General features: G+C 37.2%; 4 protein-coding genes, 3 non-coding genes and 12 pseudogenes across 10 annotated transcripts in view; 16 read left to right on the forward strand and 3 right to left on the reverse strand.

The window, feature by feature from the left end:
* Positions 1–2,102: 2,102 nt before the first annotated feature.
* Positions 2,103–3,305, reverse strand: LOC137963743 (senescence-specific cysteine protease SAG39-like). Its single transcript, XM_068810923.1, has 2 exons — positions 2,782–3,305; positions 2,103–2,692 (listed from the first exon to the last, which is right to left on the reverse strand). Exons 1-2 carry the CDS (start codon positions 3,269–3,271, stop codon positions 2,103–2,105), a joined length of 1,080 nt encoding a protein of 359 aa, XP_068667024.1. The 5' UTR covers positions 3,272–3,305.
* Positions 3,306–9,503: 6,198 nt separating this feature from the next.
* On the forward strand, positions 9,504–31,270 carry LOC137962278 (apoptosis inhibitor 5-like protein API5). Of its 3 annotated transcripts, none has more exons than XM_068809055.1 (16): positions 9,504–9,852; positions 9,947–10,108; positions 14,580–14,679; positions 14,760–14,825; positions 15,094–15,176; positions 15,350–15,424; positions 15,651–15,800; positions 25,669–25,734; positions 25,832–25,897; positions 26,047–26,157; positions 26,458–26,544; positions 26,622–26,728; positions 28,566–28,680; positions 28,763–28,828; positions 28,937–29,037; positions 30,788–31,270. In XM_068809055.1, exons 1-16 carry the CDS (start codon positions 9,775–9,777, stop codon positions 30,990–30,992), a joined length of 1,638 nt encoding a protein of 545 aa, XP_068665156.1. In that variant the 5' UTR covers positions 9,504–9,774; the 3' UTR covers positions 30,993–31,270. The 3 variants fall into 3 exon arrangements, with proteins under 3 accessions (XP_068665156.1, XP_068665157.1, XP_068665158.1); XM_068809056.1 differs by having other exon boundaries at positions 25,835–25,897; XM_068809057.1 differs by having other exon boundaries at positions 28,763–28,823; positions 28,934–29,037; positions 30,788–30,906.
* A 2,369-nt stretch (positions 31,271–33,639) lies between these two features.
* On the forward strand, positions 33,640–33,758 carry LOC137964298 (5S ribosomal RNA; annotated as a pseudogene).
* Positions 33,759–35,175: 1,417 nt separating this feature from the next.
* Positions 35,176–35,294, forward strand: LOC137964296 (5S ribosomal RNA; annotated as a pseudogene).
* A 413-nt stretch (positions 35,295–35,707) lies between these two features.
* LOC137964285 (5S ribosomal RNA) lies at positions 35,708–35,826 on the forward strand (annotated as a pseudogene).
* Positions 35,827–36,222: 396 nt separating this feature from the next.
* LOC137964297 (5S ribosomal RNA) lies at positions 36,223–36,336 on the forward strand (annotated as a pseudogene).
* Positions 36,337–36,752: 416 nt separating this feature from the next.
* LOC137964300 (5S ribosomal RNA) lies at positions 36,753–36,871 on the forward strand (annotated as a pseudogene).
* Positions 36,872–37,374: 503 nt separating this feature from the next.
* Positions 37,375–37,493, forward strand: LOC137964279 (5S ribosomal RNA). Its single transcript, XR_011115494.1, has one exon. It is a non-coding gene; the product is annotated as a 5S ribosomal RNA (ribosomal RNA).
* A 444-nt stretch (positions 37,494–37,937) lies between these two features.
* On the forward strand, positions 37,938–38,056 carry LOC137964301 (5S ribosomal RNA; annotated as a pseudogene).
* A 414-nt stretch (positions 38,057–38,470) lies between these two features.
* Positions 38,471–38,589, forward strand: LOC137964288 (5S ribosomal RNA; annotated as a pseudogene).
* A 414-nt stretch (positions 38,590–39,003) lies between these two features.
* LOC137964280 (5S ribosomal RNA) lies at positions 39,004–39,122 on the forward strand. Its single transcript, XR_011115495.1, has one exon. It is a non-coding gene; the product is annotated as a 5S ribosomal RNA (ribosomal RNA).
* A 417-nt stretch (positions 39,123–39,539) lies between these two features.
* LOC137964299 (5S ribosomal RNA) lies at positions 39,540–39,658 on the forward strand (annotated as a pseudogene).
* A 413-nt stretch (positions 39,659–40,071) lies between these two features.
* LOC137964292 (5S ribosomal RNA) lies at positions 40,072–40,189 on the forward strand (annotated as a pseudogene).
* A 423-nt stretch (positions 40,190–40,612) lies between these two features.
* Positions 40,613–40,731, forward strand: LOC137964284 (5S ribosomal RNA; annotated as a pseudogene).
* Positions 40,732–41,150: 419 nt separating this feature from the next.
* On the forward strand, positions 41,151–41,269 carry LOC137964294 (5S ribosomal RNA; annotated as a pseudogene).
* Positions 41,270–41,672: 403 nt separating this feature from the next.
* LOC137964291 (5S ribosomal RNA) lies at positions 41,673–41,791 on the forward strand (annotated as a pseudogene).
* Positions 41,792–42,161: 370 nt separating this feature from the next.
* LOC137964275 (5S ribosomal RNA) lies at positions 42,162–42,280 on the forward strand. The gene has a single exon (XR_011115490.1). It is a non-coding gene; the product is annotated as a 5S ribosomal RNA (ribosomal RNA).
* A 7,564-nt stretch (positions 42,281–49,844) lies between these two features.
* On the reverse strand, positions 49,845–52,046 carry LOC137962950 (basic leucine zipper 61-like). Of its 2 annotated transcripts, XM_068810096.1 has the most exons (5): positions 51,285–52,046; positions 51,094–51,184; positions 50,862–50,988; positions 50,229–50,395; positions 49,845–50,125 (listed from the first exon to the last, which is right to left on the reverse strand). In XM_068810096.1, the coding sequence occupies exons 1-4, from the start codon at positions 51,791–51,793 to the stop codon at positions 50,235–50,237; spliced, it is 888 nt and encodes a 295-aa protein (XP_068666197.1). In that variant the 5' UTR covers positions 51,794–52,046; the 3' UTR covers positions 49,845–50,125; positions 50,229–50,234. The 2 variants fall into 2 exon arrangements, with proteins under 2 accessions (XP_068666197.1, XP_068666196.1); XM_068810095.1 differs by having other exon boundaries at positions 49,845–50,395.
* An 18,026-nt stretch (positions 52,047–70,072) lies between these two features.
* LOC137963056 (uncharacterized) overlaps positions 70,073–70,278 on the reverse strand; it is a 3,411-nt gene continuing 3,205 nt past the window's right edge. Inside the window, exon 4 of the mRNA XM_068810239.1 lies at positions 70,073–70,278. This exon is cut by the window's right edge and continues 2,408 nt beyond it. Within this exon, the coding sequence (XP_068666340.1) occupies positions 70,173–70,278 (106 nt within the window). The 3' untranslated portion in view covers positions 70,073–70,172.

Raw genomic sequence — 70,278 nt, forward strand, 5'->3', positions numbered from 1 at the left:
CTGCTTGAAGTACAGCCACACGCATCAGAGTGCTTCCACACAAGCCTGAGTTGTAAATTGAATTCTAGGATATTGAACAATTTCTGAATTTTTTAATGTATCTACAGTATCTATAATGTCTAAGTGCACATCTGAATTTTTTTCCACCTTCTTTAAGCTGGCTGGTTTCTATGAGCAGATTAGAGAAATCTGAATATTCTGCAGGAATAAACTGTTGTCTCAATCTTAAATTTATTTTTTCTCAAGTTGTATTTGGTTGAATTTTTTTTTTTCCGGGGTCCTCTTCTCAGTTGACTTGCAACTTTCTTGTTTGGTTTTTCACTTTGTTGGTACATTTGCCACGCCATTCCAAACCCCAAAAGAGAAGAAATCATACTCCATTGACTCATGCTTTGAAAGATGAGAAAGTAACTCAGAATAATTTGCCTATAAAGTAATGCAGAGTCCAAATAGAGTATACTCAAGTGGGATTGAGTCCTGGAAATAAATTATGGCTGAAGATCAGAGGAGGAAACATCTCACAAAGAAAGAAGTGGCGTTGGAAAGCCGATTTCGATACTGCATCAAATTTAATATTGACGGGTTTTAGTAGGTTGACCTGCAAAACCTTGTACCTGAGATGGGACAAAATCTAGGTACAGATCGAAGACTATGCATGAAAACAGCTACTTATGGAGGTTCGTGCATGGAGTAAATGTTTACCACTACTACCACCCTTCCTTTTGTTGACGTGTGGCATGTCATGGACAGGAATTATTTCTGAACAGGTTGTCACTTTGCTATTTACATCAATAGCATCACCAGCAAATATGATATTACTTTTCCAAATTTTGTTTGCAGCACAGGTACCCTATATGTTATTCACTGGTCTTGAGGATTATAAGGCAAGAGGAGCTCAAGCAGCTCCTTGTTTGAAAGACATATTACACTGAATTTGCTGAAAGCAAGGGTTTAGTTCTCATTCATGGGGATATTGTGTTCACCAACAAGCTCAGTGATGAAGAAGTACAGTACCTATTGGAGACAGCTCATTCATTTTATTTGAATGATACAGAGTACAAACTGGTTGAGCATTTCAACAAACTGACCCATGATTTTGAGTTTAAAGATGTCTTGAAGGCCCTGAATATGCCAATGGGTTGCTAACTTTGTAGAGAAGGGATTCTAATTGCTTGTATCTATGTCTTTGATTTACAAATGAACGGTGGTCGGAGCACTGGTTTTCGTTGTTGAAACAAGATTGGCAAGTGCTATTGAAGTTAACAGGAGATTGAGGGAAGATGCAGGACAAGGTTTTCAGTAATGTGCCTATCAAACTATCATCTATAATTTCATTGTCGTCCTCCTCTTTGTCAATTGCTTTAAATTGTTTTACTAGTGAATTCCTTGAAGTTAACAGGAGATGCAGGGAAGATGCAAAACAAGGTTTGCAGTGATCTGCTAATCAAACCATCATTTACAATTTCATTGTTGTCATCCTCTTTGTCAATTGCTTTAAATTTTCTTACTATTGAATTCATTGTAGTTCATTGTAGACTTACGATTATGATTTTAGTTTTTGCCTTGATGCTCTGATTCATATAATGAATTTTCATTGGTAAGAACAGGACCATAGACTGATCGGATTACATTTAAGTGACAGTTTTTTACTTTCTGGCAAGAAAAAATATCCTTTGTAAATCCAAAACAACTTATCAAACCACTGCACCGGCAGCAAGACAATGTGCCAATGGCTGCCACTTGCACCTGAGCTTGAAACTGGATTACCTTCTTTAGGAAAGTGGTAAAAATGGAAGTACAGTGGGGGATGGCTGGAGTGTTGTAGAAAACATGGGGGAAGTAGTGGATGCCAGAATGCAGCAGTCATAATCATTATCCTGGCAAGAATGAATTCCATGCACTCCTATGTGGAGCATGGGCTTGGATCATTTCACAGTTACTTCAAATAGAGCCTCAGCCTCACTGTAATATTCTACTACTACCATTGAACATAGTTTTCTCTGATGGCTTATGATCACTTTGAATGAAGATAGAATGCCATACATGTAATGGCAACTTTAGACTTCGTTATTCATATTTAGTAAGAAAAAGCTTCATTGAGATTACTTTACAGGGTAAGAGGCCTTCATGGCAATGCCACAAAGCCCTTGCTTACTGGAAACATTGCGTTTCATCCTCATATATCCAGCCTCCCCCCATTGGGTACCCCAGGAGTTCTTAACCAGCCAGTGCTCACTGTTCTCCTCTACACCGTAACCTACTAATGTCACCCCATGATTGAGTTGGTTCCCACAATCCCCATGAAAAATTCCTCTTGCATAAAACTGAAAGGCCTTGCTTCCTGCGTCAACAGCAACAGAGATAGGCTGGCCGGCGGCTGCAGCAACGAGACTCTTCTCACTGTTAGGCGGCACATTTTCATAGCCGTTGATAATTGCTTGGTGGCTTTTTAACTCTGATTTGTTGCAAGACTCGTCTGTGCCGGTGTAAGGGTAGTTGGATTCGGTGGTGACGCCACCATTCTTCTTGATGAATTGAAAGGCATTTTCCATGTAACCTCCTCGGCAGCCCAGGTTCTCCCCACCCACATCACAGTCGATGAGCTCTTGCTCTGACAGAGACAGCAGTTTACCAGTCTTGAGCTGCGTAATGCCCTCCACTGCTGCCACCGCTGAAAAGGCCCAGCAGCCACCTGTGAAGAAGAAGAAGAGGCAACTTGTTGATGGGAAAGTAATCAAAATGAAGGAAGAACAAACAGAACTGATGCGAGCATTGTTATACCGCATTGTCCCTGGTCCTTAACATGAGTCACTGCTCCCTTCTTTCTCCAATCAACACTGATGGGTGGCCCGGTCATGTTCTCGTATCTGAAAGGAGTCTTCTCATGTTCGTGCGAGAGGTTGAAGCCATAACCCAAGTACTTGCCCCTGAACTCGTCATTAGTTTGGTCTGCAAACTTGTTGTCCAGCAGCTTGAAGGAGTGATTTTGAGAGTTGAAGGAATCGATGAAGAGGACATTCGACTGGTACACCATGAAGCGATACTGTTTCTCCTTGTCGTCTTTGTAGGTGGGTCGATATTGCTCCAGCCAAAGCTCGTACCTATCGGCCATGCTCATCTTCACAGGTGGACCTGAGTAAATTCCATGGATCATCATCTTCACGGGTGGAGCTGAATTCATTTCATGAAACCTGCAGAGAACCTGTTGCGTCCAAAGAGCAGGCCAGACAAGGACAAGCAGCAAACATGAAGATGAGACTAGAGTAGCCATGTTTGGATTACAATTTCTACAATTTTGAGGAATGCGGTACATGTTTATACATTTTTTTTTTTTGCAAGAAAGAGTTTTCTGAGATGTCTTATCATGAATTTTTTGCCTGCAAAAACTGTTTCTTTCGTTGAGGATGGTCGTTCTTACGTCTGGATCTTTTGCACAAACAAGGTGATAAAATCATGAACCGAGTATGGAAATGATATGAACCAACAATAAATTTGATGAACAAATTATGGAAGCCATTGAACAAGGAAGATAACTCTTAAACCGGGTACCAAAGGTAATGAATTGGTAAAGAACATATTGGACCGAACCTTATTAGCTAAACAATATAGTGAATGGTTCAATCAAAGCCACGAGAGCATTAATCTAGCCCATTTAATCCATTACAAATTGTTTACAATAATTCTAAGTTATCTCTAATCATTGGATAATACTTTTTAACACAACCTATGATAAAATCATGAAATCTTCAAAGATCCAATCATTGTATTTAGACATTGGAGATAATAAAAAAAAAATCATGAGAAAACTAAATTATACATACCTTTCATGGTGAATTCCACCTATGCAACATATTAAGAAGTCGAGAAAAACATGATTTTTATAATTTAGCCTTTCAACAAAAATAGTATTTTAGCCTGTCTCACTTGTAATATTGTGGAGGATTTTATTGGCCTTTAGGATAAGTTGAAGCCACCTGCAACTCGAATCGACAACCTCTATAGGATAATGTGCTCAATTTTATTCCCTATACCAACCTTTATATCGACTTAGCTAGCTTATACTGAACTCAAGCTTTAAAGATATAACATTTTTATTTTAATAGAGAAATTAATAAAACAAAGCTAAACTTGCTTATTGAAGAACTATTAATAAAACAATTTAAAACTTACTCATTATTATATCTTAGAATTCTGTTACTATAATCTTAGAAGACCTTTCAGTAAGAGAAGAGAGAGAGAGAGAGAGAGAGAGAGAGAAAAGAGAAAGGGCAAGAGAGAGGAGACGATTGTTGAGAGGAAAGAATGAGAACGTGGGAAGAGAGAATTAGGGTTATGAAAGCATATCTAATCCTCCTCCTTAATCTCTTTTTATAAGTGTAAAAGTATGACAATTACATCACAACACTTTACCCTAAGTAGGGTGGGAAAATGACAAGAAAGAAAAAACTTTTACATCAATGCCACTATAGATATATTACATTGTTTAACGATAATCAATCTTGATGTATTTTGTTCTTTCATAAAAGACTGAATTAGAGGCAATATGGATGATACCTTGATTATCACAATGAAGTTTCATTGGGGTGTCTTTGCTGAATTCTAGTTTTGAGAGAAGAGACAATCTATATCATTCATTCATTGCGTGTTTTATGGCTTTGTATTATGCTTTTGCATTACAACCACATTTTGCTTCTTGCTCTTCGAAATCACCAGGTTTCCACCAACCAATGTATAATATCATGAGGTAGATTTACTGTCATCTGGAGAGTTTGCCCAATTAGCATTTGCAAAACTTTCAATATCAACATGACCATGGTATTTATATAGAAGACCCTGTCCACGAGATTTTTCAAGTACCGAAGGATTCTTTCTTGAGTTTGCCAGTGAGAATTTTGAGACTTGTGCATGTACTGGCTAACAATATTTAATACAAAAGAAATGCCATGTCTAGTTATAGTAAGATATGAATTTTCCTTCCAACGTTTGGTTTCTCCAATATCTACTACATCTTTGCCATATCCAACATATTATTTCACATTAGTATCCATAGGTGTGTTTGTAGAACAAAAAACTAATGTTTTTGTTTCATTGAGTAAATCAAATGCATATTTCCTTTGTGGCAAAACAATGGCATACTTGGATTGTAGCAGTTCAATCCAAAGGAAATATTGGAGGAGTCCCAACTCCTTTGTATTGAAATTTTTACACAACCTCTTTTTCACTTTGTTGATACTTATTGAATCATTGTTTGTCACAATAATATTATCTACATACACAACTAGTATAACACTCCCTTTATTAGTATGTTTGAAAAATACAAAGGTATCCATCATACATCTTTTGAAACCAAACTATAGCATTACTCTACTAAATTTATCAAACCATGCTCTTGGTGATTGTTTCAGCCCATACAAAGATTTCTATAATTTTTACACCAAGTCCTTCTCAATCATAAACACAGGTGGTTAATCCATATAAATCTCTTATTTAATAACTCCATTAAGGAATGTATTTTTCACATCAAGTTGGTATAAGGACCACTTAAAATTTGCAACAAGAGATAAAAGTAGTATTGGATTCAATTTGGCCACATGGGAGAATGTCTCATCATAATCAATTCTATGACATTGTGTATATCCTTTAACCACCAGCCTAACTTTAAGTCTTGTCTGTTAAGTTGTGGAGCCCAATTAACGCCTTACGTTGAGTTAGTACGCGGGTCGACCTTTGCGGTAAGGTCGTTGTGGGGGTTGGAAGAGGGGCAGAACCCCCGCTAAATCCATGATATATTGACTACTATTTTAGTAAGGGTAGTTTGGGGATTTTACACTTGTAATCCGATTGCCCTAATTTTCTCTTTATATTTGGGAGTGTCATTGTTAGGGTTTCATCACCACCCGGAATAAGATCATCAGTTGCGGTCGAGAGGAAGTTAGAGAAAAACACCTGTAAGTGTGTGTGATTTCTCTTGTAAACTATTTCATATTTATAATGAATTACAACAGTGATGGAAGACAAGATGTAGTCTCACCTTGTTGTGTATTTTCGTGCTTGTTTTTTTCTCTTTCGTAATTATTATTATTGCACTCGTTAATTTGGAATTAGGGCGTCTAATTCCTAACATTGCCATGGTGCCATCTGGGTTATGTTTAACCTTGAACACCCACTTGCATCCGACTATTTTATTTATTTATTTATTTATTTTTTGTGTAGTGGTAGGGGCATCAAATGGAATATTTTGATTTTCATACAAGGCTACCATTTCTTCTTCCATTTGTTGATCTCTATCCTGAATTCTAAAGGGCCGATAAGAGTTAGGAAGAGGGGTAGAAGAAATGGAGGTAAATAAAATGTAGTAACTAGATGATAACCAATAAGTAGATACAAAATTAGACATAAGGTGAGATGTAGATGGTTCAATGTAAGATTGAGGTTCTTTTCTAAGAGCAACAGGTCAAGTGTCATAGGGAGGACCAAGTACAACCGAAGAAGAGATATGCGAACTAACCCCAAGAGGATCTATAGACTCCACATGAGGATGTTCAACCAACTAAGTAGAAGGTTGTGAATTGTTGTTGTCTGTGCTTGAACTGAATAGATTTTCCAATGACGGCATAGGCTTGGAAAAAACCTTTAGAAGATGAGAACCTAGGTGGTGCACCACCTACTAGATAATAATATTTTTCCTTAAGAAAAGTAACATCGGTGAACACAAACAATTTTTTCTAAGGAGGGGTTATACCGATCATAGATTTTCTGCGTTAGAGAATAGCCCAAAAAATTACATTTAATAGCTTGAGGGGCTAACTTGTTTGTGTGGGGAGATGTGTCAAACCAGGTAGGTCCAAATATCTTCGAAGGAAGAGGAAAACACATTATCATTAGGAAAGAGCATGGAGTATGGTGATATGTTATGAGGAACTGAGGAAACAAGTAGTGAGAATAGCATGTGGCCAATAAAAATGAGGCATATTCATACACTGTAGTAGAGCATGGGCAACTTCAACTAAGTGTCTATTTTTCCTTTCAACCACTCCATTTTATTATGAGGTGTAAAGACATGATGTCTAATAAATAATGTTATTTTCATTACAAAAGTCTTGAAAATCGTTGAACATGTGCTTTTTGGCATTGTTAGAATGGTCAGTTTAGAAATGAATTGAGTAGAGACCATGGCAAAAAAAAAAAAGATTTAAATATGGGTAAGACTTCAAATCTATCTTTCATAAAAAAATAACCTTGTCACTCTAGTACAGTCATCAACAAATATGATTAAATACTTAGAATGAGAAATATTTGAAACATTTATTGGTCCCCCCTACATCAATATGAACTAAAAAGAGAAAAGAGTAACACCCTTAATTTCAAACCTAAATTGATTGGTTGATCATCCAGAACATGGCCAAACCATGCTATAAAGCATGATCGATCATTCCATTTGGACGGATCGATCAATATTGTCTAGGCAAAGCAAATTCATGTTGATTGATTGATCAAGTTTTGTGATTGATCGTTCATACATAACTTTGCTAGTCAGGGACATAAAACATGATCAATCAACCTTTGTGACTGATCGATCATACATAACTTTGCTAGTTAGGGACATGAAATATGATCGATCATAGGAAGTTCATTGATTGATCATATTTGTATTGCACTGCCAAAGAGAATTCTAATTGATCGATCATACCATCAATCGATAAGACACATTCTAACAAAAAAATAGTCTTTACACTCGATTGATCGATCAAGTTAATTTACACTGATCAAATCAATGTAAACTCAAATTTTTGCATATGAGAACTTTTAAATATCCCATCAAATCTCCCATTGAGAAGTTAATGAGCATTTATTGGCACTTCTACAAGTTTTGATTCTCAATCCTTTGAAAATCCTCTCAAAGTACTTTTGTGAGAAAGAATGAGCCTAAAGTCTAGAAATTTTTTTCCTCTTTTCTCATATCCTCTCCATTGTATACGCATTAGATAAGCTCCATCAATTACATTGTGCTACAAAGGTTGAAGAAAGGTTCATCTTGAAGACTTGTATCCCTCAAGGAGAAGGTTCTCTCCATTTGATAAAAGGGTGTTAGTTTTTATCTTTTCTTTTGTATTTTGTTTGGAGAAAGGTTCATCTTGAACCTATTGAAATCTAGATAGAGAGGGCCTAGTTAAAACTATAATCTAGCCAATCTTTTGGGGAGATTATTTGTAAAATCGTGTATTTGAGCTGCAATGGCTTAAAGAGTACCAAAATTTGTTTGATGTAAATTTAAGCTAATAGAGCTATATTAGTGGAATTTCTCAAGCACGGTTCTTGGGCAGTGAATACCAATAAGGGAATGTTTATAAGAAAACATCTTGTGTCATCTATTGTGGTGTGTGAATATTTTATGCTTTAAATTGCAAGTGTGCATGACCTTAAGAATTTTAAGACTTGTAATTCTCAATTCAACCACCTCTTGAGAAACCACCTGGACCAACACAATTAAGTTTTGTTATCATCAAAATCAAGAAGGGTGTCAACACTCAGTCAACACAACTCGTGGAATTCTTCATAGTAAGCTCCTCAACACCTCTTCTTTGGTACTTCTACTTCTGCCCTTCAACTTAGGTATCAAAAGCACATAGAGACATTGCTTGGATAAAACAAAAATTAGAGAACAAAATATCACTTCTAACCTAATGGCAAAATTTCATATACTAGTTAAAATGGTCTAAGCCTGAAAAAAAAAAAAACTCCACTTAAATTCAAAGGCATATCGAAAAGAGTAACAATAACAATGCCACTTGTGATAAAAACAATTACTCGACTCTAGCTGGATGTAGGGCGTAGTCCTAGCCATTGCAAGTAGTGGGTGTACAAGCATTGTTTAAAAATGATAAAAAAATGGATAACAAATAGATAACAAATTAAACAATTGAGGTTTAATAGCCTACACTTGTAGAAACATGACTTATTACTCAAGAATAGTGAGTGAAATTTTTATGATAACAAGTCAAAGAGGGATTTGTGTCAATGTATAAAAATCGATCTGATCATGGACCCAAAGAGGTGATTGAATCCAATCCAACCTAGTTCAACTAGTTTTAACTTCCGATTAAACCATATAATGTCACCATAACATCATAAAATAATAAATAAAATAAAAATATTATTTGGGGAAAGAAAATCGTCCTATAGAAGGGGATGGGATGCAAAAGCCTTACACATCCCACCTTTTTTTGCTAGAGTGGATGGGCCCTCAACTCTCAATTTTGCTGTATAGATGTTCCACCCTTCTCTTTGATATGCAAAAGTGTCATAAAGGAACCTAACCTTCCCACTATCTGTGCAGTATGATGGGGCCTCCTCTTCCCTTGTTTGCCCTCAAGATGTCATACTTATCTTTAAGCAAGGGTAGTTTCGTAAATCTTGATCTGCCGCTCTTTACCCATCGCCATATGATTCTTTTTCTTTTCTGTTTTTCGTTGTAATACTTGATGGTTCAGCAGTCGCGAGGGGCAGTTTGGCTGAGCTTAACATCTCGTACAGGCAAAAACCCTTCTTCTTCGGTTCATTACGTCACGGATAATAAGGCTCCTTTTCTTCTTTCGCAGTCCTTTGTATTTTCATTTTCTGGTTTTCTCCTTCTATTTAACACAAAGGAATAGAATAAGAGCCCACTGACTCGGCGGAAGGCCTTTGCTCTTTTTGTTGTTTGGTGCTAATTTCTTCCTTTTCGATCTCCATTTTTGGTTTACATTCTCTCTCCTCCACTTTCCTCTGCCGTATATGGCTGCTGACGCAACTGGCATTGACAAGCTCTATGAATATGGGGAGCGTCTCAGTGAAGCTAAAGACAAGTCTGCGGTCAGTTTTCTTTTCTATGGCTAAATAATTTTGTTTGAGGGATTGAAAATCTTCTTGCTTTTCCGGGGTTCAGAGTTTGTTTTCCTGTCTGCAGCATGTCAGTGACTACGAAGGGATAATCAAGGCCGCAAAAGGCAGCACGAAGGCCAAGCAGTTGGCAGCTCAGCTGATCCCAAGATTCGTCAAGTTCTTCCCCGGGCTTGCTGCAGACGCCATCAATGCTCACTTCGATTTGTGTGAGGATGAAGAATCTGCGGTGAGTTTCTGCTTGTTTCTTCTCCACGAATTTTTTTGAGGGTTGAATATTTGATAGAGTTTATTTCAAAAAGAATATTTGATAGAGTTTGAAAGTTTAGTGTTTTTGTCCTGCCTTTGGTTCCTACTACTTACCAAGCAGTGAGTATACTGTTCAATGGGAATTACTATCTGGGGATGCTCTGCTTGCCAAAAAGGAAAAATAAAAGGCTATTCGGAACTTCTCATGTGAGCATTTCTACTTTGAAACTCGTTATTAGCTGAGTGACAGTCGGATTCTTGTTATGTAGGATGAATTCGAAAAACTGTTTTCCAGCCTTTGCGTCATGATAAAGTTAGTGGATTAGGATAAATTGGTAGTGGACATTCTAGTGTTTTCTACATTTTGTCCTTTGCATTCTTAAAGGCCAGAAAACTGAAGTAGCTATATTAGAACCAATATTATAAAAATCGACATGGTCACCAACCCGTTAAGGCAACCCAGTCTGGTTGAACCCAGGTCAGTCAGTTTTAAACATTGGTTAAAATGGTAATGGCATCAGTTTACTTCATTTAGCTATAGAAAAAGAAAAAAAAAAGAATGATTGGTTGTGTTGCTGGAGGGGGCTGGGGGCGCAGACCCTGTGCTTCACTTATTAGTGGGGGAGCTGGTGCTGTCTGGTGGGAGTAATGGGGGAGGGTGTGCTGGAACCCCTCTTCTTCCTTGACTTCACTGTTACAACAAAGACGTCAGGGAAGAAGGGGAGCTGTGCCCCACCCCTCCCCTGTTGTGTTTTCTGAAGGGGGAGTGGGAACTGTCTCCCTGCCAGGGTGCAGAACATCCACTGTTAGGATGACGCTCCCTCCTCCACATGCAGAAACAACTGGGAAAGGCAGAGGTAGCCCTCCTCCTTCTCCAATGTCTCTGTCTTAAGAGAGATGTCGAAGGAGGAAGGATCCTATGCTCCTCCATTGTTTCTACTGGCGGAGGTGGCTTGCCCATCAGCAGAAGAAGGTGTGAGGGGTGGGACTCTGCCCACCTTCGCTCTCCCCTCTCTTGGTCTCTGTTGTGTCACGTGAGTAATTTCCACTCATGAAAGCGCGATCCAGTGACAAGGCCAGGTCAATGGTTCACCGGTTGAACCACTTAACCCAGCCTGGTCAACCAGGTTTTGATCCATTTTTAATCTCTTATGCTCTTGATCCGGACAGGTGCCCTGGTTTGGGTTGTATAACTGAGATAGGAACCTGGGAATGTGAGCCTAGGATGAAATAACGGAAGTGGCTTTGGTGGATGTCCAGAGAGTTATGTTGGCTATGAGAGGGTACCTTGGAAGTACTATGTAAGTTCTTGCAATGATTGATAAGCAGAAAGCACATCTGATTGATTATAGTTTTCTTCATGAGATCGCCATAGTGAGAACCACTGTACTCAGGGGAAAAAAATTCTGAATTTGTTATGATGCGAATTAGTGGTTCACTAAGTGAGAGGTCAATAAAAAAGTACTTCTAAACCCTCTAATTGTAGGCAAATATTAGGAGAAAAAGTGATTTTTCTTGAGAAAGTTGCAAATTGTGGTAGTGCACAAAGAGAGTTCAAGTAGTCCCCACATTACCAAGGACAATGAATCACCTGGTTCATGCATAAAATGAGAGAGTTTGTCTGTGATAAGTTGGCTGCATGCATATCCTCTATCTCAACTCTAATTTGAGGGTCCTATTGGTGCACAAGGAATCTTTGGAGAGATTGTGAATTCTCTAGAGAAAGTGCCCAAATATATTGGTGGAATCCATGTTACATTGAGAGTAAGCCACCTTGTTTATGCATAAAAAGAGAGAAGTGCAATGAGGAATGTTAAAGGAAATGAGGTGTGATGATGTTATCTTAAATTTCTCCCTTGGTTTTGAAATTGAAAAGTGTTAAGGAATAGTCTCACATGGATTAGTTAATACAAAGATCTTGAGTTTATTAGTTAGGAAAGAGGTTTCCTAAGTTGGCTAGTCATTTTGGGATGGGCCTTGGATCCAACTTCACATGGTATCAGAACATGCACTCATATGTGGGCCTACACCTAAACTATCCACTTGTAGAGCCAAAAAAGAGGGCCTACACCTAAACTATCCACTTGTAGAGCCAAAAGAGGGCCTACACCTAAACTATTCACTTGTGGAGCCACAAAAGAGGGCCTACACCTAAAATTATTTACTTGTAGAGCCACAAAAGAGGGCCTACACCTAAATTATCCACTTGTAGAGCCTTAAAAGAAGGTCTACATGTGAGGGGCAGTGTTAAGGAATAGTTCCACATAGATTAGTGAGTACAAAGATCTTGAATTTATTAGTTGGGAAATAGGTTTCCTAAGTTGGCTAGTCATTTTGGGATGGGCCTTGGACCCAACTTCACAAAAAAGTTACTTGTTTCCAGTTTGTATAGTGCACTTCACATTTACATACCTTAACATAAAAAAACTCATTTTCTAGAGAAAATAGATCACCTTGGAATGAACTTTCCTTTTCCTTTTCTTGAGGGTCTACTTTTTCTGTGCATTGACCGCCTCCTAAAATTAAAGGTTTAAGTGTGCCACCTTTTCTATTGCGCTTTCTATAAACTCACACTATCACCAAAAGCACATTCTCTTGAGAATTGAGATCTCCTTACAATAAACTTCCACTTTTTGTTGCCTTGGGTGATTTACTTTCTTTGTTCTCTGATTGGCTACTGGCAATAATGTTGGTGTAATGACAAAAAACAGTTATAAAAAATGATAAAAAACATTTGGAGATATGTTAAACTTAGATTTAGAACTTTTGATGACGTGGAAATAGATCAATGGAATGGACTATAATAGAATCAGACTTTACAAAGGAACATTCTATCATTTTTCTTTGACTAATTCTGCTAGATGTTTAACTAAAATTATTGCTGTAAGTACAAGTTAGCCACGAATTCCATGCTATTACCTATCTTAAACAAATTAAGTACAATAATTTGTGTTGCTTAAGTAGACTGGGCCTTTGACTAAATGACCATATGGGAGGATTTCTAGTGCAAGGTCTTGAGTTCAAGTTTCATGAGGGGAATTGGGTGTAGTGTGCATGTATAATCAGCGTTTAAAAAGCCACAATATTGCTTGTCCCTCATAAAAAAATAAGTTGAAGAGATTAGACCAAGATTTTCGATTTGTTGAGGTTCGATGAACATGAAAACTGTAAGGAGTTTTGAATGCTGGACCCAATTCTTGATAGTCCTTTGAAGGGCTGTTTTGCAGTTTGTTGAGTTGGAAAATTCCCCACATTGAGAAATGGGAAGAAAGATTAACAGGTTATATGATTAAGAAATAGGCCTCCTAAGTGGTTAGTCATTTTAACATGAATCTAGGCTCAATCCAATAGTGGTGCCAAAGTAAAATCTGTGCATGGACTAAGGCCTAGTTTGTGCTCAATAAGTTATCTATTTGTTGTTGGCTCCATGAGTCTGTGTGTTGTTTGCTCCATTGAGAGTTGGTGCCCATGTCTCAGGCCCATTATGTGTAAACCTGGGCATGATGAGAATATTGAGTAAGAAAAAGACTCACATCCAATAGGATTGAAGACATGTCCTCAAATGATTATTAGCCAAGTTACAAACTCTATTTCCTAACTAATAAAACCAAGATCATGTGGTGCAATTCTTTCCAGCATAGGTTTTAGAAGTTGTTGTGCTTTACTTGTTTTGAAAAAGGGGTAACTTTAGTGCATATATGTAGGTGACTTCACATGGTGGAAAGAACTGGAACAACATGATTGATTAGGTTAAACCCATCTTCTAACACTCCCCCTCAAGCTAGGGGTGAGAGTGGATAGGATCATCCCGTATAAAATGGCGGTCCATCATATCTTCTAAAACTTCTATTATAAATAGAAGTTTATTGTACTCAAATTACAACAAGTTAATGAAGTATTTTTCTTTATCAGAAATTCAACAAATATCCAAATCTTCCGATTAATCTTACTACTATCCTGTTACCAAGGAGAAGGCTATTATGGTTAATCTGACTACTCTATCATCTTGGAGAAGACTTTTAGGTATCTAGGATGTTTATATGCAGTAACCATTGAATGATTTTGTGATACTATCTCCTTGGGGATGGTAGATGAGGATAATTTTGACTGTAAAATTGAATTCCCAACTATCCTAGGGTTGATCGGGTGTGATTAAGGTAATTGTTTTATGGACATGTAAAAGTTGTATTTGTTTGCTTTCCGCATCTTGGTAATGACAAATTCCACTTCTGATTTTTAAAAGGTGTTCTGTATAGGATGAATTTTTGTGGTCCTTATCAATATAGTAAAAAAATGGAAAAAGAAAGCTAATCTGATTTGAGTTTATCTGATTATAGGTCAGTATTCAATCAATTTCTGGAAAGATGATCTGATTTATATATGTCTGAGTATAGGTCAGGATTCAAGCAATTTGTGGAAAGATGATCTAATTCGAATTTATCTGAGTATAGGTCAGGATTCAAGCAATTCGTGGGTTTCCCCTTCTTTGCAAGGATACTGCAGAGTACATTTCGAAAATTGTCTATGTTGTTGGACAACTCCTAACCGCTGGTAATTGATGTTATCATTAGTCTTCATAAACCCTTGTTATTCTTAGTTGCATAATGCATATTTCTTTTTAATTGTTATAGAGGAAAATGTGGAGCGTGATGCCGTGCAGAAGTGCCTGATGTCTATTTTAAGGCAGGACGTAAAAGGTACTTCTCTGATTTCTTTTTCAATATGTTTAACATATGGCCATCTGTGACCTATGTATGTTGATTGGACCAGCTGGCTTTATTTGCCATTTTGTGATAATGATTTCTTGAATATTTCTGCAAATGGAAGGATGTTTGCAGAGCAATGATTGGCACTAGGATAGGCATAAATGAATCTAGTCAATCTCTATTTCTGTGTTTGATATGGGAGACATTAGTGATCTGTTGTTTACGTCCTTGTTCTTGTTGATGTTTTTTCATTTTGCAGAATCATTAACATCTTTATTTAAACATATAGAGGGTGGTGATGAGAATGTTAGAGAAAAAGTTCTTGGTTTTGTCAGAGATAAGGTGTGGCCCATGTGATCAATGTCTGCTCTTCTCTGTCTCTCTCTGTTTCTCTTTCTCTGTTTCTCTCTCTGTTTCTCTTTCTTATTTTTTCCTGTTTAAATCATTAAAAGGTAGCAGAGCATTTTACAATGCTTTTAATTATTATGGTAAATATAGCTCAAGTTTCATGCCAGGTATTCCCTCTCAAGGCTGAACTTTTGAAGCCACAAGTGCAAATGGAAAGACACATTACAGATTTAGTGAAAAAAGTGAGTTGCATACTGTAAAATTTTAGTCACTTTACACACGCGCACACACACACACACACACACACACACACACACACACACACACACACAGATAAGGTAATCTAAGTTTATGAGTTAGATACCTAGCAATCAATTCAACTTACTACATGTAGTAAGTATTGAATGTTTATTATTCTTGTGCTCTTGATGTTGTAAAGAATTAACAATTTGGGTACTGGATTTGCAGAGTCTACAAGATGTTACTAGTGCTGAATTTAAGATGTTTATGGATTTCTTGAAGAGTTTAACCTTGTTTGGAGAGGGAGCTTCACCAGAACGTGTGCAGGAACTTATTGAAATCATTGAAGGGCAGGCTGATTTAGATGCCCAGTTTAACGTAAGTTTCATGTACAGCATGTAGTGTAGGTGTATGGAAGGTAGATATAGAATGAACAAAATAATGATTCATGCAATTATGCATTTTGACAGCTCTGTGCGCAAGATTCCTATAGACTGAATGATTAGTGCAGTGTGATACATGGTTTGCATCACTTAGTGTGTTCATCAATGTTTTGTTTTTTTGTTTTTTTTGAAGAAGTTTTCATCAATGTAACTATTATCTATGATATATTTTCTGTCAATATGTGATGGTGTCATGAATTGTAGAGCTATTAGGCTTCCTTATAGTTTTATAACTATAGGACTAATATTATTGGAAGTTAGCCTAGAAATACTTGCATTAAATTGGTTGGACATCTACCCTATAATGACTAAGCCAATTCAGGAGGCCATTTTCCAACTAATTACGATAGGATTTTTCTTGACACTTTTCTATATGGAACTATTCCCACTGACAAATTTGTAGATTTCTATAAAGATAAAATTATATAGTCAAATTTACGCACTTTGGGGTGGTTTTGCTTTCAATGAATGTTCCAAGTGATACTATCTTGATTTTTTTCCATGCCGTGGCATCGGCAAAGAGAAGGTCCAATCGAATTAGCTCATTATGTATCAATAATGAGGTAACATCATGTCGGACTTCGATTACTAATGTGTTGCTTAAGTTTTTTACAGACTTATATTCGGAGGAATGCCCTAATAGGCCAAAGCTTCAACACATCAGTCTTTCTCGTCTCTCTCCAGTAGTTGCCTCTTTTTTAGAGCGACCTTTTTCGGTCGGAGAAGTTGAACGTGCCGTTTTAGGCATGGAAAGTGATATGGCGCCAAGCCCTGATGACTTCAATGGAGATTTTTTAAAAAGATTTTGGCCTCGGCTCAAGGAGGATATCATAGCAATGATTCGTGGCTTCTTCAACAATGGTATCACCCTTCGCAGTATCGGCGCATCTTTTATTGCCTTGGTTCCGAAGAAAGCTAGTGTTGAGAAGCTAGGACTTCCGGCCTATCAGTCTCGTAAATGCTTACAAGATTATTGCCAGAATTTTGGCTCATCGTTTAAAAGTTCTTCTTCCAATAGTCATCCACAGAGGGCAAGGCACTTTCCTCAAAGGAAGAGAGATTTTGGTCTCCACTATGGCAGCTCATGAACTCATTGATCATTTCTGCCATAAGAAGGATCCAAGAATTGCTCTGAAGCTGGATCTTGAAAAGGCCTTCGACCCTTCGACAGAGTGAATTGGATCCCACTCAATGAGATATTGGAAAAATTGGGTTTTGGCGAAAGATGGAGATTCTGGATTAGAAGTTGTGTGGGCTCAGCATCTTATTCTCTTCTCCTCAATGACTCAGTTTGTGGTTATTTCAAAGGGACTAGAGGAACCAGACAAGGTGATCCGCTTTCCCCGCTTCTATTCAATTTGGTTGGTGAATTCCTATCTGCTATGTTTTACTTGGCGGGCAATCTTGGGTGCTTCCCTCCTACTAGTGCCCAACAGGCCTTTAATATTCCCATACTCCAGTATGCAGACGATACTATCATATTTGGAATCGGTAACACTAATGGTGCTAGAAAGATTAAAGCGGTTTTGGGTCTCTTCGAATTAGCCTCTAATCAGAAAGTCAATTGGGAAAAGACCTCTCTCATGGGCTTCAGTGTTAGCCCTAAGCTCCTTGCAGAGATGGCAAGTATATTTGGTTGCACAACAAGCCACCTACCAGCAACCTATCTTGGCTTGCCATTATTCAATTGATGTATTTGCAAGTCTTTGGAATCTGGTGGTTGAGAAAATTGAATCCTGGCTAGCAACCTGGAAGGGGCGTCTACTTTGTAAGGTTGGGAGGCCCATCCTCCTCAAGTCTTGCATTGCAGGCATTCCAAACTATGCTCTATCTTTTATGCCCTGTCTTACATCCATATGTAAGTCTATGGATAAACTCAAACGAAGATTTCTATGGAGGGGATCGAGCGATGCCTTTAAATATCATTTGGTCATTTGGGATGATGTATGTTTGCCAAAAAATATGGGTGGCCTGGGGATTCGGAAATCCAAGGATATGAACCAAGCACTGATACTAAAATGGTTATGGAAGTTCAATACCCATTCTTTGGAAGGAAATGGTTCTTGCCAAGCTTGGTGGCGACACTCATTGGTGCAGGAGGTAATCGGAGAGGTCTATCCTCAATATGGAGAGCATTATACCTTCTGCTTCCAAAATTTTCTTCCGCTAGTAGATTCTATGTTGGAAACGGCAGATCCCACAAGTTTTGGGAAGATTTGTGGATGGGGCAGGTGCCATTACAGATTACCTTCAGAAGTCTATTTCTCCTCTCAACTCGTAGAGACATATCAGTGGCCGATGCTTTTGAGGGGGGTGGTATGAGCCTACACCCTAGAAGGGGTCTATCGGATACTGAGGCTCTGGAGGCCAATTGCTTGATGGACTCAATTATCTCGGTTAAAATTCGTCCTTCGGAGGCAGACAAGCTTATTTGGTGGCCGGACAAAAGTGGCACTTTCAATGTATCATCTGCATATGGTTTCATTAATGGTTGGAATCCGTCTCCGAGAGAGCATGAGAGATATTTCATATGGCGTCTATGTGTTTCTCCAAAGATAAAATTCTTCATGTGGAGTGCCTATCAAGGCAAGGTTCTCTCGGCAGACGTGCTCAGAAGAAGAGGTCACCCCTCAATTGACCCCCTTGTGCCCTTTTTTTTGACACACTAAAGCTGAAACCACAAGCCACATTCTGCTTCAATGTATATTCTCCTGGAAGGTGTGGACTTCCATTCTTAGTATGTTGGGGTTACAATTCTGCATGGCGGCTGATCTGATCTCGTTCAGTAAGTCGCTCATTGGTACCCCTCTGCCTGGCCTTGAAAAAGTGATACTCTCTGTTTGTGCTAGTTTCATTCTGTGGGGGCTTTGGAATGAGCATAATCGAAGACGATTTGATCAAAAAGTGAATGTATAGATCAGGTTGTGGACCGAGTGGTGGGTCATATATCTACTTGGCTTCTGACTAAGAAGTCTTTCTCCTCATTTGTGGGCACCCCTATCCGTGAAAACTGGAGAAATTTGGCAATGATGCACTCTGGGACGAAGGTCCCGGTTTTGCAGGAATGGATTCCTCCTGAACCCGGTTATCTTAAGTTGAACTTTGATGGCTCTTCTCTTGGTAATCCTGGGATTTCTGGTTTTGGAGGGGTTATTTCGGATCATTCCAGTAATCAACTTTTCTCATATGCCAGCCCACTAGGCATATCCGACTCTATGTCAGCATAGTTTCATGGCCTCTCTAGGCTCCTTGTTTTAAGAGACAAGTGCAACGGTCCTCTTCATATCGAAGGGGACTCAAAGGTGGTCATTAGATGATGTGAGTGTGCATCCCCTCCCCCGTGGCGACATTGGGATATGTTTCGGGAGATTTTAGAAATTACCTCAATTGTATCTTGTATTTGGTCTCACATTCCGAGATCTGCAAATTCGGTAGCAGATGTGCTTGCCAAGCAGGGAGCTACCCTACAATCGCTGGTTGTAAGGGATCTACTCCCTCCTCTTTTGTAATTTCTCTTGTTTATATAAATACATCTTTATAAAAAAAAAGTGATACTATCTTGATTAAGTTATTCATTTGCATTTCTACTTCTGCTTGACTGGTTAGACCTTGTAAATTTAATAGGTGGACCTTCAATGTCTGCTTCCTTATCATAGGCTATTATTCTCCTTCTCCTATAGCCTTTTTTTTTTTTTTATATATATATCATATTCCATCAAGGGAGGCTTCCTAAGGAGAAGAGGTCATTGAGACAAATCAGATCAAGACAACAGAATCAAAAGCTTAAATGGGAATGGGGAACGAGTCCCTACAACAAAGTGTTACCAAGAGGGTAGGGGCACAGGTCTCATTGAGTCTTCCTCCTTGTAAAGCTATGTAAAAATTCTGCTGAGGAGTGAGATATCTCAGTGCTATTAGAGTTAAGGGTCCCATTAATTCTCAGGCCTGGAATGAGATTGCATTTTTTATAATTAGAAGCCACAATGTTGTGATATCTCGGTACGACTCATAAATGCACCTGACTCTCTTATCTGGACTCCATGCCGACAAGGTACGTTTTCTACTGCTTCTGCCTACAACTTCTTACACTCTCTCCACTCAACTCAATCCCATCATTTTGCTGCCGTTGTGTGGTCCTTACTTGCACCCCCTCGAGTGAAGTTTTTTATTTGGGCCCGGATGGTTTCAACGGGGAATTCTATCGCCGATGTTGGCCCTTCATCAGAGACGATATTGCCTGCATGGTCCACTCGTTCTATCAGCATGGCATCAGATATAGGAGCATCAGAGCTTCATTTATTGCCCTCATCCCTAAAAAAGAAGGGGCAAAACTTCCATCTGACTTCCGACCGATCAGTCTCACCACCAGTGCCTACAAGGCCAATTGCCTCAGGGCGGTTCTCCCTATTGCCATTCATCATGGCCAGAGTGCTTTTATCAAGGGAAGAAATATATTAGATTCGGCCATGGCATGTCACGAGATCATTCACCATTTTAAGGCTTTAAAGCTTCCCAGATTTATCCTAAAGCTTGATTTTGAGAAAGCCTTTGACAGAGTTAATTGGAAGCTTTTGGACACTCTCTTGGGGAAGATGGGATTCGGGGAAAAATGGTGCTTCTGGATTCAAAGTTGTATTTCCTCTGCAAGCTACACCATTCTTCACAATGGAACGGCCTGTGGGTATTTTAAGGGATCCAAGGGAATTAGGCAGGGAGACCCCCTTTCCCGTTTGCTCTTCAATGTGGTAGTGGAATATCTATCCTTTTGATCTATTCGGCCAAAAACTTGGGCTGGCTCCTCCCCAGGACAGACTGTGCAACCTTTGATGTGCCGATCCTTCAGTTTGCAGACGATACCAATTGCTTTGGGGTTGGTACTATGGATCAGATTCGAAAACTGCGTGTTGTATTGGGACTATTTGAATTGGTTTCTGGTCAGAACATTAACTGGATGAAAACCACCCTCTTAGGCTATCATATTGACTCACCTGTGCTTTAGGGTATGGCTGACTATTTGGGGTGATCAGTGGGAAATTTGCCAGTTACATATCTTGAACTCCCACTCTTTGACTCTCGGCCTTCGGCGACGCTTTGGTCCCCCTTCATTGAGAAATTTGAGAAGAGACTAGCTACTTGGAGGGGCAAGCTTTTATCTACTGTAGGGCGACTCTCTCTCCTCAAGTCTTGTTTGGCAGGACTGCCAAACTACATATTATCCTTCATGCACTGTCCGACCTCCGTTTGCAATAGGATTTATGCCATCCATTGGCGTTTTTTCCGGAGAGGATCAGAGGACACCTTCAGATATCATTTAGTGAGTTGGAAGGAAATGCATGCCCGCAATCGGGGTGGTTTAGACATCCGGGCCTATTAAGGAGATGAACAATGCCCTTTTGCTCAAATGGATCTGGAACTTCAACATCAAGCATAACAACGTATGGGGTGATATGGTTAGGTTCTATCTTCAACCTTCGGGTGCCTGGTGGAGGGAGGATGGTGCTACTCGCCTCCTATCCTCGATATGGAAATCAATCCAGAAGCTCCTCCCAATATTCAGAGATGCAACTTCCTTTCACATAGGCAATGGAAGGACCCTCCTCTTTTGGTCGGATGAATAGTGCGGCCCCCGCCCCCTCTCTGAGGACTTCCCGGGGCTCTCTAGGGTGGTGAGGGACTTCTCTTGCTCAGTGGCTGATTCTTGGAAAGATCGCTCATGGAGTCTCACGTTTCGCTGGGGATTAAATGATGAGGAAACTTCACCTTTTTGCTCTCCTCTCAAGACTCAGCAACATTACTATTTGTGAGCATGCAGTTGATAAACTGACATGGAAGCCCAACATTAATGGCCGATTCACAGTTGCATCTGCCTACTCTCTCACATTAGAAAGCAAGATTACAACATGCATGAGCACAAGGCAAACCTGGCATGGAAGCTCTCAACGCCTAGTAAAATCAAATTCTTTGTGTGGACGGCCATCAGAGAATAGATCCTCACCTCTGACAACCTCCATAAAAGAGGTTACACTGCCCCCGATCGTACTTGTCCCCTTTGTGGTGTGCACAACGAGACAGTCCAGCATGTTCTCTTACATTGTGATTTTTCTTGGCAAGTCTGGATGAAGATATTTTAGAAGGTTGGTCTCCAAATGGGGCTACATCAGGACCTTTTCGGCACCTATGAGATGGTTATGGGGATTCGCCTTCCTTGGTTGGGCAAGATAATTCTCTTGGCATGCCTTGCACATGTCCCATGGTGCATATGGCTTGAGCGAAATAACCAGAGATTCAACTCCAAGACTAGCACCCCGGATAATATAGCTTCTCAGGCAGTGGGCCTTATCTCAAGTTGGTTACATTCTAGGAAGGAGTTTGCTTCTCTATCGGGCGTTTCTCTTAGGGAAAATTGGGGTTTGATCGCGTATATGGCGGGCCCCTGTAGGAATCAGTTTATGGCTACCTGGGATCCTCCACCTTACGACAGCATCAAACTCAATTTTGATGGTAGTGCTTTAGGCTCTTTGGGCCGGTTGGAGTTGGTGGTGTTTTCAGAGACAGCAGTGGAGACCCTATTCTATCCTAAGCTGGCCCGGTGGGTATTGCTGATTCAAATACTGCTGAAGTGAGTGCTCTTCTATTCGGCCTCTAAATCTTTAAAGAGCGGCTTCATGGCAAGCTGCTTATCGAAGGAGACTCAAAGACTGTTATCAGTTGGTGTTCAAAAAATAGCTCCCCCTTGGCGCCACTAGCCAATCACTGATTGTATTGCTGACATTGTGTCATCCATTCATTGTAATTGGAACCTCGTTCCTAGATCGGCCTATTCTTTGACTGATAAATTGGCAAAATTCGGAACCTCCCAGCAATCTCTCATTGTTTGGGAAGGCTTCCCCTCTTGTAATCTGCTCCTTTGAGCTCTATTAATAAAATTCAGCATCATTTAAAAAAAAAAAATAATCCCACATTCATTTAAAAAATAATAATAATCCCACATGGATCCTCAACCAAAAATCATGTGGTTATTAGTTGGGAAAAAATGACCTCTTGACTTTGGCTAGTCATTTTGGGATGAACTTGGATGCAGAAGTTACACATCTAATGTTTTCACTAAAAAAATTTGTTTTTGTGTTTAAAATTGACTAGCCTGGCAAATTGCTTCGATGACCTGCTGCATGGTTTTGGGAATGCATTATAATTTCCATAATTTAAAGAACCTGTTTCAACATGAAAATCATCCCTTAGGGTGGTTATAATTATGAAGTAAAATGTTGGAATTATGAACTTCTTCCGTAGTCTGTTCTTCAATTGCCTATTACACTAAGAAAAGGGATCCAATCATGTACTCAACATCCACTCTCAAAGTATGTTTCCTTTAACTTTCTTTCACCTCATCAAGAAATTTGTTCTATCTATTTCATATATCTTTATTCCTCAAAATCATGTTGAAGTATTGACTATTTCCTTCTAGAAAGCTGCTGTGGAATAAGAGATGAAAACTTGGACCTTATGTGACCCTTCTCCAGGGGTAGATATCATATGCTGTAGATGGGTGTTTATCGCTAAACCCCATGCTGATGGTTCCTTGCAAAGATATAAGGTTAGGTTAGTTGCAAAGATATAAGATTATTTGAAACATTCTCTATAGTGGCTAGGATGAGCTCTAGTCGGATTTTACTCTCTTGGTTATTATTTTAGACTGGTCGATATTCCAACTAGATGTCAAGAATGTCTTTCTATATGGGGATTTAACTGATGAGGTGTACATGAAGCAATCACTTGGATTTGTTGCTTAAGGGAGGAGCATAGGTGTGTAGATTGCATGAGGCACTTTATGGACTTAAACAAAGTACAGTGCTTGGTTTGATAAATTTAGCTGTGTTGGCTGGTTTTGGGTTTATCAGGTCTAGTTCAGACAATTCTATGTTTATTCTTAAGAAGGAATTTGGAATTGTTTTATTAATTGTTTACGTGGATGACATTGTGATATCAGGTAGTAACAATCATGACATTTTCGAAGTGAAGGATTTTTTTGTGAAATGACTTTTTCAGATGAAGGATTTGGGGAACTTTAAATATTTCTTGGGCATTGAGGTAGCAATTAGTAAAAAGGGTATTGTGTATCTCAAAGAACATATATCTTGGACCTTTTATCTAAAGACAAGTTCACTTGGCTAAACTTATGACACTCCCATTGAAGTTAATCGCAACTTTGCACAATGAGTGTAGTCCATTCTTGAAGGACAAAACCTATTATAGAAAGCTAGTTGGAAAACTGATTTATGCTACTGTTACTAGACCAAATATAGCTTTTTCTATTGGACTAGTAAATTAGTTCTCAACAAACCCATGAAAAATTCACTTATAGGCAGTTTACAGAATTTTGAAATACCTACAGGGTGCTCCTGGTAATGGGTTGTTGTATAAAAAGAATGGGCATGTGGACATTATTGGATATCTGATGCTGACTATGCAGGTTCTAAACTGAACCATAGATCTACTTTTGCACTTTTATTGGAGAAAATTTGGTGTCTTGGAAAAGCAAAAGCAATCAGTAGTTGCCAGTTTAAGTGCTGGAGCCGAATACAGATCTATGGCTCATACTGTATGTGAAATGATATGGGTCAAGTCTCTTTTTGAAGAATGTGGATATATGGTCAAAGAACATATGCCTATGACACCTAATAAATAAGCAGCGATTTATATTACTAGTATCCAGTATTTCATGAATGCACCAAACATATTGAAGTTTATTACCATTTCATCAGGGATGCAGTCATGCGTGGGTTAATTTCTACTCATGTGAGAACATCAAAGCAATTAGGAGATATTTTCACTAAAGCACTATCTGGGAAAATATTTGGAGATATTTGTAACAAGTTAGGAATGTTTGATATTTATGCTCCAAGTTGAGGGGGAGTGAGGAAAGTTTTAGTAGTTAGTTTAGCATCTCACTTTCATTATTTTATGTTTATTTCCTTTTTTATGTACTCGCCCTCATCTCATGGGCATTATTGTCATTTTATCTTAAAAGTCATAATAAATAAAGTGAAAGTGAGGAGGAGAGTAGGTTAAATTCTCTTTACAACTTTCTTCTCCTTGGGATGCTTTCATCGTCTCATCTCTCTTTGCCCTGATATCGAATAGCTTCAATCTCTCTCTCTCTCTCTCTCTTGTTTAATTCTATTTCAGAAAGTTATTAACTGTAACTTCAAGCCCCTAGTTTGTCATGAGAGAACTAGATTTGAAAATAGATGCCAACAACTTTATATTTCTCATACTCTGTCTCCTCTCTGTTTCCTTCTCCATTCATTTTATTTGGCAATTCAATGGTCCTATTTATTATTATTGTTATTTCTTTAATAGCATTAGTAGTTCTTTCTGTCCTTTGTGGTAATCATCCCATTGATGTGGGATTGGAGAAATCTTTTGTCATTAATTGGGAAAAATCCTCCCGACTTTGGATGTTCATTTTAAAATAAGGAGTCTGTTCTATTGGGCTTAGGTTGTACCCCATTTATGTTGTCCACTCCATGTTCAAGGCCTGTTGTTTGTTTGTTTAGGCCTGGTTGTAAGTAGTGTTAGTACAAATAACTTTACTTCAGTTTTGGTTTTGAAAAATCATGGTTATTAGCTAGGAAAAGGTGTCCTAACTTCGACTTGTCATTGTGAGATAACCCTAGATTCAACTTTCACAATTAATAATGGTAGGTATGACTGTTTCCGGATGAAATTGTTGGTATCCTTTTGTTTTTTTATGATGTTTGATTGTGCCCTGAATTTAAAGTAATTTTGGTTTTATTTTGCAGGTATCTGATCTTGACCACATAGATAGATTGATTTCATGCATGTTGTTAGCTCTTCCTTTCTTTATGGTAAAGACTCAAATAATATTAAATTTTTTGCAGGTTATTTTGTAATGCAGGCACATGTTTTAGATTTGTTATCCTTATGTACTTTATTTTTCTTCAGAAGGGTGGCTCGAATAGCAAGTTTTTAAACTACTTGAACAAACACATTTTCCCAGTTTTCAGTAAGGTAATATTGTGCTTTATGTTTTTTCCTTTTTGAGCCATGAATTTTTTTATTTTGGTTGTTTGTTTCACTAGGCATGGTGAGTAAAGGTTGTAAATCTTAATCATGCCCTTTGTGGCATATGTCTGATTTCTTGGTTGTTCATTTTGTAGCTTCCTGAACAACGAAAACTAGACTTGCTTAAGAATCTTGCTGAAAGTTCACCATATACATCACCACAGGACTCAAGACAGCTACTTCCATCTGTTGCTCAGTTGCTAAAGGTGGGTATTTTGTCAGAGTTTTGTTGTTTATTTTGGCAGATCAATATGTTGCTCGACTTTTGCTACTTTCTCACTGCTCTTTCTTTTGGTGTTTGGTTTGAAAGCTTCATTGGTACTTCTGAAAATTTTATGAATGCCAGTGGCCTCTTTCGCTAAAATTTTAAAATCTTTTACTCTGCTCGTTTATGGTATAAAGTTTAGTGCCTTTGGGAAGGCTTATGTTTCTCTTTTTCTTATATTCCCTCAGAATCTGATATTTTTGGTATCTGGACCGAATGTGTTCTTTCTGTTTTTTCCCAGAATTACACTCCTCTTAGGAAAACTGAAGACATACAATACACCTTCGTCGAATGCTTATTGTATACATTCCACCATCAAGCTCACAAGGTTATTCTTCTCATCTCTCCTTAACAACTTCTTAAATGTCCTTTTTTAAATGCTCACAGACAAAAGAATATGTGCAGACACCCAATGCAACAAATTGCCTATGTGGTTATAAAATAGTGACCGGACAGCCATCAGACAGACTTGGGGAAGATTTCTCTGATAGTTACAAAGACTTCAATGAGAGGTAATCTGTTACGAAATGACTATTCTCCCTTTACAACTTAATTACCCAAATTATTTCATAAATGAAGCAAATTCTAAGGTCCTAGCATAATTCATCAATTTTTAAAAATAAATTATGGATTTGCTAGGCCAGATTTCAGATTATTTTCAAATTTCATTATAGTGTATGTTTGTCCTTTTTGCTGTGTCTTTGTTAGATTGAGTCCAGTTCAATCCCAAAATGACTAGTCGTTTAGTAAGCTTATTGCTCAACAATATAATCCAATAATATTTTTTAATTCTTATCAATGTGGGACCCATTCAACAATAGGCCTAAGACATAGACACAAACTCATAATGGAGCACAAATTGGGCCAGGACTCAAACAAATATCGTACTTTGATACCACTATTGGATCGGGTCTGGTTCTATCCCAAAATGACTAGCCACTTAAGAGACCTATTGATCAACAATATAACACAATAACACTTCAATTCTTGTCTGTGTGGGATTATTCCCACTCAACACTTTTATTAATTAAATAATTAATACCAAATGAAGGATCAAGATTCATAATGATTCAAAAGTAAAGTTTGAGATGTCAGAAATATGAAAATGTTGGCTTCTTATGATAGTTATCTCACAAAAAGCATAGTTCCATAAGCCATGAAGTGGAGAGTAGGGGAAAATTTGTAACTTCAATTTTTAAATTAATTTTGAAAACTGAAAACATATCTATGCTTGCTACTGTAGCTTCTTGCTTGACTAGGAGAGGGTTTTGAAATAAATGATGGCATTTTTTAAAATTGAGATCCACTGAAAGATGTACAGAATCTTTTTGTAGGGTTTGTACCATCATTTTCTATCACGGCTCTTCTTTCCAACTATGTCATGGCCACTTGGAAGGCAGCTTTTTGAAACTGAAATCATAGTCCTGTTCTGGAAATGAGATAAAGTTGTGTCATATTTTGTGATATTTGTGATTTGAAACTCTCATTTGGAAATCTAATCACTGTTGAGTGTGTAATTTTTTTTAAAGAATTATATAATGCAACTCTTGAGCTGTCACTTCAGAATATAAGGCTATAGTGGAGCATTAGAAAATAAAGATTTGAATTCTAATCCCCACTTTTCTAAAATCAATGGTTAAGAATTCTAGAGAGAAGATTTGGGTGGTTGAGGAACAGTTCAAAGTCTTTCCTTCTATCATTCACAAAAGAGAAAATGCAATACTTCATGATAGTTGAACCATTATGCTGCATCTCGATGGTTTAGAAGTCTTTTATTTTTCAATACCAGAAATTGAGCTAACACTGATTGAGAGCATGGGTATCTGGTTTGCCTTTTAAAATGGTACTGTTTACACATTTGATTTTCTTGTTTCTGATGAAAGCTCACCTTCTTTATGGGTGTGTTGCATTATTTATTAGCTGTAACAAAGAGCATTTCTTACTTGTTTTATGGCATGCACGTTTTGAAATTGAGTAAAACAACCAGGAAAAGAGAAAAGTGAGAGAAAAAAGAAGTGGTGATGCCTCGCATAGAGGCCGCCACGTGTCTTTGCAATAAGCAAGCAACTTATGTGGAAAAGACTGAATTGCTCCTTTCTATTACAGTCAATAAAATGTATAAACAAAACATAATTGAAAAACAAAACCGCGTAACTTTACACCATCACAAATACTTGTTACTATGAAGAGACAGGGTCACATACAAATTACTAAACTTTTCTTCTACATTCTAATGCATGTAATAATCAATCTTTTTTGTAGTTATGTAACAATCAACTTGATGACTGAATAACTGGAACTGTTGAAAGTGCAGCCTTGTTTATGGAATCGTTGTTGATTGTGCTGCAGGTTAACTAACCTTGAGGAACAAGCTAAGACAACAATGAAGAAATTAACACAGGGAATGGCTGAGCTAAATAAGGCAATGGCATCTGCTAAGACTGATGATGAAAAGTCCAGTATTGTAGGTTTCCCTCCAGAACCTGACTTGGCGACCATTTTCATCTTGCTTATCTTTATGAATGTTTTTTATTCATGCCACACAGAAAACAAAGAAGCAGAATACTACATCAGGACTACGGACTTGCAATAATATTCTGGCTATGACACAGGTAGAGAAGGGAAGAGAGGCTAAACAAGATGCTTTATGATAGCCATGTTTTCGTGTTTGCTATATCTAAAGCTTGAAGTAATATCTCTGCTCATTTCTTCCATGTCAGCCACTGCATTCAAAAACTCCATCATTTATTGGGGACAACAAGATCAAACTTTCATGGAAGGAAGCAGTGAAACCATCTCCACCTTCAACAGCTCCAGCAGGGTACAACTCTCTCTCTCTCTCTCTCTCTCTCTCTCTCAGTACTAGTGATTACAGCCACTGCTGCTGAGGGAGGCCCAATAGCCAAGATGATCTGCATCTGGGAGCCCAAAAAGTTACTTCAAGTAATAGAATTAGGAATAAAGATCACTTGAAAATGCTAGATAGGTCAGGAAAACAAAACTTTTTTTGTTTTATAAAATATGAGATTGTTTATCATAACAGTTTTTGAACTTTGAAGTAGCATGTTCATTTAAAAAAAAAAAAAAAAAAACTTTGAAGTTGCATGTAATGAAGAACGACAAATCATTTTAGAAAAAGAATATCTATTACGAGGGTCATCTTCTAATAGAGTCCTAATTCCAGTAGTTGTGGAGGAGAAAAAAATAGGTTAGAGAACTTGCCTGATCTTGTTAAATTTCTGGTATAAGGTATTAGGTAGTTTGAAAGTATTGAAGAGTAGGTATGGAAGAGTCTTATATGACTCTCATAGTAAGAATTTTCACAAAACCAGAATTAATATGGTGGAGTTTAAGAAGATTCTCATGGAAAGTCTCACAGAAGAGTCTTAGTTAAAAGTATTTTAGTTATGTTAGTCTTCTATTTATGTTCAATTATTCAATAATTTTAGGACTTATCTTTTAGTGTTTAACTTTGGGTCTAATTGGGGCAAGGTTAGTTTAATTGTAATTGGTTGTACTTGTTTCCTCTATTATAAATAGAAACTCACGTATTCAAATTACTTCAAGTTAGTAGAGTTTTTTCTCTTTTCTAAAAATTCAACTTGGTATCAGAGTGGGTTCTGTAAGTTGACTCGGTCAACCCACAAAGATAATGTGATCATTTTCTGATCAATCATATCTAGTAGTTTAGATTCATATTTTATCTTTTTTCTTTCTTTCTTATCCCAATATGGGTTGTTTTCTTGGTTTTCGCACCTCCATACTGAACTTTTCATATTGCAAATTATATATTGATGAAAAGATTTTGCAGTCTACTTTCCAATACCCGCTTGTAATTCTTTTTTATTAGGTTTTGAATTTAAAACCTTAGTTTTTACCTCTCTGATATGTTCTAATATTTGAGAGTTTTCAAATTGATTACCTACATATATTTATAGATCATTAAGAGTGTTTACCATGAGTTGGGTAAATGTTTCTTTTAATTCTTCGAGGTGATTTATGATTTTTTTTCAAAGAATTTTTGTAATTTGTTTTATGTCGCTTTCTATACCTAGACATAGGAAGGCAACATATTCGGCGGTATATTTTTCACAACAGCTCTTCATGAAGAAACTGGGATGAATATCCCCTAATAAATCCACTGTTATTTAACAAGGGATTTTCTTTGTCATGCCATCCATATGGATAGCCTATTATTGGACAGAATTGAGTTTATCCAGTTTTGGGCACTGTGTTGTATGAAGGACCGTTAAGTCCTTTTTGACTTACCAACTGTGGAGTATGGTACATTTGTGGTTTACAACAAATGTACATTTGCTCTGGATTTCAACATAAAAACATCTTTTCCAGATTTTCCTTGTTCTTTTTTTTTCTGTTTTTTGTTTAAAACTTAGCTTCCTGAACTTGCTTTTTCAGACGAAAGCGCACTGCAAGTGCTATTAATGGTTCTGGTTGCATCACACAGGAAATTATTGGAAACAATATTAAAACCCCTTCTCCAGAATTTCCTTGTTTTTTATTTTTTTTTCTGTTTTTTGTTTAAAGCTTAGCATCCTGAACTTGCTTTTCAGAGGAAAGCGCACTGCAAGTGCTACTAATGGTTCTGGTGCTGCCTCCTTGCCAAATAAAAAGGGACGAGGTGAAGTTGGGGTCCGTAACCAGCTTATGAATCGTGCTTTGGAAGGCTTGTCTCGTGGGGCTGGTATTAGAAGTGGAGGAGCTAGGACAAGAGGCAGGGGGAGGAGTGTTCGTGGCAGAGGAAGGCCCTACCGCTAACTTCGATAGGAAGGCCTGCATCAGTTGGAATTCAATGAGTTGGCTCTTGTTGTTTCTTGGCAATCTCTCTGGACGCAGGTGGTTCATTCAGATACAAGAGTGAACTCTGACAAAATGATCTAGGCTGTTTGATTTAATTCTTCTATTATTGCACCAAACTCTCCTCTAATTGTACCGGTTTATGAGTTTGTAAAAAATTGAGACTAGTGTAGCTTGTTTTGTATCACAGCCCTGGACTCAACAAGCAAATTGAGGCAATTGCTCTATATTATTGTCAATGTGTCTTCATTTCCTAGTCTGTCGCGGTAATAGAGGAAAACCTCTGGTCTAAGATAGTGAAAATTGGGCAATCTAGTAAAAAAATCCCAAAGAGTTATTTTTTGTTATATTTTTTTAAACTTCTATGCTACCGTAGGAAATGATTGAAAACCAAAATATGTTTATCTTCCCTTTGATAGGAAATGTAATCCTTAGCTTACAATTTTTCCAATCAACTTCCTTAATTTGAGTCTTCAACTTTCTTTTGTGTGTTGGGATTGGAACCATTAAAGAGTGAGATATTGCCAAGAAGAAGCCAAAGATGAGGTGGATAGCACCTCTAAACTCAATAGCATGTAGAGAGGGTGTAAGAATGGACTCTGTATTGAGGGATATAGATTTAATTTTCTGTTTTTGTTAGGAGTTTTCATGGTGTACTTGAGTTTAGGGTTATTGTTCTATGATTTATATTATTCCAAGTTAGGTTTTGTCATTATAAAAAATGGGAAAATTGTTGACTTTAAATTGTCTCCCTTATGGATTTTTATGATAACAAAACTTAATAGAGTTAATACTTTGTAAACTAAAATATTTCAGATATTTTACTTTCAAGAGACGATGCATCTCAAGATCTAAAATTTTCAAATGATCAAGCCGGCACAAGTCCTCAAGTGACATAGAAGAACATCTCTTGAAGAAGTACCCATGAAGTATAACACAATGAGAAGACTAGAGTTTTAAGTGTCAATGTTGTCGGAGGTTAAGATTGGAGTATAGTTGCATAATGTAATTTACCTTTGATTTTTGCCCCTTTCTCTCCCTTCTTAGGGTGAAGGGTAATAATATAATTATTATTTTTCTTATTAATATAAATATATTAAGAGAGGATTATGATGTCACTTAACTTAATCCTCCTTCCCTCTCTTAGCAATAAGTCGAGCTCATCAATCCTGATTTTCAAAGGAACCTTCAATAAAATCCCCAAAAGGAACCTTCAGTAAAATCTTGATTACTTCAGCTATAGGTCTTCAATTTATGTAAGTAGCTATCAAAATGACAAACAACACTAGGAGAATTTAATAAGTATTTTTCATAATTTTTGGATTATTTTTAATGAATTTTTAATGAGAGCTAGGAATAAGCTTGATTCTTTGTAACTACTAGTTGTTTGAACTTGGAATTTGTGCAATAAATACCCAAGTCATTTCTAGCCTTTAAAACAACTTCATTACCAAAAAGCTAACAACTCAATGATCGATTAATGTAAATTAATGATTGATCAACTATGTGTAACGACTATATTTTTATTAGACTTTAGGTAGATTGATTGATCTAAATATCAATCAACGCCTATCTGGCAGATTAGACATTTTAAGTTGATCGATCTGTCCACCTAGACTGATGGATCATGCATTGATCTTACTAGTTGTGCAAAACCTTGTATGAGCGATCAAGGATATGTGTTTGATCGATCATGCATTGTGTCCCTCATAGGCATACTTCTGTATGATCAATCAATCAATTGGTATTATCAATGATGCTTTATAATTTCTCAATGCCTAGATAAGATTAATCGACCAGTCCAAAGGGATTGATGGATCATGTTTTATAGTACATTCTAGACAAGTTTTGTTTGATCGATCATTGCTTTTTATTTACAACTAGTGCATATTCTGGATGGTCGATCAATGGTTGACAATGATCGGTCATGCCAAAATTAGATTTCTAATTTAGGCTTCAAAGCATGATAAAAATTTATCCTAAGTGATTCTAAAATGGTTGAAATTTGGATTTGTATCCATAAAACATGTAATGAATGCAAGATGTCCTATAACTCCACAAATTTCATTTGTACCTCAATTTTGAAGATTTTGGCTGCTCTCTTACATAGATAGAGTTCTTGATATGCATATGTCTATTCTTTTGTACAGACCAAGATTTTTGTGTCTCTTGAAGGAAAAACCTTTGAAATGCTAAAATTGCAATTGTTAGCTTGATTGTTTTGTTATCATACAAATAAGGATAGGAGTCAACTCTTAGTCAACATCAAGACAATGACCAACTGTTAGTTTAATTGGATTTTATTTGAGCTACCTTTAAATAGTGAGTAGTCAATTTGTTGTGTCCTAAAGTTGGGTTATTTTTTCACCAATAGAATTGAGCGGAATGTGTTTCAGAGTATGACCATTTTGACCAGTGTATCGAGCTATGTCATATGGCTAGGAGTGATTTTTCTTCTCTCACCATTATGTTGTGCAAGTTGGTCTCTTGGTAAAGAAGAAAAAGATCCCTAGGTCGAGGGGGAGATATAGAACAAGAAGTACAAGAAAGAAGTAACCAACAATGAATCCAGGTAAGGAATTGGAAGGAGGGAGAGGGCATCTCAAACGGATGCAATCATAACCAACACTAATGTAACGGATCCCATCAAAACTCTAAAATCAAGCTGATTGGGTGAGAGTAGTACTAGGATGGGTGACCTCTTGGGAAGTCCTCGTGTTGCACTCCTTTTTGTCCATTTCCCTCTGGCACCTACTAATTTTGTCCTTGCAAATGCCGTGCGACAAAAGGGAGAGCGAGCAGTTAGGGGCATCAAAACATATATGCATATCAATACTTTAACATTCTTTTTTAACAGTTCAAAACGTTCCGATAGAAGAGAAGAGAAGAGGAAAGGAAAAGAAAAGAGAATACAATTTTTTTCTTTATTAATCAGATTCGGTTTAGTTTCGACACAGATGTTGAGTGTTTTAGTCTCCAATCCAACGACATAGCCCTCCTTTTAACTTTTAATACTTCGATTTTTACTTTTGAATTTAATTATTTATTTTATTTTATGGAGGGAATGAGGAAAAGACCAAAAAAACATGGCGGGAGAGGAAAGCCAGGGTAGGGATAGGGAGGAGGGAGAAGGTAACTCAAACGGGTGTGATCATACTAGCACTACTGCACCGGATCCCATCAAAACTCCAAAGTCAAGCCTGGGAAGTCCTCGTGTTACACTCCTTTTTGGTAATTTTTCCCTCGAGCACTAGCTAATTTTGCCCTTGCAAATGCTCCACGGGAAAGGGAGAGCTAGTCGTTGGGGGAAAAAAACTTATTTGTGTATAAATACTATGTTTTCTTTTTTAACGGTTGGAAACGTTCCGGTAGAAGAAAAGAGAAGAGGAAAGGAAAAGAAAGAGTACGATTTTGTTGTTTTTCTTATTAATCCAATTCAATTTAGTTTTGACACGGACGGTGAGTGTCTTAATCTCTAATCCAATGACATAGTGCTCCTTTTTAATTTTTCATACCTCAATTTTTACTTTTGATTTTAATTATTTATTTATTTTAAGGAGGAGATACTGAAAAGGCTGACATAACACAGGGGGAGAGGGAGGTCGGGCAAAGGATTGGTAGCAGAGAGAGGGTAACTCAAATGGGTGCATTCATGTCAGAGTGGTTCCGTTCACTCTTGTAAGCGGTAGCTTTCCGCACCTAACAGATAGGTCTGTTGGGTGTATTGGCTAGCCGCTGTCATGGTATCAGAGCTGGGCACGCTACATCCTGCGTTCGAATCCCGTGAGAGGCGGTCAAGAATGGGCGGGGTGGGTATTAGAGGTTTCATCCACTCTCGTAGGCGGTAGCTTTCCACACCTAATAGATCGGTTTTTTGGGTGTATTGGCTAGCCCCTGTCATGGTATCAGAGCTAGGCACGCTACATCCCATGTTCGAATCCCGTGAGAAGCGGTCAAGAATGGGCGGGGTGGGTGTTAGAGTGGTTCCGTCGACTCTTGTAGGTGGTAGCTTTCCGCACCTAACAGATCGGTCTTTTAGGTGTATTGGCTTAGCCGTTGTCAATTCATACCAGAACTAATGCACAGGATCCCATCAGAAAGAGGTCGGGGAAGGGATTGGTAGGAGGGAGAGGGTAAGTCAAATGGGTGCATTCATACGAGCAGTAATCCACCAGATCCCATTTGAACTCCGAAGTTATGCGCGCTTGGGCAAGAATAGTACTAGGATGAGTGACCTCTTGGGAAGTCCTTGGGTTCCATTTTTTTTTTCCTTTTTCCCTCTGGCACCAACTAATTTTGCCCTTGTAAATGTTGTGCGGGAAAGGGAGAACGAGTGGTTAGGGGCATCAAAACATATTTGTATATAAATACTTTGTTTTATTTTTTAACGGTTCGAAACGTTCCGGTAGAAGAAAAGAGACGAGGAAAGGAAAAGAAAAAAGAGTACCATTTTTTTCTTTATTAATCTAATTTGGTTTAGTTTCGACACGGACAATGAGTGTTTTATTCTCTAATCCAATGACATAGTGCTCCTTTTAATTTTTTATACTTTGATTTTTACTTCTAATTTTAATTTTAATTTTAATTTTATTAAGGGAATGTGGAAAAGTCATCAAAACATGGGGGGAGAGGGAAGCCGGGGAAGGGATCGGTAGGAGGGAGAGGGTAACTCAAACGGGTGCGATCATACCAGCTCTAATGCACCGGATCCACTCAGAACTCCGAAGTGAAGCATGCTTGGGTGAGAGTAATACTAGTATGGGTGACCTCTTGGGAAGTCCTTGTGTTGTACTCTTATTGGTCTTTTTTCCCTCTGGCACCAGCTAATTTTTCCATTGCAAATGTTGTGCATGAAAGGGAGAGCGTGTAGTTAGGGGAATCAAAACATATTTGTATATAAATAATTTGTTTTTTTAACTGTTCGAAACGTTTCAGTAGAAGAGAAGACACGAGGAAAGGAAAAGAAAAAAGAGTATGATTTTGTTTTTCTTTATTAATTCAATTCAGTTTTGACACAGACGTTGAGTGTTTTATTCTCTTTTCCAACGACATAGAGCTCATTTGAATTTTTTATACCTCAATTTTTATTATTTGTTTTATTTTATGGAGGGAATGTGGAAAAGACCGACAGAACACGGGGACAGAGGGAGGTCAGGGAAGGGATTGGTAGGAGGAAGATGGTATCTCAAACGGGTGTGATCATACAAGCACTAATGCACCCCATTAGAACTCTGAAGTCAAACATGCTTGGGCGAGAGTAGTAGTAGGATGGGTGACCTTCTGGGAAGTCCTCGTGTTGCATTCCTTTTTGTCCTTTTGCCCTTTGGCACTAGCTAATTTCGCCCAAGCAAATGCTACGTGGGAAAATGAGAGCGAGCACTCCGGGCATCAAAACATATTTGTATACAAATAATTTTTTTTCTTTTTAAATGGTTCAAAATGTTCTGGTAGAAGAGAAGAAAATATTTAAAGAAAAGAAAAAAGAGTACGATCTTTTTTTCTTTATTAATCCAATTTGGTTCAATTTCGACACGGAAGACTAACATTTTATTCTCTAATCCAACGACATAGATCCCCTCTTAATTTTTTATTCCTCGATTTTTAATACTGATTTTAATTAATTAATTTATTTTATGGAGGGAATGTGGAAAAGACCTTCAGAACACGTGGGGAGAGGGAAGCCAGATAAGGGATTGGTTGGAGGGAGAGGGTAACTCAAACGGGTACGATCATACCCACACTACTGCACCACATCTCGTCAGCACTCCGAAGTCAAGCACGCTAGAGCGAGAGTAGTACTAGGATGGGTGACCTCTTGGGAAGTTCTCATGTTGCACTCCTTTTGGTCCTTTTTCCCTTTGGCACTAGCAAATTTTGCCCTTGCAAATGCTGTGCGGGAAAGGGAGAGAGAGCGGTTAGGGGCATCAAAACATATTTGTATATAAATACTTTGTTTTCTTTTTAAATGGTTTGAAACATTTCAGTAGAAGAGAAGAGGAGGAAAGGAAAATAAAAAAGAGTACGATTTAGTTATTCTTTATTAATCCAATTTTTTTCAGTTTCGACATGGCCATTGGGTGTTTTGTTCTCTAATCCAACGACAAAGTGCTCATTTTAAATTTTTATACCTCAATTTTTACTTTTGATTTTAATTATTTATTTTATTTTATGGGGGGAATGTAGAAAAGACCGATAGAACACAGAGGGGAGAGGGAGGCCGGGGAAGGATTGGTAAGAGGAGAGGGTAACTTATACGGGTGCGATCATACCAGCACTAATGGAGCGGATCCCATCAAAAGGAGGCCTAGGAAGGGATTAGTAGAAGGGAGCGGGTAACTCAAACGGGTGCAATCATACTAGGACTAATGCACCGGATCCCATCAGAACTCCGAAGTCAAACACGCTTGGTCGAGAGCAGTACTAGGATGGGTGACCTCCTGGGAAGTCCTCGTGTTGCACTTCTTTATGTTCTTTTTGCCTCTGGCACCAACTAATTTTACCCTTGCAAATGCTATGCGGAAAAGGGAGAGCGAACGGTTAGGGGCATCAAAACATATTTGTATATAAATACTTTGTTTTCTTTTTTAATGGTTCGAAATGTTCTAGTAGAAGAGAAGAGAAGAGGAGAGAAAATAAAAAAGAGTACAATTTTGTTTTTCTTTATTAATCCAATTTAGTTTAGTATCGACACGGATGATGAGTGTTTTATTCTCTAATCCAATGACATAGTGTTCCTTTTAATTTTTTTTACCTTGATTTTTAATTTTGATTTTAATTTTATTTTTTGAGGGAATGTGGAAAAGACCTACAATACACGGGGGAGGGGGGGGGGGGGGGGGGGGGGGGGGGGGGGGGGGAGTGGGAAGCCGAGGAAGGGATAGGTAGGAGGGAGAGAATAATTCAAACTGGTGCGATCAGACCGACACTAATTCATCGAATCCCATCAGAACTCAAAAGTAAAGCGCTCTTGGGTGAGAGTAATACTAGGATGGTTGACCTCCGGGGAAGTCCTCATGTTGCACTCCTTTTAGTCCTTTTTCCCTCTAGCACCAACTAATTTTTCCCTTGAAAATACTGTGCGGGAAAGGGAGAGCGAGCGTTTAGAGGCATCAAAATATATTTTTATATAAATACATTGTTTTGTTTTTTAACCATTCAAACATTCCGGTAGTAGAGAAGAGACAAGTAAAGGAAAAGAAAAAAAAGTGTACGATTTTTTTTCTTTATTAATCTAATTCGGTTAAGTTTCGACATGAACGTTGAGTGTTTTATCTATTCAAACGACATAGTGTTCATTTTAATTTTTTATACCTCAAATTTTACATTTGATTTTAATTATTTATTTTATTTTATGCAAGGAATGTCGAAAAGACCGACAAAACATGAGGGGAGAGGGAGGTTGGGGAAGGGATTGGTAGGAGGAAGAGGGTAACTCAAACAGGTGCGATCATACCAGCGCTAATGCACCGGCTCTCATCCGAACTCTGAAGTCAAGCGTGCTTGGGAGAGAGTAGTAGTACAATGGATGACCTCCTAGGAAGTCCTCGTGTTGCACTCATTTTTGTCCTCCCTCTGGCACCAACTAATTTTGTCAATGCAAATGCTATGTGGGAAAGGGAGAGTGAGCGGTTAGGGGCATCAAAACATATTTGTATACAAGTACTTTGTTTTCTTTTTTAACAGTTCGAAATGTTCCGGTAGAAGAAAAGAAAAGATGAAAGGAAAAGAAAAAAGAATACGATTTTGTTTTTTTTTATTAATCTAGTTGAGTTCTGTTTCGACACAGACGGTGAGCGTTTTATTCTCTAATCCAATGACATAGCACTCCTTTTAATTTTTTATACCTTGATTTTTATTTCTGATTTTAATTATTTATTTTATTTTGTGCAGGGAATATGGAAAAGACCTACAGAACACGGGAGGAGATGGAAGTCGAGGAAGGGATTGGTAGGATGGAGAGGGTCACTCAAACGGGTGTGATCATACCAGCACTACTGCATTGGATCCCATCAGAACTCCGAAGTCAAGCGCGCTTGTGTGAGAGTAGTACTGGGATGGGTGACCTCCTGGGAAGTTCTCATGTTGCACTATTTTTGGTCATTTTTCCCTTTGGCACCAACAAATTTTGCCCTTGTAAATGTTGCACAGGAAAGCGAGAGCGAGCGGTTAGGGGCATCAAAGCATATTTGTATATAAATACATTGTTATCTTTTTTAACGGCTTGAAATGTTCTAGTAGAAGAGTAGAGAAGAGGAAAGGAAAAGAAAAAAAATACATTTAATTTTTTCTTTATTAATCCAATTCGGTTCAGTTTTGACATGGACGGTGAATGTTTTATTCTCCAATCTAACGACATAGCGCTCCTTTTAATTTTTAATACTTTGATTTTTACTCCTGATTTTAATTATTTATTTTATTTTATGGAGGGAATGTGGAAAAGACCAATAGAACACAGGGGGAGAGGGAGGTCGGGGAAGGGATTTGTAGGAGGGAGAGGGTAACTCAAACGGGTGCGATTATACCAACACTAATGCACTGGATACCATCGAAACTCTGAATTGAAGAACGCTTGGGCGAGAGTAGTATTATGATGAGTGAGTTCCTGGGAAGTCCTCGTGTTGCACTTCTTTTTGTTCTTTTTTGCTCTGGCACTAGCTAATTTTGCCCTTGCAAATGTTATGCAGAAAAGGGAGAACGAGCAGTTAGGGGCATCCAAACATATTTGTATATAAATACTTTGTTTTTTTAACGGTTTGAAATGTTCCGGTAGAAGATAAGAGAAGAGGAAAGGAAAAACAGAGTATGATTTTGTTTTTCTTTATTAATCCAATTCAGATTAGTTTCGACATGGATGGTGAGTGTTTTATTCTTTAATCCAACGACATAGCACTTATTTTAATAATTTTGTATACCTCAATTTTTACTTCTAATTTTAATTATTTATTTTATTTTATTGAGGAAATGTGGAAAAGACCTACAGAACACGAGGGGAAAGGGCAGTCGGGGAAGGGATTGGTAGGAGGGAGAGGGTAACTCAAACGAATGCTCTCATACCATCACTAATGCACCGGATCCCATTAGAACTCTGAAGTAAAGCGCGCTTGGGCGAGAGTAGTCTAGGATGGGTGACCTCCTGGGAAGTCCTCGTGTTTCACTGCTTTTGGTCCTTTTCCCTCTGGCATCATCTAATTATTCCCTTGCAAATGCTGCACGGGAAAGGGAGAGCGAGCGGTTAGGGGCATCAAATAATATTTGTATATAAATACATTGGTTTTTTTTTTAACGGTTCAAAAAGTTCCGCTAGAAGAGAAGAGAAGAGAGGAGGGAATGAAAAGAAAAAAGAGTACGATTTTGTTTTTCTTCATTAATCCAAATCGTTTCAGTTTCGACACAGACGATGAGTGTTTTATTCTCTAATCCAACGACATAGCACTCCCTTTAAATTTTGATACCTTAATTTTTACTTCTAAAATTTAATTGTTTATTTTATTTTATGGAGGAAATGTGGAATAAACCGACAGAGCACAGGGGGAGAGGGAAGTTGGGGAAGGGATTGGTAGGTTGGAGATGTTAACTCAAACGGGTGCGATCATACCAGCACTAATGCACCAGATCCCATCTGAACTTCAAAGTCAAGCGCGCTTGGGTGAAAGTAGTACTAGGATGGGTGACCTCCTAGAAAGTTCTCATGTTGAACTCCTTTTTGTCGTGTTTCCCTCTGGCACCAGCTAATTTTGCCCTTGCAAATGCTGCACGGGAAAGGGAGAGCGAGTGGTTTGGGGCATCAAAGCATATTTATATATACATACAATGTTTTCTTTTTTAACGGTTCAAAACGTTCCTATAGAAAAGAAGAGAAGAGGAAAGGAAAAGAAAAAAAGATTACGATTTTGTTTTTCTTTATTAATTCAATTCGGTTAAGTTTCAACACTGATGATGAGTTTTTTATTCTCTAATCCAACGACATACTGCTCCCTTTAATTTTTTATACCTTGATTTTTACTTATGATATTAATTATTTATTTTATTTTATTGAGGGAATGTGGAAAAGATAGAGAGAACACGGGGGACAGGTAAACCCGAGGAAGGGATTGGCAGGAGGGAGAGGGTAACCCAAACTCGTGCGATCATACCAGCACTAATTCACCAGATCCCATCAGAACTCCGAAGTCAAGCGTGGTTGGGCGAAAATAGTACTCGGATGGGTGACTTCCTAGAAAGTCCTTGTGTTAAATTTCTTTTTGTCCTTTTTCCCTTTGGCACCATCTAATTTTACTCTTCCAAATGCTGTACGGGAAAGGGAGAGCGAGTGGTTTGGGGCATAAAAGCATATTTGTATATAAATACATTGTTTTATTTTTTAACGGTTTGAAATGTTCCAGAGAAGAGAAGAAAAGAAAAAAAGTACGATTTTGTTTTTCTTTATTAATCCAATTCATTTAAGTTTTGACATGGACGGTGAGTGTTTTATTCTCTAACCCAACGACATAGTCCTCTCTTTAATTTTTTATACCTCGATTTTTACTTTTGATTTTAATTATTTATTTTATTTTATGGAGGGAATGTGGAAAAGACCTATAGAAGATGGGGGGAGAGGGAGGTCGGGGAAGGGATTGCTTGGAGGGAGAGGGTAACTCAAACGGGCACAATCATACAAGCACTAATGCACCAAATCCCATCAGAACTCAAAAGTCAAGTGCGCTTGGGTGAGAGTAGTACTAGGATGGGTGACCTCCTGGGAAGTCCTCGTGTTGCACTTCTTTTTGACCTATTTCCTTCTGGTACCAGCTAATTTTGCCCTTGTAAATGCTGCGCGGGAAGGAGAGACCGAGTGGTTAGGAGAATAAAAAAAAATTTTATTTAAATAATTTATTTTATTTTTTAATGGTTCGAAATGTTCTGGTAGAAGAGAAGAGAAGAGGAAAGGAAAAGAAAAAAGCACAGATGGTGAATGTTATATTCTCTAATGCAACAACATAGCGCTCCGTCTAATTTTTTATACCCCGATTTTTACTTTTGATTTTAATTATTTATTTTATTTTACTTAGGGAATGTGGAAAAGACCGACATAACACAAAGGGAGAGGGAGGCCGGGGAAGGGATTGGTAGGAGGAAGAAGGTAACTCAAACTGGTGTGATCATACCAGCGCTAATGCACTGGATCCCATCAGAACTCCAAAGTCAAGCGCGCTTGGACGAAAGTAGTGCTAGGATGGGTGACCTCTTGGGAAGTCCTCGTGTTGTACTTCTTTTTGTTCTTTTTCCCTCTAGCACCAACTAATTTTGCCCTTGCAAATGTTGTGCGGGAAAGGGAGAGTGAGTGGTTAGGGGCATCAAAACATATTTGTATAGAAATACTTTGTTTTCTTTTTTAACGGTTTGAAACGTTCTGGTAGAAGAGAAGAGAAGAGAAGAGGAAAGGAAAAGAAAAAAGAGTACGATTTTGTTTTTCTTGATTAATCCAATTCTGTTAAGTGACACAGACGGTACGTGTTTTATTCTCTTATGCGACGACATAACGCTCCTTTTAATTTCTTAAAGATCGATTTTTACTTCTAATTTTAATTATTTATTTTTATTTATAGAGGGAATGTGGAAAAGACTGATAGAACACAAGGGGGGAGGGAAGCTGGGAAGGGATTGGTAGGAGGGAGAGGGAAATTCAAACGGGTGTGGTCATACCAGAACTAATGCACTAGATTCCATCAGAACTCCGAAGTTAAGCATGCTTGGGCGAGTGGGGAAGGGAGAGGGAGTGGTTAGGGGCATCAAAATATTTTTGTATATAAATACTTTGTTTGCTTTTTTAACAGTTCGAAACGTTCCGGGAGAAGAGAAGAGAAGAGGCAAGGAAAAGAAAAAAGAGTATGATTTTGTTTTTATTTATTAATCGAAATTGTTTTAGTTTTGACATGGACAGTAAGTGTTTTATTCTCTAATCCAACGACGTAGCGATCCTTTTAATTTTTTATACCTTGATTTTTACTTATGATTTTAATTACTTATTTTATTTTCGTGTTGTGGTAATCTAATTTTATTTGACTAGAACATCCAAGTATGAGGAAGAAAAGATGAGAACAAGATGAAAACTACTATCAAGTTGTGAATAAGAACAAGATGAAAACTACTATCAAGTTGTGGATAAGAACAAGATGAAAACTACTATCAAGTTGTGAATAAGAACAAGATGAAAACTACTATCAAGTTGTGAATAAGAACAAGATGAATCAAAGCAAGGCAATAAAAAAAATTCAAGGCACACAAGAGTCCTTACCAAGATGATTTGAAAAGTGAAGTTAAAAACTCCAATTTGAGAAAGAGTGCTCAAAGACACCCATGTTTGTATGGGTGGCATTGCTAGTAAATAAGGAGAACTTTCATAGAGATGACATAAAACTATAATTATGTAAGTTGGTGTATGGACCTTATGTCTTTTTCGTTTTGAAGCATGTAGCCCTAAAGGCATTGCAGGCATGATAAACACCTTCCCACAACTATAAATACAACCGCAAGGCATGGGGTCGAGCATTCAAGTCTCTTCCTCTTGGCTCAAATTCCTCCTTACACCTCTCTCTCTTTTCCTCTTCTTTATCTCCCTTGGTTTATTCTCTCCTCTCTCCCAAGAATTAGTTTTTCTCTTCTCTCCTTCCCTTGAGATTTCTCGTGTTTATGTGTTGGAACCAGAAATCAACAAATCTCTCCCAAGTGATTACAACAAGATTCTATCTCTAGTTGGTCTTTCCTTTCTAGACTTAAGGTTTGAGACAACCTTTACAAACTTCCAATGAAAAAGAAAAGGAAAATTAACAAACTTAAAAAATCCTTTGGAGAGAAAACCCTTTTTCTCCAAGTGAGATCCTAGACTCCAGAATTTAAAAACGAATAAGAATGTGCAGAGAGTTGCATATGAAGATTGAAGAGAGAATAAATGTTTGGACAATTTTCAGAATTTTCTCTTGTAGTGGTTAAAAATGAGGAAGTGAGGCTCAAATCAATTTTCCAAAGTTTGAATATTCAAATATAGGCACTACTCCATGTCCTCAAGATGTTTGGAGGGGTATTCATAAGTTCCCTAAGTCAAACTAGTCGTTATTTACTCTTTTACAAACTGTTGACATCTCATTGATCGACCAATGTAAAGTGAAAGATCTATCAATTGAGTGTAATGGCTATATTGTTTTTCAGAAATGGCTTGTTGATCGATTGGTATGATTGATCAATATCCTTCCATTGGGTCTGACAAGTTAAGTTTATCCATCGATAACCAAGGACCGATTGATCAATCAGTTTTCCTACTGGTAGTACATTGCATGTTTGATCGATCAATGGTTTGTCGATGCTCAATCATGCTTTATATCCCTAGTTGGGAAACTTCTATATGATCTACCAATTCTTCATATTTTTAAATTACCTAGACATCATTGATCAACTAGTCAACATGGGATGATCGAACATGCTTTATAGCACAATTTGGTGAAGTTTTGATTGATCAATCAATCACCCTTTATTGATCGATCATGCTTTATATTTTTGGTTTGTGCACTTTTGGTTGATCAAATATTGGGAAATGATGATCAATTAATCTAGTGTCAGATTGCTAATTATGATTTCATAGCATAAAAAATCTTATTTCCAATGTGGTTTAGCGAGTTATAAAATATTTTAATGTATCAACGAAACAAGATTTGAAATATACATGCCCTGAAGCGCTATGAAAGTAGATATGCTTAACAATCAAAGATTGGTGGCTCTCTACTTACATGCTAGAGTTTTAGAGATGTTCTAAATGACTTGACTCTCATCTTCAATTCTTCGTTTATCTTCCTTTTGTAAGTTCTTCTTCTCAACAATAACCTTCAAAGTCGTTTTGCTTCAGGTCTAGACTTGACAACTTGATGGATCAATATTTTTGTCTTGAGCATGCCATAGACTGCATAATGTCCATGGTGGAAGGAATGTGTCTAACTGGACAAATAACACTATGACCGCATAATGTCCGTGCTAGAAGGAATGTGTCTAATTACACAAATAACACTATGACCGCATAATGTCTGTGCTAGAAGGAATGTGTCTAACTACACAATAACACCGTTAATAGTACACTTTCAAGATACCAATTTTGCTATCATAACAAAATGAAGATCAATATGATTCTACCATAGGACTAACAAGTACAACATATTTTTTTATGGTTTTGTGTAATTAAATTTAGGTAAATTATTAATTATTATGTACAACTATGATAGGAATAGATGGACAATTTAGTCCAAGAGCCATGGGCTGCAAGTGTAGAGCCCATATATAATGCCATATGTGATCAAATGATGGATGTTTATGTTGGGTATGAGAAAGGGATGGGTCTTGGTGAACCCTCCTCTCTTATGACTGCAAGTTTAGGTACCACCTGTGAAGCCCATGCAACTGACTTGGAGAAGACAAATGAGGAGCTTGCACGGGCAAAAGAGGTAGTCATACAATAGATAGAACAAGTAGTAGAGTAGTAAACTGTTATGAGCAACCGAGCTCAAATGGCTCGGATGATGGATTTGTTGGTTTCTCGTGGCATCATACCGCCATCAGGTGATTTTAATTTAGTGGATTATCTTCATAATTGGTAGGCAACTCTAGCTCATATCTTTATTCTCCACTATAGTGTTATGTTTCATATATTTGTATATTTTGATTGATTTTTGTATATATATATTTAGTATGGACATTATTTTTTGTGTATATTGTTGTATATTCACCTACATAATTTTTTTGAATTCATTATATTCTAAATGATTTTTTAAACTATTTTAAATAGGTATAAAAAAAATTTATTTAAAAAACATAATCATCGACAATTTGTTTTGCTAGAAAATATTTTTTAAATAAATAAATAAATAAATATATATATTGGCAAAATATTTCGTCAACAAACGATTATTTCAAAATCTAAAAAAAATCTATATTTTATATTTATAAAACTTAAAAAATTATTGTTGGTGAAACATTTTACCACAAATTATTATTTTTAATTCAGAAATAACTATTGGTAAAAAAAATTGTAAAATATTTTTAATTATTTAAGAATTAATTTTTAATTTTTTTAGAAAAAAATTGAAAAGTATTTGTCAATGAAAATGTTATTTACTGAGAAAAAACTTAGGAAAATAAAAAAAAATTGGGTGACACTGTGTCACCACCAAATGTTTACTTCTTGGTGGCAAAACTAAATTTTATTCGAAATTATCTATTGTTTGCTGGTTATTAATTGCAAAATTTTGTGGCAAAAATTTATCAAAAATAGTTTTAGCAGAAAAAGTGATATCTTTTCACAGAAATTTATTTTGTCGAGGAAAGTTTGCTTTCTTGTAGTATTATTTTATTTACGCACTCAAATGTTGCTCGGGAATTCAGATGTCAAGAATTTATGCAACTCTTTATTTCTCACCATTCGACTGCCACTGCTTGAGCATTCTAATGCTTGTAAATATCATTTTTCCTAAGATGATTTTCTAGTCTTCACCATTGGAATCCATTAAATTGATTGAAAATCTAAAAAAAATCACTCAAACATTGCGATGAGTTTTCTTTATTTGTTATCATCAAAATTAATTTGAATGAGGATCTTGAGACTACATTTATCTAACAATAAATTGATTTTTATATTTATTTTAGTTAAACTAAGTCTTGTATGTTAATTTGTGAAGTGAAGGTGTTGATGGGATTGATTTCTTTTGGATGGTACATCATGGGGATGCACATTCATGGGTCATGGATCTGAGGTTGCATTTGTAAGTATAATTATATTTTGACCTCATTGTTATTGTAATTTATATTTTTACTAAATATATTAGTATTAATTGTTATTCTATTTTAATAGGATGCAATGAGACAAAGGGTGGCTGAGACAAATTAGGTAGTTGCTATCTTTGTGGACCACAGAGAGATGGTGGCTCAGGTACTAGGTACTCAATCTTGCTATGTGAAGGAGTTGGGTCAAGGTCAATCACCCCTCCACTGGCTTCTCAAGGATATTCTTCTTATATTACAATGCACGAAGATGAGTTAACCCAGACTAGAGCACAAATTGTAGTGATGATTCAATGAGATTAAGAGAGGATTACATAGATGCAAATTCTACAATCTCAATTGTTTGAGATGCAGAACTAGCTACAACATATGCCTGCATGAGGAGATAAACATTTGATGTATCCCTCCTTTTAGGACCTTGATTTTTTAATTTTATAGATTTTTTGTATATTTTTATTTTAATTAAACTATTTTAATTTAATTTATCAATTTTGATTAAAATTTAGTTTTAAATATATGTGATTATTAAACTTAATATTATTTTTTTTATATTGGGCCAAATATTATTTTCAAATAGTTTTTACTCAAATTTTTATACATGAAAACTGAAAATATAAAATTAAAATTTTTAAAAATTGAATATCCCTTTTCATAATATCGTTTTTCATTTGTAGAAGTTTTTTCAATATTAAATTAAGTTTATTTTATTTTTCTTTGAATTCTACTAGCAAAATTCAGTTTTCTATTGGCAAAAAGTAAAAAATATACATGGTTTTAAAAATGTCTAACTGCTACTAGTGGAAATCAGTCTCCTACGATGGCATGTTCATTTCTACTAGGGAAAGTCGATCATGTCGACCGAAGTCATTAATGGTTTTAAAATAGCTAAATTATGTGGGCAAGGTCTAGTTTTCTTTTGGCAAAAACTAACATTCTGCCATAAAAAAACTACACCTTGCTTACATAATTTAGCTATTTTAAAACCATTATTGACTTCAGTCGACATGATCAATTTTCCCTAGTAGAAATGAACATGCAGTCATAGAAGGCTAATTTCCACTCGTGGAAGTGGAGTCAAGTTTTTCATTGGAAGAAATTATCTATCCAATTTTTTTTAATTTTAATTTTTTTTTTTTTTTTGCCTACCATAGATTAGTTTTTACATACAAAAACCCACAATATTTTGCTGGCTGAATATATTGAATTGCTGCTAGCAAATTTTAAAATTTTCCAACAAAGGATTTGTTTCAAACTTTGCTCTAATCACTAAAGTCATTTTCATTGTAAAGTGAAAACAGGTTGTTTCTTGTTGCATATCTGAATAAGTGTGGCTTTTGCTTATTTGAAGAGTACCTATTAAACATTGGAGTCTAACTTCAATGTCATGTTTCCTTCTTCTTGTATGGGATAAAAAAAAAATTTTCCCCTACTATTTGTGGTGGGTGTTCTTGAAAACTTTCTCTAAATTCTACTGGCACATTGTTGCATTGTTGAAGGTGATTTTCTACTATCCATTAGTGGTCCCTAGGAGCTTTTTGCACAAGGAGGACCATCTCGAGTTTTTGTAGGACTATTGAACTCTTTACCTAACAATCTTTGAGGCTAGGTGTCCTATTGTTATAGTGAAAGCTAAAATTGGAGCTCACCTGTTGGCTAGTGCCCATCAGATCATGCATAGACTTGTTACTTCTTTTAGGACTGCATAGCCCTTTACCTAACACTCTTTATAAGTAGGAGTCCTGATGTTATAGGGAGTTGTCCTGCTGGTTATTCGCGCATTCGATCTTGCATAGAGATTGGAGGTTTTTTCACTCTAAATCCTCATTTTGCAATGAGTTGCGCATAATAGTATAGAAGAAAAAGAAGAACAAATAATTTCGCGATGATTTTCATTGAACAAGTATATAGTATTTATAAGATTACAATAGGTGTCGTAGCGTGATCTACAACAAAGTTTACAATTCTTCACACTCTTTACAAGTAGGAGTCCCATTGTTACAGGGCGTTGTCCTACGGGTTTTTAGCACATTAGATGTTACATAGAGACTAGAGATGTTCCTCACTTTCAATCCACAATTTGCAATGAATTGCGCTTAATACTATAGAAGAAGAAGAAGAACGAATAATTTTCCGATGATTTTTATTGAACAAGTTTACAGTATTTATAAGATTACAATAGGTATCATAGCGTGATTTACAACAAAGTTTATAATTCTTAAACTCTTTATGGGTAGGAGTCTGGCTGTTATAGGGAGCTGTCCTGCTGGTTATTAGCACATTAGATCTTGCATAGAGACATGAGGTGTAGTACAGAATTTACAATTTTTCAAGTTCTCCATTAAATTCGTGGAAGCAAGTTCGTAAGGTAAAAAAGCTCAGGAAGGCCGCGGCCGTAGACTGGTAGTCAGTAAAGGCAAAAAAGTGACATACTGACTCGTCCGGCGTGGTACCCTCTTTCTGTGTAGGCTGAGGCGATCATCAAATATCAAAGCATAACCAGAGCTCAGGGGTAGCCAAAGCTGGAACCAGTTGGCACCTGATACTCGACCCAGAGTGCCAGTCGGCGGGCCCTATCTTGCCTCCCTCTTCTTTTCCGTTCTCCCATCGGATGAAAAGCAAATGCTAAAGTCAGATTAGAATCAGATTTTGGTTGAAAAAAGGAGAAAATGAAGGTTTTTCTTCTTCTGTTATATGATATCCGTCTAAGCAGGAGAGAGAAGCGTCAGTTGGGTTTAAAACCCTGCAACATTATTTCTCCATCTTTGTTTAATGGATGACTGCTAGTCTCTTCTAATGGAGGATGCGTAAATGATAACTTTTGTATCAACTTAAGAAACAAAAATATGGTTGTATTTCTCTATCTTCGTTCCCGGCCACTAATTTCTGCAACTCTTCGTCTCTTATCTTTCCTTTTAATCATCTGCTCTGTATTACCGGATCGGAAGGGGAAAAAAACAAAAATTAAGGCAAGGTAGGTAATGTCAAACGAGGTTCAGATCCTCTTTCAGCTTTTCATTGAGAAAATGACGGGCAAAAAACCAGAAAAGAAAGACAAACACAGACCATTATTTCCCCCGAGTAAAACACAAGAAAGATACAACAATCGGACACGAAATCATCCTCCGACCACCATCTGCTCCCACCACTGGTTTTAAAAAAAGAAAGAATGGATAATAAAATACAACACTATATAGTAGCCCTAGTAAAGAATGCCAATATGAAATCAATCTACAAGTCCCCACACTCTCTGCTACCACACCCTTTTCAACCAGCCCTATGCAACCCCAAACAGCAACCTGCCCAGATAGAAAACACATCACGTGAGTCACCATGTTACTGGATGTAAGCACCTAAAGCACAACCAGTCCTCCACTCCCTGCCATCTTTTTCTTATCGAACCTGAGCTCAGCTGAGAAGCTCCTTGTCTCTACAGAGTTGGGGTTGTTCCGAATGCTGTTGTTGTTCCTGCTGCCATTGTTGTCTGTTCCCACCCATTTTCTTGAGGTTCTGTTGATGATAAACTTGCCTCAGTCTTTCTATTTCCTTCTTCAGAGCTTCCTGGTGTGCTGATGATAAAGCAGTAAGAGATCTATTATCATTGAGTTCAGCATCTGGAGATTGGAATCAGAAGCTCCAGTCTATACACCCATCTCAAATTCCATATTCTATACCTTTCCTAACCCTATGGACTGTAATTAAAACAGTTCCTACTTTCATTAAGTAAAGTTTGAAAGATTGGAGTAAAGAGCAAATTAAGCATGTTTAGAGAGAGAAAATGAGTGTTGTCAGTTTTCTTCTTCTGTAAGATTCAGATTAATGATACCCAATAACTCAATCAATCTCTTGTTTTTAATGGGTACTTCAATTCTTCATTATTTTGCAGTAAAGAAAAGAAGAGATGCCGAGTAAAACAATCTTGAAATATTGAAGTTACTGAAAGGGAGATTTTAATGCTCATACATGTTTACGTAAGTTCATAAAAGTAAGTAATTTTACCAAGATATATAGTTTAGTGCTGTGTTAGGTGCTTACCGTCTTTGAAAATCTTGTCTTGGGCAAGAGCTGCGATCCTTTGTTTAAGTGCGCTGTTATCCACATTGAGAACCAATCGCTGATGATCCAGAAAAGCTACTCGAGGAGACAATGCTGATACTTCCGTCTAGAAGTCGGAGAAAATTGAACATGCAAGAGCGAAGAGTCATGTTTATACTATAAAATGAGATATAATTCGGTTAGTTATCTGAGAGATGGCATGTAAATGTACCTGGAGTGAGCTGACGCTCCTTTCAAGCTCAGAGATATATTGCAGCTTTCTCACTCGCGACCTCTGCGCAGATTGTCTGTTTGCTAGAATCCTAGAAATTATGAAAGAGGAGAGGGAGAGAATCAAAACGAGGAAATGAGAATTCATTAAACCGGCCGGGTTTATGGAGTAACTAGAAGAGAGAAGATTACCGCTTGACCCTTTTGGGGTCTATAACGGAATCGCCGGAGGTGGTGGAAGGAGCAGGAACTGGGGCTATTTCCACTTTGCAGGAGCTCTGCACTTCGGGCTCGTTGCGCTGGTGCTGATCCGAGAGGGTAGGTTTGTCATCGTTGATGCTATTGTTGTCGGAGGGGGTAGAGGTGTTGGAGCTGGATAAGTTAGCCGGGGCGGCGGCGGATATATCATCGGAGAACATGGACATGAGTTGCTCGTCGTCCAAACGATCAAAGTCATTGCTCCCAGGCCCCAAGGCGGCGGAGGAGGTCCTACATTCTTCGAGAAGAGGGGCCTCAAGAAAGGCGATGGAGTCGCTGGCGGATCTCCGGTGCGCACCACGCTTGGCGGAGGAGAAGCCGAGGAACTCATCAACCCAAGAGGGCTGAGAAGAGGTGGTGTGAAGCAAGGTGGCGGACCTTTGGTGAGGGAGAGCCGGCCAGTTGGATGACATTGATGGTATTTTAGGAGGTAACTGAGCCATCTCGTGAAATAAAATTAAAATCACAGAATGAGAAAGAGAAGAAGCAGCAAATACATTCTTCACACTAGAAAGGATGCAACCTCAAAAAGAATAGAAAAGAGAAAGCAGGCAAGTTATGAGAAGAGAAGGAGAAGGGAATGAGAAATGAGAATTGAGAATTGATGAGAAGAGAGAAAGAGAGTACTGCGAGCTTCGGATGATCACTATATATCCTCTTAACTTGTTTTTGTTCCTCCCAGTACTCCTCCCTCCTCCTTTTCTTGTCCCTTGGTCCGCAAAAAACTGTTGATCAGTGTCCTTTGATGCTCGCCGTCGACGTTTCTCTATCATAATCCGTTTTTCTGTTTACAGAGGATAGAGAAGAAGAAGAAGAAGAAGAAGAAGAAGAAGAAGAGAGAGAAAGGGCCATCACATGGGTAGAGAGAAGAGAAGGGACAGCTAGCAACAGCTGGGAAGGGTTGGGTCTCAACGGTTTTACAGGAAAGTCTCTTAGTAGTTTAATAACTGGCGGAATCAGCGACCACGTGCCGATGTGACGTGCCTTTAGCAGCAGCAGGACCCCACCAATCTCGCACTCGTATGCCAACTATTTCTTTATTAATATTACCACCTTTTCTGTCTTCCCTTCGCTGCCCCTCATTTCCTTTTCTATTTCCTTCTTTCTTCCTTTCTTCCTTTCTTCCTCTTCTCACCACGTGCGCGTCTGTTTCCATCACTGCGCACTACGCACTTCTTTTCCCAAACCAGGGGTGACATGGACCTTGATTTGATTTGATTACATGAGCTCAACTTCGAGCCTTGGAATGAGTTTGAACCCAAAACTTTTAACAGAGTTTATGTTTGAGTTAAAATTACGGAGGGGAAGCTGCGGAGAGAAAGCAGCGAGGCTCAAGGGTCGAAGCGGTGCTCCATACCGACCTTTCAATTATGTAATTGCATTGGTCTCGGCGTCTCATTCTGTTCATTCCGATTCGTTTTCTGGGTAGAGTCCAGAGTGGCGAGTTCAGTGGAGGAAAGGAAATGGCCGTCAATGGAAGCGTAATGCTGCTAACCTGTTTCTTACTGTTTTCAAACCCACGAAAGAAATTCGCAGTTCACATGGGAGAATTGAGATAGACAGCTAGCAAGCAAAAGCTAAGATACGGAGGGAAGAGTTTGTGGGAAATGAGTTGATAGCCATGCAGGATCATGGATTGAATTGTTTAATAAATGAGTGAGCAGCAGCGGCCACTTCTGAATGTGAGATTCGAAACTGTAATTCGACATACGCAGTCTGAGTCTTTTAAAATTGTAAATACAGTTGTGTTTGGTCTACGTGTCCTGCATTTTGGGGGAGAAGACTGAGGTGGGGGAGATTGTGAGAATCATGCCTTCCCATGTGCTCTGTTTGCACGCCTTCTAACTTTCTCTTTCTAAACCTTCCCTCCGGACTGTTCTCACATGCACCTCCTTTCCCGCTTCTTTCCTTACTAAGATTCTTTCTAAGCCTTGCCCCTGTACTCTTCTCATAGAAAAGAAACTCGGCGCTCTCCTCTTTCTTTAATTACGTCGCGCTCTTTCGCGGAATTTGATGAAATCTTTGTTTTCCCAGAAACGAGTACATTCATTCGTACAGACGAGAAGCAGATAAGGTGGTCTGATCTCTTTCCTCCACTGGTGGAGCCGTTCAAGCCTTGAAGCTTCAACTGGCCGTGTTAGATGGATGTTACCCTGCGCGACGACAGAGCTACAGCGTCGCTGTTCCTTTTCCGTCCAAAGAAGTCACATGGGAAAAAATTGTTTTCTTAGTAAAAACTGTTTTCCATTAGTAGAGAATAAGGACAAGTTTTTCTATGGAAAATCATTTCCATTGGAAAAGTGTTTTTCTTGGCAAAAAGTAAATTCCTATTTCAGTCTCCATATTGTGGAGGAAGTGTGTTTCCTATCAAAACTTCACTTTGCTCTTTAATTGAATGTCAAATTTGTTCATTGTATTGGAGGAGTAGAAGGGAAGAGATAGGAAATTAAGTAAAGGTTTACTTTTTTTCTATTTTTCCTACTTAGTTGGAGTTCTTAGACTAAGCCAAATTTGAATGGGAATTTGCCTCCATAGACTTTTACTTCTAGAGGGCAAAGAGTAACTTTTTTTTTTTTGTTTTTGTTTTAAGGTATAATTAGGTTTTATTTAGTTTTTTTTATATATTAGGAAAGTCATTCCTATATAAAGTCGTTTCCAAAGATTTATGGGAGATCAGGAACATGAATGTAATTTTTTTATGAGAAGTTTAAAAACCCTAATCTCTCCCATCTCTTTTCTTTTGAAAAATTCAAATATGGTATCAAAGTAAGGTCTATGATTTAATTGTCAACTTATAGAGACTATGGAAAATCTTATTCTTAATCTTCGTAATATCTTACTAAGTTGCTACTCGTTTTGATATAATTAATTTTGTTGTAGCTTAATCTTGAATTCATTTAGGATGAAATTTGGTTTTCTCTTTGCCTTTGCCTCTCTAGTTTTTTGTTCAAGTTTAAAACATCATTCAAGCGGCAAAACCATCCAATTGCCTTCTTCTTTGGCTATGTCTTCGTCATTGTACCCTCTAATTCCTAATTCAAACTCTAACTCTTTAATTGGATCCACATCCCACAATCTCCTTCTCTTAGTCTTTAATTCTTGTTCATATGTAGAGAGCAAAGCATGTGTATTTCTTCAAATGTCTTCAATTTTTTAAGCTCGTGCAGTTCCTACTAATTTTTCTTGGGAATTTTACCAAAATACCGGTTTGAAACAACTTATTTATGAAAATAACAAGGATCTCAAATTATTTACAAAACTATCAAACTTTGACCAGTCCACTGTATATGTGGATAGTCAAAGGCAACATGTAAGCTTTGACCGCTTACGTGTCGCCCCGTCATCATAGTGATTCTGTAGATGAACACATAGGCTGCCACATCATTATTATTGACACATCATCTGCCACGTAACTTACCACATCAATATAAATTACTTTCTTTTGCTCTGTCATCTGGTGCCACGTAAGCACCTGCCACGTCAGCCCTCACATATGTTTTTAATTCTAATCTCTTCCATGATCTTTCTCCTCGCCTCTTGTCTCGGCTGCTCTCCTCTCATCGCTCCCCTGCTGCTGCCTCCCCTGTTGCCGCTCGCTCCCCTGTTGCCGCTAAGGGTGGCTTCGAACTGAGCCGGCTCGCGAGCGGCTCGTGTTCGGATCAGTTTCTGCTCGGTTCGACTCGTTATATTTCGATCTCGAGCCGAACTCGGACTCAGAAATAGGCTCGTTTAGGTTAACGAGCCGAACTCGAACAGAGCCAGGTTCGGTTCGTCGGCTCGCGAGCCTACTCGTTCATTTAACGAGCGGCGAGATCGGGGGTCTCTCTCTCGCCCTCGCTCTCTTCTCTCCCGAAATTTTTTTTTCGGTCTCTCTCCCTCCCTCGCTCTCTTCTCTCCCGAAATTTTTTTTTCGGTCTCTCTCCCGCCCTCGCTCTCTTTCTCTCCCGAATTTTTTTTTCGGTCTCTCTCCCGCCCTCGTTCTCTTCGTCTCCTCCTTCCCTTCTCTCTTTTTCCTCCGAAATTCCCTCTCTCGGCCTCCATCTTCCTTCTCCCTCTCGTCGTCGGTGCCCCTTCCGCCGCCGCCGCACCTAATCCTTCCCCCTTCTCTGCCTCTCATCGTCGTCGCCATCGACTCCCGTAGCGTCGCCCTCACCTCGTCGTACCCCAACTAGAGCGGCTGCTATGAACCCTCTCCCGTTGTCGTCACCCCCCTACCACCGCCTGCTGCCGCCGTCAAATCAGCTGGCAACCGCTCTCGCCGGAACGGGAACCCCCGGACACCTAAAGTTTCGGAGACCTAAGCTGAGGGGGGGAGATTATTTTCCCCCCACGATGCTCCGTCCTGCACAGCGTGCGAACTCGCACGTGTAGTTCACACATGCGAGTTCGCATGTGTGGTTTTTATTAAAAAAAAAAAAAAACTTGCAAATCATCTTAACCCGTTTTTCATATGGACGATGCAATAATACGTAAAAATATAATGTGTTAAAGTTAGCATTTGATCAAATTTTCCTGTTTATTTTTTTATTTTTTATAATTAATCATGTACATAGTTAATTGGCTCACGTAATTATTATATTAATGTATAATAAACAGCAATCAATAAATAATATAATATATAATTTAATTAATTAATATATTAATTATACTTTAAATTACTTATTTGTGTTGTAATCATGTTTTTTTTACCTAATTTGGGGTTTAAATATTATGTTTTAATTAAGTATACTATTATAAGTTATTCATTTTCTTGTTTTTTATATTTTTCTTATTTTGGAGCACTAACACTGGAAACTGTTTTTCAATGTATATGAACTTGTACACACTAACACCAAGTTTGAAATTGAATTTCATGTAGAGGAATTAAATGAATTTGAAGCAAGAGATGAAGATGAACTTCAAATTTTAAGTTTGTTGACTCACCCCCCTTATAATTCTCATATCCACAGTAGCTTCGGAGTCATTATTTAGTGCTGGTGGTAAAGTAATAGACTCGTATGGTTCTTCCTTGGTACCAAATACATTTCAAACTTTGATTTGTGGCACTGGTTGAGTTCGGACTCTTCACGGTATAAAGAAAAATCAAAAGGTGAATTTCTTTGATTAATTATTTATTACGATATTTTTTAGTTTTATTTATTAAAATTTTGTTTTATGATTATAGCCTGAGAAGAAGAGTGTAGAGATAATGCTACCAGCTACATGATTTTTCATGTTTTTCTCATCATGGTAATTTTAATATTTTTAATGACATTAAGTAACTACTACTGGAAGAGTATTTTTTTATCTGACAATAACTAATTTTATTTTATTTTTTAGTCATAGGTGGAGATTTTGCTCAAACAAGGACGTATATTATTTTCTAGCATAAAGAGAAATAACTATAGTTTGTAAATTTATAATGGATTTATAGTTTTTATTTGGGTAATTGTAAATTGATAGTGATATTTCATTTAATTTTGTTGTGTTTGATTATTGTATGAAATTTATTTATAATATTATGCAGTGTATGGAGTGTTTAGACTATTTTATGGAATGTATAAACAATTTATTGGAGTGTTTATGGAATGTATAAATAATTTTATGGAGTATTTATGCAGGTATTATGTATGTTGATTATGCCCAATTTTATACAGAGATCATGTCGAATTTTATACAGGTATTATATATATAGATTATGCTTAATTTTAAGTATGCCCAATCTTATACATGTATTATATGTATAGGTTATGTCCAAATTTATGTAAAATGTATACATAATTTTATATATATATTTTATTTGGTATATATTTTTTGAAAAGTTTTAAATGTATGTTGAGGCTCGAGTTCGGCTCGAAGCTCGACTCGAACTCGTTGGGCTCGAGCTCGATAACAATTTTAGGCTCGGCTCGAAATATTTAAATCAAGCTCTGCTCGAACATAGGCAGGTTCGGGCTCGGCTCAGCTCGATGCCACCCTAGCTGCCGCCCCTCAGCCTCGGTCGCTCCCCTGCTGCCGCCGCTCGGCCTCGGCCTTGCCCCTACTGCCGCCGCTCTGCCTCGCCCTCGCCCCTGCTGCCGCCACTCGGCCTCGCCCTCAACGCCCCCCTTTCAACCACTCTCTTTTCGTCACAGTCTCATCTCTCGTTCTTCTTCTCCGTTCCCCTCTGTTCATTCTCTCTCCGCCCTTTCTCTCAAAACGTTCTTCTTCTCCGTTCCCCTCTGTTCATCTTCTCGCCCCCCCTTCTCTCAAAACCAACCTAGGAGGGTGATTTTTTAGGGTTTTTGTTAATTGAATCGAATTATTTTATTTAATAATAATGTTGATTTGAATTTAGGTGTTTAATTATTGTATTGATTTTTTTGTGATTTATTGTTTAATTTATGATTTTATGTTAATGAAATTTTTGCCAAATTAAAATTATTGTAAAGTTTTGAAAGATTTTTAATTAAATAATATATTTTTTAATAATTTATTATTTTTATATAAGGTGATAAAAAGTATACAAATAAATTATATTTTTAAACACAAACAATTTTTTTGTATATATTTTTTAATTTATAAATATTTTAAATGGATAATATATGGGTAAGAGTTAAGAGAAAAATTTTTTCTTTTTATAAATATTTTAAATGGATAATATATGGGTAAGACTTAAAAGTAAAAAAAAATATTTATAAATATTTTAAATCCATAGTAAATAGGTAAGAATTAGATTATTTCTATTTATAAATATTATTATTTTTTAAATAAGGTGATAAAAAATATACAAATAAATTTTATTTTTAAACTCTAAAATAACATTTTTGTATATTATTTTGAAATTTTAAATATTTTAAACCGATAATATATGGGTAAAACTTAAGAGTAAGATTTTTTAAATTTATAAATATTTTAAATCCATAATAAATGGGTAAGAGTTAGATATTTTCTATTTATAAATATTTAAAATTTGTTAATATTATTAGTTTGTAAATAAGGTGATAAAAATTATACAAATAAATTGTATTTTTAAACTCTAAAATAACTTTTTTGTATTTTTTTAATTTATAAATATTTTAAATCTAATTAATTTAATTATTTTATTTTATTTTTTAAAATATGAAGAAATTAAATGTGTAAAGATAATTTTTTTAATTAATAAATATTTTAATTGATATTAAATGGTGTTAAATAAGTAAGGGTTAATTTTTTAATTTTTTATTAAATTTTTTTAAATAATTTTTTATTTTAGATATAAGTTAATAAAAAGTGTATTTGATTTTTTAATTTTTTAAAAATTTATTCAAAATTTTATTGTGTAATGATGTGGCAGATGACGTGGCAATAATAATGACGTGGCAACCTCTGTGTTCATCTACAACATCGCTCTGATGACGGGGCGACGCGTAAGCAGTCAAAACTTACGTGTTGTCTTTGACTGTCCACATATACAATGGACCGGTCAAAGTTCGGTAGTTTTGTAAATAATTTGAGATCCTCGTTATTTTCATAAATAAGTTGTTTCAAACCGGTATTTTGGTAAAATTCCCATTTTTCTTTCACAGGATGGATTGCAATTTCCATAATAGGGCCATTTGAATTCAGGATTATTTTGGGTTACAATTCAGGTATGTGGTCTATTTTTGTGATAAAACGTTTGGTCTAATTTGATGGTTATTTTTTGGTGATCACTTATGTTAGTGTATTCCTCGTAAATTTTAATATTCTTTAAATCTTTTATTCTACCTATTTGTTAGGTCCATTGAGGAACAAACCAAGATAGGTGAGGAGAGGAGAGTGAAGGGTTTTTTTTTTTAAAAAAAATTCGTTAATTTTAATTTCTTAGGCGCATGCATGTTCTCATTCTAATGATGTCCAATACATGAAGAAGAAAAATTCAAAGACACAAGATGATTTAAAATGGTTCATAACCCAAACTTAGGTTGTTAATCCACTCCTAAGATATTTGTACTGGCATGATGAGTGACCACGTGAGGTGGCATGATAAGTCATCACATGAGTTGGAAGATTTGGTTGTAACTTTTTTTGAAGACTCTTCATACTACTCAGACAATGCTCCTTGAGGTCTCTCTTTTGAACTAGCCTCTCCTTGACAGATTGTACCCCGTGCTACGGAAACTGTTCAACCCCTTGAAGCATTGGTTGACACCACGCCTGCGGAGTTTGCGGATCCTATCGAGGTAAGTCTATCTTCTACTGTTCCTTTTGAACTATAATATGATACTCGACAAGAAAAGAACCCAGAACTTGCACTAGGCCCTCTACTTCTCACCCCATATCCAATTTTGTGTCTCAACATTGTGTATCCTCTTCATGTTGTCAATTTCTTGCGTCTATCTCCTCCTTATCAATCCTACTGTCCTATCAGGAGGCTCTGAAACATCCAGGGTGAAAGGCGGCAATGGATGAAGAAAGGCAAGCACTCTATGAGAATCATACATGGGCTTTAGTTCCTCTTCCATCAGGAAAAAAATATGTCGACTGTAAGTGGGTCTTTGTAGTTAAACACAATTCGGATGGGTCAGTTGCTCGCCTTAAGGCCCAACTCATTGCCAAAGGCTATACGCAGTGTTATGGGATCGATTATGAGGAAACATTCTCGTTGGTGGCCAAAATGAACTAGGTACATATTTTATTGTCTCTTGTTGCTAATTCTTCCTAGCCGGTCTATCAGCTTGATGTGAAAAATATTTTTCTTAATGGGGATATAAAGGAATAAATTTACATACCACAACCACCTGGATTTGTGGTTGAGGGGGAGTTGGTACGTCTATTGAAGAAATCCCTTTGTGGCCTGAAACATTCTCCTCGTGCATGGTTTGATAAATTTAGTCAAGCACTCATACGGGTCAGATTTCACGGATGTTCCGTAGATCAGTTTGTGTTTCTTAAAGACACACATGTAGTAATTTTAGCCATATATGTTGATGATATTGTCTTAATCAACAGTGATCCCGAGGACATTCAGGAAACCAAGGAAAAGATATGTGAAAAATCCAAGTCAAAAGATCTTGGACTACTTAAATACTTTCTAGGTATTGAAGTACTACAGTCCAAACATGGGATTATACTATCTCAAAGGAAGTATGTCCTTGATCTAATGGAGTAGACATGAATGATGGGGCATAGACCAACATAAACCCCTATGGATTCCAATACAAAATTATCTACAGGCACTGGAGAAGATGTGGATAATGAAAAATATCAAAGACTTGTGGGGAAACTCATTTATCTCTGTGTAACAAGGCTGAATATATCATATGCAGTAAGTTTTGTGAGTCAATAAATGCACAAACTACAACTTACTATTTGGCAAGCACTAGAAAGAATATTGCGATATTTGAAAGGAGCTCCAGGAAGAGGGCTTCACTATAAGAACCATGGTCACTTCAACATAGAAGGGTTCTCAGATGCAGGCTGGGCCGAATCCCCGGATGACAAAAAATCTACTTCGGGATATTGTACAATAATTAGAGAAAACTTGGTAACATGGAGAAGCAAGAAGCAGAATGTAGTTGCAAGGTCTAGCGTAGAAGCAAAATACAGGGTTATGACACACACAATTAGTGAGCTTCTATGGATCAGATCCCTTCTCACTGAACTGGAATTCTATAATGAAGCCCCTATAGATCTACATTGCGATAATCAGCTGACAATACATTTACTGGAATTCTTATGATATGAGTTGGAAGATTTGGCAATCTTCCTTGATTAATGTAATTGATTTATCTTCTCTTGATTTATGTAGATTTGGATAATTATGATTGATGTAATTAGGGATATTAGGGATCCTAACTTATCTTTGAAGTTTCCCTAAATATGTAATGGAAATAGTATAAATAGGGGTCTTGGTTGAAGGGTTCAATCAAGCTCTCCACTTCTTAACGCATGGAAGAATCTCTCTCTTGCCTAAAGTTTTTTTTTTCTCTTTTCTCTTCTCTCCTATATACCCAAGCTCTCTCTCTATCTCTCTCTCTCTCTCTCTCTCTCTCTTTGCTCTTTTTCTTCTTCATCTCTCAACTTTCTCGAGGTTTCAATCATGGGGTCCTAAATTCAACACTACTTCAAGTTAATTCATTATGTATCTTGGCCAAACGACATCTACATTGAGCGCCTTCTTGATTCAATTATGATGTTTCACACTAGTGGAACTTATGTCATCCAATTGACCACCTCAACCAATTTGCATAGCTCATTCTTCTTCCATCTTAGCTCACTAGGCCCTCCATCGTAGCAAAGAACAATTGTTCCAGTAGCAACACTATTGTTCAATTACGATGATAATTGTGCAAATCTGATGAACAAGATGACATCAACTGAGATACAAATGCAGCAACGAAGAAGACTGAGAGCCAACTCAGTGAAGGAGATAAAACCAGCAACTTCCCAAAACAATCCAGTGAAGTTATGGAATACAGATCAAGTTTGTGAAAGCAAATAGTAATCTAGTATGCCTGTTTTCAGAATAAAATACCAATCTAGTATGCCTGCTTGATTGAAGGCAAAACAACAATCAACTACGCAGTTGTCATAGTAGTCTTTGACATTCCAAGAAACCTTTGTTTCCTATTATGTGCGTTCATACATATCGAGCATATACCAATAACAACAAGATGAGAGCGAGTATTATGCCTGAAGATACCAATATCACATGAGATCATAGAGAGGTAGTAAGATGACGGGAAAAAAAATTACTTCCGACAAACTTCACGTGCCAAATTCAAGATTCACAGTCACTGCTGATAGCAGAGGTTCCAGCTAGCTCGGGTGGTGGAAGCCATGAGAGTGGGGAGCAGAGTCCCAAGGCTCCTTATCTCCGATGATGACAATAGCCATACCAGCCACAAGCTCAGAAGAATTATGGCCAGTGAAGGTTACCAAGCAAATGAGCCTCCAATAGCTAGCTATAAAAAACATCATCCCAGCTACAACAACACGTCCATCTAAAGGTATTGCATGCACTAGAAGTGGGCAAGTGGAACAGGAAGAAAGCAATGTTGAGGAAGCTCCAAGTATGCCAACAAGGTTACATGCTCCGATTGTCACTAAAAGCACACTAGAGGTCATAATACTAGAACATGCAATTCCAAGCCTCACGATGAGATTTTTGCAAGCAAGCTTGCACATGGTCTTTATCTAAGATGGGGGAGATTGACTGGTGAAAATATACAGATGTTACCCTGAGAAGAGCTACCCCGGTGTATAGTTGGAACGGATGATCTTGTTCAGATAACAGTGAGGCTATGGAGTTACTTGTATCGTGAACTTATATATCCAAGAGAGCCTCTTGCAGCACTAGGCTATGGAGGTTGGTGCTTCTCCCAGCAATATCACAAGAAATGTCAAAGGAGATTAGCAGTAACAAGATGAGATATTAGAAAATGCCATCAGGCCTAGCAAATCAAACATCAGCAAGTCGATCATCCACCGAGCATAAACAAGTTTGGAATTCTAAAATCCCATAGCTACGAGTCCTGAAAATCAATGCTCTGATACCATGTTGATTTTCAAGACTCCATAGATTACTTCATGGAGAAAGAAGAAGAAGACACATTAGGGAGAAAAAGAGGAGGAAGAATGAGGTTATGGACTTGTTTCCAACTCCTCTCCCTTAAGCTCTATTTATAACTGATAAAAGTGCAATATTATAATATGCCCTTTACCCTACTAAGAGTGGAGTTGAGACAAGAAACATAAATTAATTACTTCATATCTTCCAACAAGATGTTAAAACTAGTCAATGAAAAATCCAACAAGAAGTCTCACAGAGCCAAAATTAATATGAAAGCACGGGAAAAATTAATAAGTACTTGAAGTGTAAAATTAATGTATGAGATATTATCACAAGCACACACCACAAGGAGACAATATTTTTTTGTTCTCGATGTCACCACCTAAGAACCCTTGTTAAGGAAAATTCCACTAATAATCTCTATTAGCTTAAACTTACATACGAAGAAATTCCAACTTTCAAGTATAATACCCAATTATACAAGAAAAATGTCTCCTAGGAGATTTCTACAACTAGATTTTGGCTCTAGTAAGATCCTCCTTTCTAGATTAAGGTTCTAAAAATCTATACAAAAATAAAGTGAAAATACACAAGATAAAAGAGAAGAACCTTTCTTATACGAGAGATAATGTTCTCCTAGAGAGATTCCAATTCTTTGAGCACTAGAGTAGGGTGTAATGGAGCTTGATTCAGCTAGGAATGCCAAGAGAGTTGAGAGAAGATGATGGATTTGGAAAAATTCAACCTTTTATTCTTTGGATTGCCAATAAATGCTCAACTATTGCTCCCCAACAAGTTTGGATGCCTATTTATATGATTCCCAACTAAACTAGCCATTTTATGACTGTTTACAAAAAAAATACAAAAAGTGTTGATAGATCCACAAAAAGGTATGATCGATCAAAACCATGTATAACTACTATATTTTTTGAGTTCCCTAAGCTTGTTGATTGATCTGACCATCAATCCACAAGTTTTTTAACCTGTTACAAAATTTCATCTTGATAGATTGATTAATCATGTTTATAGAACTAGCCAGGCAGTGTTCTGTATGATTGATCATGCCATAATGGATGACCAATCATGCTTTATAGACTCTTCTAAGTAGTATTCTGTATGATCATTCATGCCTATACGGATGAGAAATTCGGCTTGAAAATTTTTGCTAGACTGCATTCTGGATGATCAATCAAGCCTATACAAGTGATGGATCATGCTTTATGCCAATTTACCAATTTATAATGTGAACATGATATAGGCTATACTAAGGATTTTGTCAACTTTAAATTTTTACATGCATCAATAAAATATGGTTTTGTAATATTTCATGCTCTAAAGATCCAAGGTTCATAAGTACCTCTTACATAGCTAGTGGTTTTCAAATTTATCTATGTAACTTGACACTAGATCTTCAACTCTTCAAGTTTCTTGTAAGTTCTTCTTCAACATGACTTGACACTTCATTTTTCACGAGGTATTGAATTTTATAATTCTTCATAGACCTTGATTTTGTGTCTTGATGGAAATGCATTTAAAATGCTTGTATTGAAAATATTAGCTCATATAGGTTAAGTGTTGTGATCATCACAATATGGGATGACGATCAACCTAGGTAAAAAATATATGTTACCACCTTTCCTCACATGGGACCTTTGCTTCTACCATGTACATTCTTTTAATATCAGTCCTTTTATCCTCGAGTTGCCTCCTCTGCGCCTCTTGGTTTTCCTCGGGGGGGGGGGGGGGGGGGGGGGGGGGGGGGGGGGGGGGGGGGGGGGGGGGGGGTTGTCAACATGAATTAGGACATGAACTTCAGTCGTATTACTCAGTTCATGTCCTGAGGTTGTTAGTGAAGCGCCGGAGTTCAAGTCATGAACATGACTAACATGACTCACGAGATCATGTCCAAAGCATAAACGAGGGAAAACGGTTTTCGCCCAATTTTGAGAATCATGTACATAAAACGAGCGCGCCCCTCTCTTTGCCGCACACCCTCTCCGAGAGTCTGCTCATTTCCGTTTCCCGCACTCCTTCTCTCCCCGAGCTCTCCGCTTCCTCTCTCGTCTCCACCGTCCCTCTCCGGTCTCCCTCTCTACAGCCTCTCCCTCTCGACCTCCATTGTAGAGTACGGGAGACCGAGAAGCTCTACAACGGAGGTCGAGAGGGAGAGGGGAGGGAGGGAGGCCTTCCTCCCTAGGCCACGACTTCTCTTCTCTCTCGGCGTCCCTCTCTCTTCCCCCCCCTGTCAGCCATCCTCCCTCTACTCTCCCTCTCGACCTCTGTCGCAAAGCATGGGAGGTCGAGCATTTGTTGCAGAGCTTCTCAACAGCCATCTCTTCTCCCTCTCGGCGTACCGTCGGAGCGCTGCCTCTATCGGTGTTGCCCGCCGCCGTCACTGTTGCCCACTGGCTCGCCGCTGAGGAAGACGACGATGGTTTAATTTTTCCTAAGTTAGGAAAAATTAAACTATCGACATAAAAATCATTAATTTTATTTATAAAATAATTAATTTTATTTATTTAATATATTTATTTTATAATTAATATATTAAAATAGTGATTTAATAGTCATAATTAAAATATTGTTAAAATAAATATTTGATAAATTATTTTGGTTTAATTATCCGATTGCTATAATTAATTAACTAATGGTTGTAAATTTTGTGACAATATATTATTAATTAATAATACATAAAATATATTATGTACAAAGATAAAGTGTGTTAAAGTTATGATTAGATCAATTTTTTCTCTTAAATCATTCATTTTTAGGTTAAAGTATATCATATGTTATTAATAAATTAATAACTCAACGTATTACTTTTTTTTGTTATTTATATCGTTATTTATTTATTATTTGTAATTAATCATGTGCGTATTTCATTGGCTCATGTAATTACCATATGAATGCACAAGAAAATATCTAATTCAATTAATAAATATATAAATATATTTAATTATACATTAAATAACTTATTTGAATAGTAATAATGCGACAATTCTGCAGCAGTGTTTTTGGCCAAGAACAACAAGAGCAGAAGTCGTAGTAAACATGTTGACATAAAGTTTTTAGCTATTCAAGAATATGTCAAAGCAAACAAGGTGGTTGTAGAACACATCAGTACCGGATTAATGATCGTTGATCCGTTCACAAAAGGTCTACCACCTGCTATTTATAAGGGACATGTTGAACATATGGGACTCAATTCTATTAAGTAATTTCTGTAATTGAGATTCCCTTTACGTTTGTATCGTAATTTTGTCAATGAAAAAATCTATTATGTTCATTTGTGTCTTCTCTTATTTGGTTGTATACATAAAGTTTAGAGAATGACAATACAAGATGATCCCGAATGAGCATTATGAAAGTTTATTCATAAATAAATGTGCCACATAAGGTTCTCATTCAAAGGAGATAGTTACATTGTAATACATGGAAGGTAATAGTTGTTCTAAAGGACTTACTGCCACAATTTATGTAATTTAATCTTTTTTGTTTGAGTATAAGGATATTATATCAATGGAAAACATTCATGAAGATGTATCAATAATACATATTAAGTAAACGTATGGGTTAAGTGGGAGAATGTAAGACGGTTCATGAACCGTCACCTAGACAGTTCATGATCCGTCACTTAAGTGACCCATCGGTCGGACGGTTTTCCATTGATGGTGGTCATCGGTTACAACATTACAGTTTCCCGTCAATTTGCAGGTCTCCTTTGATGGAGAGGTATGCCTGAACGTTGCCATTGACGAGCCTCTGTGATAGACGAGACATTCTATTCGCCAGAGCGGATAGCCGAGAAGCTTTGCTTGTCGAAAGTTGACGCCATGTCAGGAAGTACGATTTTGGTTTATGAATTTCATATATGCTTTCAAAATTCGGTTAAATTGATCCTAGAGTATGTACTTGAAGATAATGGAATGCTTGGATGTACGCCACTAGACACTCTCATGGACCGGAATCTAAAGTTGTGTGCTAGTTCAAGACATGAGGTGGATGTTGGTAAGTTTCAAAGGATGGTTGGTAGGATAATGTATTTAAAAATTACTAGACCAAATATCTCTTTTGTTGTAAGTGTAATTAGCCAATTTATGCATCAACTCCAACAATCTCATTTGAAAGCTCTTGAAAGAAATTTGAGGTATCTAAAGAAAAATCTAAGACAAAGGCATAATATATAAGAATCATTCTCATTTTAATATTGAAGGATTTATAGACGCACACTAGGCAAGTTCACCAAATGATAGAAACTCTACGTCAAATTTTTGTACCATGGTTTGTGGAAATTTAGTAACTTAGCATAGTAAGAAGCAGAAAGTGGTAGCAAGATCAAGTACTGAGGTGGAATATAGAGCTATGACACAAACAGTTAGTGAAATGTTGTGGATGCAATCATTGCTTACAAAGCTTGGTTTCCTAGTAGAGTCCCCAATGCAACTCCATTGTGATAATCAAATAGTTATTCATATTAATACAAATCAAGTGTTCCATGAGATAACAAAACACATTGAGATTGATTGTTACTTTATTTGGGAAAAAATCAAAGCTTGAATTGCATGTAGTATATTCCCTCAAAGAATCAACATGCAAATATTCTTACAAAGGCAGTTGCAATAGGTTCACTTCAGCAATCGTGCTCCAAGCTTGGTGTCTTTTATGTTTTTTCACCACTAACTTGAGAGGGAGCGTTAAAGAGAATGATGTAATATGTCTTTATTTTTCCTACATTAAGCCTAAGATCAGGTTTATAATTACAAAAGACATACTTATTGCAAATAATAAGAAGGGGAGAGCTCACCTTAATTCTGAACTAGGAAGCTCTACTGATGAGTTCTCTCTTTGATCATCTTCTTCCTCCCCTCTAACTTCTCTTCTCTTCCTCTTCTCTAACTTCTCCTCTCTTCCTCTCTCGCATCCAAGCACACCTTATAGTAATAAACCCTAAAATCTCACACCAACAAACTATATAAGGGGCCTTCATTCCATCGCATAAAATTTAAAATACTACTCGTAAATCCTAGAAAGAGTTTTCTCTTGAGAGAACCTCTTCTTTGAACACATTCATATTTCATAAGCTATGTTTTCATGAAGCCCATGCTACTTAATAACCATTACATAATCTTCGAGCTTCGAGATTTCCGTTCAAATGATTAAACAATTGGAGGTTCTTCATAGATGAACTTTTCTTTGTTACAAGCCCCAATATATATATATATGGGCAGCTCCAACCAATATGATGTATATCAGTATCTCCATTGAGTTTAGTAATCTTTCTATAAGGTATTATCCTCCCCTTTACCTTCAACCATATATTAATTCATATTAATGTAATTTAATATTATGATTTTTAATATAGTTTTAGATAGTTTTATATATATATATATATATATTATCTCTTATAAATGGTCAGATTTTTTATCATAACAAAATTCTCATGAAAAATGAATCCCCCTATGTAATTAAATGTATCAATTGAAAGTTGACTTATTTGAGTTTCCATACAAATATCACAAAGCTTACTGTGATCAAGTTTGTAAGTGCTCGACAGCCCGACCATACCTCACTCTTCCCCTATTTCAAAGCATTATCTTCTTCCAGATTTGTTTGCTGTCAGCAGAGGAAATTTTTTAGAGTTGTTTGGAGTCAAGACAAACGCATTTACTTGTTAAATATTCATTGCCATTCAATGAATTGAATTCCAAGACAGATCCCATGACAGATGCCATGATCCTCACAAATGTGTAAGCAAAACTGTTTTCCTTTCATTTAGAACAGTCCCCTCGAGTTTTGACATCTACAAGTTGACATAGGACCAGCTGACTAATGACAATCACAGCTGATCCAATACAAAAAGCTATTTGGAATTAAACCGCTATCTTAATTGTCTAATCATGATCGGACGGCTGAAATAACGTTTTGTATGTCTCGCATCAAATGATTTTTCGTATTAGATCAGCTTTAATGACAGTAAAAAGAAAGGGACTTGAGTTACTAATTCAAGATGCCTACCAAAGGCCGCTATTGTAATCCTGAATCATGATCACTAAACGTGCTAACACAACTGACATTTGCCAAATGACTCCTACCATTAAAGACTCCAAAGAAGCCCCAAATTGTAGAACCAATAGCACCTAAACAGATAGCTTTGATGGAGTGAGCAACCATCCACAGCAAACTTAGTTAAAGAAACCAAAACAAAAAGAAAAGATAAAAGCATACTTTAAGTATATAATTTATCAAAAAACATACATAATTATATGTTTAACACATAATAATCTATTGGTAATTTTGATGTAAAACTATGCAGATAGAATTCAAAAGAACTCCCAACTAACAGACATGCAGAGTTAAGTTGCTGTATTGAGATAATTTTATATTGAAGATACTTCAAATCCATTGAGACTGATTTTTTCTTCAATATCCTGCTTAACTGACAATTTGTCTCCCCCAGCTCTGTGTCATCATCAACCTAGCCCCAATTGCTCCATACTACATTAACACCAGAGGGGAAACACAGATGATAAACATTTTGGGAGGAAACATAGATGGCAAACATTTCAGGACAAGAAATCATATGGACTGTAGCTCGATCCCCAAATCCTTGTGTCCTCCTGAGTTAAGAAAATGGGAAATAACACAATCTTCAATCATGATGGAATAATTTAACTAGTCATCAGTATACCTGTCACTACAGTGATAGAAGGCGATGAAGAAAATCATAAAAAGTGAGATGAAGATTTCAAATTTGTTTTATTGGACGAAAGGAGTTGTGCCCTCATTTTGGGAGAAAGGCTGCTTTTCATTAAAGCCCCAAGGCAACAAGGGAACAACCAAGGAGAGGGAACCCTAGAAATGAGGGCTTGGAGGGTCATCCCCTCAGTAAAAACATCAGCAAGCCTATTGGCTTTTCTAAGAAAATAAGACCATTTACAAACAACATCATTAACTAAATCTAAAATATAAAAAAAACAATGCCAACCACACCAAGTACAGCGACAAAAAAGGAGCAAATTCCAGATTTTAACTATAATTTTTCTTTCAGGATAATTCAAAAGCTCTTGTTTATTTTTATTTTTTATGAAGTGGTTCAAACATACTCGTATTGTCAGATCAACATAAATGATTCAAAATACTAGTTTCGCCAAACCGATAAATTCTCATCCCACATACATGCAAACGGAGAGAAAGATAAATGGGTATGGAAACAAAAGTAGTATTTGTTCAAGTAGTGTGAGTCTTCAAATACAAAGAAAAGAACATAAAAAGATGACAAAATGCTAATTGTTTAAAAATGTTAATGTACATACTCATAATTACAAGCTTCAAGGAAGAGCAATTAAACTCTCAGCAGTCTTATATTTTTTCAAATCCATGAGGCTTTTCGTAGTTTCCTCAAATTTCTCCAGTCTCTTTTGAAACACATCGATC

This window comes from Aristolochia californica, unplaced genomic scaffold (assembly GCF_029961685.1).
Source record: "Aristolochia californica isolate CCGP_79_NKW_82.1479 unplaced genomic scaffold, dmAriCali1.0.hap1 SCAF_4, whole genome shotgun sequence".
Lineage (NCBI taxonomy): Eukaryota > Viridiplantae > Streptophyta > Magnoliopsida > Piperales > Aristolochiaceae > Aristolochia > Aristolochia californica.

What these genes read in the sequence shown, in the direction of transcription:
- LOC137963743 (XM_068810923.1), bottom strand. Translation starts at nt 3,271, where the DNA reads ATGGCTACTCTAGTCTCATCTTCATGTTTGCTGCTTGTCCTTGTCTGG. An exon ending in TAAGGACCAGGGACAATGCG is followed by an intron (nt 2,693 to 2,781) that starts GTATAACAATGC and finishes TCTTCTTCACAG; the next exon opens with GTGGCTGCTGGGCCTTTTCA.
- LOC137962278 (XM_068809055.1), top strand. Translation starts at nt 9,775, where the DNA reads ATGGCTGCTGACGCAACTGGCATTGACAAGCTCTATGAATATGGGGAG. An exon ending in TTGGTTTTGTCAGAGATAAG is followed by an intron (nt 15,177 to 15,349) that starts GTGTGGCCCATG and finishes GTTTCATGCCAG; the next exon opens with GTATTCCCTCTCAAGGCTGA. An exon ending in TTTTCCCAGTTTTCAGTAAG is followed by an intron (nt 25,898 to 26,046) that starts GTAATATTGTGC and finishes TTCATTTTGTAG; the next exon opens with CTTCCTGAACAACGAAAACT.
- LOC137962950 (XM_068810096.1), bottom strand. Translation starts at nt 51,793, where the DNA reads ATGGCTCAGTTACCTCCTAAAATACCATCAATGTCATCCAACTGGCCG. An exon ending in GACCCCAAAAGGGTCAAGCG is followed by an intron (nt 51,185 to 51,284) that starts GTAATCTTCTCT and finishes CATAATTTCTAG; the next exon opens with GATTCTAGCAAACAGACAAT. An exon ending in AGACAAGATTTTCAAAGACG is followed by an intron (nt 50,396 to 50,861) that starts GTAAGCACCTAA and finishes CTTTATCATCAG; the next exon opens with CACACCAGGAAGCTCTGAAG.